Here is a 72,089-nt window from a genome sequence, read left to right as displayed (position 1 = left end):
AGTCCTAAATAAGTCAAACGGTACTAAGAGAGATTTACAACTAACGTTGTGAGTTCGGAAGATGGCTTAGGAGACATCGTCTCCCTTAACCCCCAATTGATGATAACCGGAACGGAGGTCGTTTTGGAATACACACGGGATTCATGCAAGAAATCATGAGGTCATGGATGCGAGGGAGAGGGTATCGGTTTTCCAACCGAAAATTACTCAGTTCACAATAATCTATACAAGATGATGGGGAAACAATTTTTTTTTTTTTTTTTTTTTTTTTTTTTTTTTTTTTTTTTTTTTTTTTTTTTTTTTTTTTTACGAATAGGTTTCGAGCTCCCTAGTTCTATAGGTGTCAAGTCAAAAGTCTTAACGTATATCCTCCAATAAAATTTATAGGCACACAATATTTTCCGTTGGTCACTTAAATCGTCTAAGTAGTATCTAGGGGAAAAAGTGGAATGTAAAGAGCACGAGTCAAAGACTTGTTTATAAAATGTCTAACGGTAACCGAATCGAATAAACATGAAACGTGAGAATTTCGAGAACAAACATACCCGTGACTAGTCCATCGTCGTCTCGGGCATCCTAGGCGTTGATGTTGAAAGTTTAACGGCGTGCGTTGGGGTTGATTTTCTTATTTGGGCACGCACTCCTAAAATGACCCGGTTGGCCACATTCAAAACAAACACCCGTCTTGGGTGCATTGTGCTCCTTTTGGGCGACGGGAGCGGTATTCCTACAATCGTGGGCTACATGGCCACTTCTTTGACACTTCAAGCAAAATGGTTTGCCACATTCGCCTAAATGATGTTTGTAGCACTCGTTACAATACGGTAGGTGTCCGGTATAACCTTTCTTGCCGTCGGAGGTGTAAGGCTTCTTAGCAAAGTTGTTGTTGCTTGATTGAGAGGGTTCCCACTTTCTTTTGTTGCCGCCCGATTTATCCTCGGCCTTAGGTGCCGGAACTACGATTTCGTCAACCGTTTCAATTAGTTGGCGAGCCATGTTCATAGCGGCTTGATGAGTAGTGGGTTTGGATGACATCACCCCTTGTTTGATGCTTTTTGGAAGACCGAGCATGTAGAGCTCAATCCTTTGAGATTCGGGGTTAACAAGATTAGGACACATCAAGGATAGTTCGGCGAAGCGTTGATTATAAGCTTTAAGATCGTTTCCGACCGCTTTCAAAGCTCTTAGTTCTTCCTCAAGCTTTCGGGTTTCTTCGCGCGGAAAATATTCAACAATCATCTTTTCCTTTAGATCGGCCCAAGAGAGGGCATGAGCTTCATCGGTACCCACCGATTGAACATAGGTGTTCCACCATGTTAGAGCAATTCCGGAGAAAGTGTGAGTGGAGTATTTGACCTTGTCTTGGTCCCGACAACCGCTTATGCTAAAGACGGCTTCCGTTTGCTCAAACCATCGGGTGAGCACGACCGGTCCCCCGGTTCCATCAAAAGTGTGAGGTTTGCACCCCATGAAAGCTTTATAGGAGCATCCCTCGTTTGAGTTTCCGGCTCCATTGTTGTTGTTGTTGTCGTTGTTGTTGTTATTATTATTGTTGTTGGATGAGTGACCGGCCATGGCCGCATCTACGGCGGTAGCTATCATCCGTTCGAGAGCTTGTTCGGGAGTTTCATTGCGGCGTACACGACGAGGAGCCATTGTTCCTTCATGACACAAGAATATCGTTGGTTAGTATTTTCAACAATACTAACCGGAGTATGGAATAAGGATAGAGAGAAAATTTTCCTTGACTCGCCCTAAATTCTTTATGTCATAATGTCGGAACGTCCATGTGAATCACCGTAATATAATCCCGGAAATTATATTACCCTGATTCTCATGTGCATTTAACATTACTTCATAAAGTCAAGGTGGCGCATCAACAAAATTTATCAACGTAAGATCAAGATCGAATACGAGTTAGATATGATAGAAGAGTTCGAGTATAAATGCACAATTAGTCAAATAATTCCTACTTCAGTCTATATGCCGGTTGTAGTCTAGATTCACCTATGTACCCTATGACTCGGGGTGGACACAAATGAACTCTAAATCCCTACAACCAAGGCTCTGATACCAACTGTAGCGACCCCGACAAATCGTCAAGTGACGGCGTCGGCTACGTGGGTCCCATTACCTGATTATAAGTCTTTAAGATAACGTTTGACCAAAATATGTCGCCTTCATTTCAAAATAAAGATTGTTTCCAAAGTTTACAAGAATTGTTCAACCAAAAGTTAAGTTACAAGATTATAAGTACAAATGAAATCTAGGCGACACGGTTTAAAGTAAAGTCAAAAGACGCTCCATGAAATGCATGTATACTCGACATCCAATGCAAGTATCAATTAATGAGCGGAAGCATGTATCAAGTAGCCAAGTATGAACCTGAGAAAACATGTAGAAAACTGTCAACGAAAAACGTTGGTGAGATCATAAATGTATTTGTAAAAGTTTATTTTGAATCACAAGGTTTAGTATCAAGGCGTATACATCTCTCAAGATGTGTTTATAAACCATAAGATTTAGTATAAAGTGAATTTCAAGCGTATACATCCCCAAAAGATGTTGTCTGTATCACGAGCACCCAATTACCAAAACTTAACTGAATCTTCCCTCTGAATTTTGAATATAGTGTTAGAACATACACTATGCACGTTGAAATTACATTTCATCCACTAACGGTAGCGAACCGTCTGAATGAGGGTTCGTTAAACCCGTATGGCCACACAACATAATCACTCGCTTACACTTACACCCTGCAAGTGGAACTAATGATAATTGGATTGAGGACTTTTGTTCTAACTCGTCTGTATCTTTGCTCTTGTATTTGCATTTGTATCCAAAGTATGAAAGTATAAACCGTATAAATGTATATAAAGTATATGTTTCTCAGCCCACGATTTAAAAGTATAAAAGTATTTGCAAAGGTGGGACTATGATCTCACCTTGAATGCACGAGTAGTAAAGTACTTCAACAAGTAAATGTGTGCAAGAACAATGCTAGTCTTGACCTAAACAAATAGGTTGTATCAATAACGGTAAACACGATAGGTCAAAGATGTTCAATTAGTCCTATGGCTCGTTACGACTCAATAATGTAGCATGTGAGTCAAGTTGTCATGTTTCATGCAAGGTACAAGTATAAAAACATGTTAGAACGATTGCACATTTATTTGGTTAAGTTTGATTAAAAGTCAACTTGGTCGGGTCAAAGTCAACAGAAAAGTCAACGGGGTCGGATTGGATATCCGACAATTTTTCTAAGTTATATAATCATATATGAGCATGTTGGCCAAGTTTCATGTTAATCGGAGGTCCGTAGCATAGCAAACATTTTCATGTCAAACGACCAAAGCGAACAGCCAGTTCTAGCCAAATGGGACGGCGTCCCAAATGGCTAGACGGCGTCTCGAATAAAAGGGTGGGACGGCGTCCCCAATCCCTAGACGGCGTCTAGGTAAGAATAGTGGGACGTCGTCCTGGGTATCTGGACGGCGTCTTGAAGTGTTTACAGGCCCTGGTTACTGTATTTCCTAAGTGCACGAACCAAAACATAAACCAACCCATTTTACAAACCGCAAACAATTAGGACATGTATTTTATATCACCGGAAAGGTAATTCGACGAGGAAAACACCTAGACACATTTCATCAAGCAATTCAACACTTACACACTCCAAAACCGCATTTAAACGTCCATAATCATGGTTCAAGTTCCAAATATGCATTTCACGATTCGGGCAACCAATTTTCATGTATGATATGCCGTTTCGAAGGTAATCATACACACATTGCAACAAAATTCTTATCTATAATATTTCATAGCATTTGATGCATCAAAAGTTCATCTAAAGCTTATCAAACCCTAATTCAAGTTCACAAAATCACTAATCATGTTCTTGGAGTTTCCTTAATTAACCTATACATCAAAACGAAGCTAATGATACTAGGAACACAATTAGAACATGAACTTTTAACATCTAACAACATGTGATCATCCAAAATTCAAGAACAACACACCAAAATTCAAGTTCATGCTAGTTACACTAAAACAACGAGATCGAGCATACAAATTACATACACGACATCACAATGAGCCATAGACACTAACTAACACCATTTTAAGTCAAAAACACGAATTTAAAGAAATCTAGAGTTTTAGAAATGTTACCCAAACGAGATGAAGTTTGTATCAAAATGTAGAGGATGAAGAGAGGATCACGAAAATGTAATCGGATTTGTTGTGAGCTTCCAAGATTGAATTTAGATGATGAATGATTGAATTGGGTGTTTGTGTGTGTGTTCTTGATAGAGAGAAAGAGAGAGAGGTGGAGGTGGTTGAATGGAGGAGGGTGAAGGTTGACTAGTTGACCTAGTCATCTCTTTGCCCTCTTGGCAAGTTTAGTCCCTCAAGTTTCAAAGCGGGCGCGGGAATTAACCAAACGAATATTTTAAGTTACACGGGAGTACGGGAGATATTGAAATCCGATAACGAGAATATTTAAAACGTTACATAACAAAGGATACGAATCTAGATACGACGGGTATTATTTAAAAAGAAAAAGACGGGCGTTAAAATAATTTAACGGAAAAACGCGGGATGTTACAAGATGTACAGAAATAAATCGATAAATATTATCTTGAATCAATCCACGACCCAGTGTATACGTATCTCAGTATTGATCACAACTCAAACTATATATATTTTGGAATCAACCTCAACCCTGTATAGCTAACTCCAACATTCACATATAGAGTGTCTATGGTTGTTCCGAAATATATATAGATGTGTCGACATGATAGGTCGAAACATTGTATACGTGTCTATGGTATCTCAAGATTACATAATATACAATACAAGTTGATTAAGTTATGGTTGGAATAGATTTGTTACCAATTTTCACGTAGCTAAAATGAGAAAAATTATCCAATCTTGTTTTACCCATAACTTCTTCATTTTAAATCCGTTTTGAGTGAATCAAATTGCTATGGTTTCATATTGAACTCTATTTTATGAATCTAAACAGAAAAAGTATAGGTTTATAGTCGGAAAAATAAGTTACAAGTCGTTTTTGTAAAGGTAGTCATTTCAGTCGAAAGAACGACGTCTAGATGACCATTTTAGAAAACATACTTCCACTTTGAGTTTAACCATAATTTTTGGATATAGTTTCATGTTCATAATAAAAATCATTTTCCCAGAATAACAACTTTTAAATCAAAGTTTATCATAGTTTTTAATTAACTAACCCAAAACAGCCCGCGGTGTTACTACGACGGCGTAAATCCGGTTTTACGGTGTTTTTCGTGTTTCCAGGTTTTAAATCATTAAGTTAGCATATCATATAGATATAGAACATGTGTTTAGTTGATTTTAAAAGTCAAGTTAGAAGGATTAAATTTTGTTTGCGAACAAGTTTAGAATTAACTAAACTATGTTCTAGTGATTACAAGTTTAAACCTTCGAATAAGATAGCTTTATATGTATGAATCGAATGATGTTATGAACATCATTACTACCTTAAGTTCCTTGGACAAACCTACTGGAAAAGAGAAAAATGGATCTAGCTTCAATGGATCTTTGGATGGCTCGAAGTTCTTGAAGCAGAATCATGACACGAAAACAAGTTCAAGTAAGATCATCACTTGAAATAAGATTGTTATAGTTATAGAAATTGAACCAAAGTTTGAATATGAGTATTACCTTGTATTAGAATGATAACCTACTGTAAGAAACAAAGATTTCTTGAGTTTGGATGATCACCTTACAAGATTGGAAGTGAGCTAGCAAACTTGAAAGTATTCTTGATTTTATGTAACTAGAACTTGTAGAATATATGAAGAACACTTAGAACTTGAAGATAGAACTTGAGAGAGATCAATTAGATGAAGAAAATTTAAGAATGAAAGTGTTTGTAGGTGTTTTTGGTCGTTGGTGTATGGATTAGATATAAAGGATATGTAATTTTGTTTTCATGTAAATAAGTCATGAATGATTACTCATATTTTTGTAATTTTATGAGATATTTCAGGCTAGTTGCCAAATGATGGTTCCCACATGTGTTAGGTGACTCACATGGGCTGCTAATAGCTGATCATTGGAGTGTATATACCAATAGTACATACATCTAAAAGCTGTGTATTGTACGAGTACGAATACGGGTGCATACGAGTAGAATTGTTGATGAAACTGAACGAGGATGTAATTGTAAGCATTTTTGTTAAGTAGAAGTATTTTGATAAGTGTATTGAAGTCTTTCAAAAGTGTATAAATACATATTAAAACACTACATGTATATACATTTTAACTGAGTCGTTAAGTCATCGTTAGTCGTTACATGTAAGTGTTGTTTTGAAACCTTTAGGTTAACGATCTTGTTAAATGTTGTTAACCCAATGTTTATAATATCAAATGAGATTTTAAATTATTATATTATCATGATATTATCATGTATGAATATCTCTTAATATGATATATATACATTAAATGTCTTTACAACGATAATCGTTACATATATGTCTCGTTTAAAAATCATTAAGTTAGTAGTCTTATTTTTACATATGTAGTTCCTTGTTAATATACTTAATGATATGTTTACTTATCATATTATCATGTTAACTATATATATATCCATATATATGTCATCATATAGTTTTTACAAGTTTTAACGTTCGTGAATCACCGGTCAACTTGGGTGGTCAATTGTCTATATGAAACATATTTCAATTAATCAAGTCTTAACAAGTTTGATTGCTTAACATGTTGGAAACATTTAATCATGTAAATATCAATCTCAATTAATATATATAAACATGGAAAAGTTCGGGTCACTACAAAATGCCTGACCCAAACTTTGCTCCCTTCGATGAATCTGAATTTCATGAAGATAGGCCTGAAGGCAACTCTGCTTATGATTCTCCTCTTCCTAATATCACTAATCCTGCTGTCACCTCCTCCAATGTTCAAGAGCCAACTCTTCCTGCTCATGTGAGGGCTTTGCAAGCCATCATTGCAAACCCCGCCACTAAAGATAAAGAATTTGCAAGATAGATCTATTGGGCCAAACAAACCCCATCCAAAGTACCGGATGCTTTAGTACTTCGAAATTTATATCATGTCTGAAGGAGGATCCCGAAATGATAGGGGATATTCTTATATGTATCTAGTTAATGTCGGTTACCAGGTGTTCACCATATGAATGATTATTTTTGTCTCTACGCATGGGACGTATAATTATGAGAACTGGAAATGAAATTCTTGTGGTCTATTAAAATGATGGAAATAAATGATTATGATAAACTAATGAACTCACCAACCTTTTGGTTGACACTTTAAAGCATGTTTATTCTTAGGTGTTAAAGAAATCTTCCGCTGTGCATTTGCTCATTTTAAAGATATTACTTGGAGTCTTTCATAGCATATTTCGAAGAACGTTGCATTCGAGTCATTGAGTTCATCAAAGATTATTATTAAATCAATTTATAATTGGATAGTGGATATTATGAAATGGTATGCATGCCTGTCAATTTTCGATGTAAAGAAAGATTGTCTTTTAAAAACGAATGCAATGTTTGTAAAATGTATCATATAGAGGTCAAATACCTCGCAATGTAATCAACTATTGTGAATCGTTTATAATGTATATGAACGGGTCCTTTCAGTTGGTATTAGAGCGGTGGTCTTAGCGAACCAGGTCTGCATTAGTGTGTCTAACTGATAAGTCGATAGGATGCATTAGTGAGTCTGGACTTCGACCGTGTCTGCATGTCAAAAGTTTTGCTTATCATTTTGTGTCAAAAATTAACTACTTATCATCCTCAGGAAATTACCTGCTTATCATTTTTAGTCTAAGACACGTCTTGCTGCATTGATTGCATGAATAGTGTATAGACAAAAATTCATATCTTAGCATATCTACTAAATCATATCTTATCGTATCTGTTACTTTAAACTTTGCCTGACATATCTCGCAAAGTCCTCCGTAATCTAGGAAATCTTTTGATCTATATATATATATATATATATATATATATATATATATATATATATATATATATATATATATATATATATATATATATATATATATTCTATGTAATTAGAATACCATCCGTTAGCCAAAATCATTTCATATAAAAAAACTCCTTTATCCAATCGTACGAAATGGAATTCGTCATCAGTTCAAGTCACTCAGATTCCGAAATGGAATCCCATTCAAGCTCCGAAAGCAGTGTGACCGGAATAGATCAACCAATCAGTCATCACCTATTCTGGATGAATTGGGGATGGGTTCGTAGCCTCCTCAATCATTGGAGACAAGAAGAAGGTGATTCCTTCCATCCACCACATTGCCCTCTTGACGAAGAACCTGAAGCACTTACCAGTGAACCTGTCCGAAATACCGTGTTCTCGCTCATTTCCAGAGTATCTCATCACGATTATATATTACATCAAATTTTAGATTTTATTTATCCGCTCGTCCGAACCGACAATCACCCCGGTGTAATAGAAGAAGTCAACGAGCTTCGCGCTCGGGTAGTGGCTTTGGAGAATATGGTGTAGAGAATACAAACACCAGCAGCAGCATCAGCAGCATAACCAGTACCACCATCATCAACGCCAACAGTACCATTACCACCTCCAACCACAACCGCGTCGTAAACCTCAACTTCACAATCTGTCCCACGAGCATCAACGTCATACGCACCATAGATACCAAGGAGTACCAACAACAATAACTGACAAAGTATTAATTCATAACTTCATTGGCGAAACATTCCGCGGCGATTATGTAATCTCTAAAGTCTTAGAGATTATCTAATCTAGCCCTAACCATAAATCAGTTAAGCGAACCAAAATGATAGAAGGAAGAGTAGAAACCCTGACAAAAATGGTGTGTGATTAACAAGCTAAACTTGCTTTACCAACAGCATCAACAGTACCGTCAGCGTTACTAGCATCGTCAGTACGGTCAACATCCGAATCAACAACACCGATAACATCACAAACTCCGTCAGTTCAAGAATCACTGTGGACATCATTACGAATCAATAACGTGTATATTGTATCAACGAGTTATGAAGAATTAAGTCATTCCCTCTGAAGAAATTATATGTATATTATATATATATATATATATATATATATATATATATATATATATATATATATATATATATGTAAGTTTTTCGTATGCCCGAGAGACATATTTAATTAATGTGGCTAACATGTTATGATCCAAGTCGGGTCATACCCAATAACAAACTTACCAACACCTTATACGTATTTGATCTTAACGATTGGTTCATTAAACAAATACGCGACACTTGAATTTTAGAAAATCGGGTTTCTAAAATATTATCACTTGAGATAAATTATTTGGATAATTTATATATAATTGTTTATAGGTTTAAATGATTATATTGTGTTATATTTTATAAAAGGTTTTATAAAATGTATAGGTAACAAAATAATACATAAGTTTATAACAAGTTTATAAAATTTTATAAACTTACAAGTATTATTAATAAAGATAATGTGTGGCAGTTTTTTTAGGTCTCCAAGAAAGACCACACATGCTTGTTTTGTTACCTTTTATACTACACAACTCCTTATGAACTTGTGCTACACTTTAACCAAAGTTTGAATGATTCTTTCAAGTGATAACTACAAAGTTTAAGCTTGCAAAAACTGAAAAATACTGCATTCTGCTGTTGCATATGCCGTGACCTTTAGAGGTTAAAAAGAGGATCATTTTCTTTTTTCAAGTGAGTTTTTAAAGTGTCAATTAATCCTAACAAAAGTACTAAGTGTTGGTATCAAGTTTGGGGTATTATCTCCTGAGGTTTCATGCTTTTGAAGCTTACATTCTCATCACCTTTTGAGTTACTGCTGTCCAGTTTTTCAAGTGCAAACAAAAGGGTTTTGAGCTTGGATTAATTAGTTAGTTAAGTGTTCAAATCTTAACTAACCTAAAGGGTGGTGTTGGTGCATCAAAGGATTGGGTTTTACACTCTTGTTCATCATATTCTTGCATCAAACAACCCTCAACTAGCTTGAGGAGGTATTGAATATTCCTTATCTTCTTCTATTATTTGTAAGCATATTTTCATGACTTGAGGTCCACATGGAATTCAACTAGTATGATTTAACATATAAACTTGTTTTCTTGATCATCATGCTTCCGCTTTCATTAACTATTGTAAAATTGGTTTGTGATTATATTAACATCAAGAACATGTTATAATGTTGAATTCCATCAATGGTATCTAGAGCCGAAGTCAATGAAATATGCTTCTAATATATGGTCTTTAAAACCCACCAACTTTGCATTCTATGTACATGCATGAAAGTAAAATGTAAAAATATTCGGGTTTGGGTGGGTTCATGATTTTGGCCGAATTTTAAGGGTTCCAAAAGTGGGTTTGGAACTTGCAAATTGGTCAATTTTGTTGTATGTTGTAAGTTCACAATCTAAGCCTTGGCCTTGTGTTTGGTTGCATGCATGGTTGATTAATATTTATTCAATTGGTTTGTAATAATATTTATTCATTTGGCATGTAATAATTCATTTGGTTATGTAATTTATTTTATATTTGGTATGTAAAATAGAATAGGTTGTATTTTCATTTTCTAGATAAAAATGTATTAGGATACATATTTTGTAAAATGAAGATACAAGATGATGAAGACTTGAAGAACACAAGGAGCATATGGATGCAAGGTTAAGTGGGAGATTTGAAATCTCCTACTTTGTATTATTACCCCTTAACCCGGTGACATTTGTTTTCGGCTAAACAAATGTCCACCAAAATGGCTAGATTGTGAACATACTTGTTTTGCATGTGTGGTTGTTTGTTTGTTTATTGTATTGTATGTTTGGTTGATACAATTAATCACAAGATAACAACAAGCAAAACGACAATTTAATTGGTTAAATTAGACGTATTAATAACATGCAAGACGACAATTTAATTGGTTAAATTAAAAGCAACTAAAGACCTAAATAAATGGTTATTAAGAACAAGAAAAGGATCACATAGATATAAAATGGTTTATATCAAGTAATTGGCAAATTACAAGACTTGAAAATGGATTTCAAATGAACCATACACTAAATGCATGTTGGTGTATGGCATAAATGTTTTCTTAAACTAGAATTAACGAAAACTTAAAATCCCTTAATCGACAAGGTAAACAAGTTTAACGCCATCCTTTTGTGGGACACATAAACATAGTAGGGAATTCATAATGGGATAAAGGTCACCTAACCGTTATGAGCTAACTAATATGGTTAAGGTAAAATTCGCATGCTTGTGGGATAAAGGTCACCTAACCACTTGTATGTTAATTTTACATGTTTACACAAGTAGGACGACTTGATTTGGGAATCATGAACTTAGGGTCACCGAAGCATGAGGAACAAATAGGCGTTGATGGGATAAATATGCCATGCAAAAGGATTGCATGATCCCATAATATAGAAGTTGCAAAAGGATTGCAATTGTCATATAATGACTACCTAGCTAAACCAAATGACGGGATAAAGGTCACCTAACCGAAATTTGGTTCACCGTTGGATTCTAAAATTTAATAAATATCAATTGGATTTAAAGGGTATTGATTATTAAATTAAAATTGATACTTAAACTACTTTGTTAAAATTTTGTAGATGGTCGCCAACAACAACAACATACAAAACGCACCTGTAGCGACCCGACCAAATCATGTGTGACGGCGCCGTCTACTTAGGTCCCGTTACGTGGTCATAAGTCTTTAAAACAACGTTTGACCAAAAGATATGTCGCATTCATTTCAAATGTAAAGATTGTTCAAGTTTACAAGAATAGTTCCACCACAAGTTACGATACAAAGTTTTAAGTACAAATGAAACTTATGCGACACAATTTAAAAGTATCCAAAAGACGCTCCATGTATGCATATATACTCGACATCCAATGCAAGTATCAAAATAATGAGCGGAAGCATGTATCATGTATCGTTCAAGGACCTGAGAAAAACATAGAAATCTGTCAACGAAAACGTTGGTGAAATCATAGGTTTAAGTAAGTAAGTACAAGTGAACCACAAGATTTGCATCAACGAAAATAATAGTAATACATTCCAAAAGTTTGTTTCACGAGCACCCAATTATCAATGCTTAACATTCCTTCCATTGAACCCCATCACTTAGTGCTAGAACATACACTGTTTCTCGAAAATATATTTCATTCGTAAACGGTAGCGAACCGTTTGAATGAGGGTTTGTCAAACCCATATGGATCCATACAACATAAGTTCTCGCTTACACCCGGCAAGTGTAACTAATGATAATCGAATTGAGGATTTTGTTCTAAACTCGTATGTAGAATGTTTGTTTTCCTGTACTTGTGTTCACTTAGTAAAAGAAATGTTTATGTTTTCTCATCCCAAATGTAAGTTCAAAAAGAGTAAAAGTGGGACTATGATCTCACCTTGAGTGCACGTACGAAAAGTACTTCACAAAATAGCGTGTGTGAAGGATAGTTCTAGTCTTGACCTAAACAAATAGGTCGTATCAATAACGGTAAACACGATAGGTCAAAGATGTTCAATTAGTCCTATGGCTCGTTACGACTCGATTATTTAGCATGTGAAATCAAATTGTCAAGTTTCATGCAAGATACAAGTATATAAACAAGTTAGGAAGGTTGCAAAATCATTTGGTTAAGTTTGACAAAAAGTCAAACTTTGGTCGGTCAAAGTCAACAAAAAAGTCAACACGTTCGGGTCGTGTCCCGAACTATTTTTCTGAGGTTTTTAATCATGTATGAGCATGTTAGGACAAGTTACATGTGAATCGGAGGTGCGTAGCATAGCAAACATTATTCGAAAATTGACCAAGTTGGACAGACCAACACGGCGCGCCGCGCGGGTATATGGCGCGCCGCGCCAATACCTGTGCAGAGAATTCTGGCAGTTTTTAAGTTTTATGCACGAACCTAACTTCAAACAATCACCATTTATGATCCGCAAACAATCAAAACAAGTATCTTATACCGTTGGGAAGGTAATTTGACGAGGAAAACAACTAAACACATTTCATTAATCAATCTACCTATTACAACAACCAAAACCGCATCTAATGCTTAACATTAACCGCATACAAGTTCATAAATGCAATTCCATGATTCGGGCAACCAATTTACATGAATGATATGCCGTTTGGAAGGTAATCAAGCATACAATCCAACTAAACACTTACCAATAATAATCCATGGCATTCAATGCATCAAAAGTCCATTTCAAGTTCATCAAACCCTAACCCAAATTCACCAAAATCAATAATCAAGTTCATGAAGTTTTCTAAGGCAACGTACACATCAAATTGAAGCTAGTGATGCTAGTAACACAATTAAAACATCAACTTTTAACATCTAACAACATATGATCATCCAAAATTCAAGAACAACACACCAAAATTCAAGTTCATGCTAGTTACACTAAAACAACGAGATCGAGCATACAAATTACATACACGACATCACAATGAGCCATAGACACTAACTAACACCATTTCAAGTCAAAAACACGAATTTAGAGAAATCTAGAGTTTTAGAAATGTTACCCAAACGAGATGAAGTTGGTACCAAAATGAAGAGGATGAAGAGAGGATCACGAATATGTAATTTATTTTGTTGTAAGCCTCCTAGATCGGATTTAGATGATGATTGAATGAATTTTGTAAATGGGTGTGTGTGACGACCCCGTCAAAACACTTAACGGTTCCGTCAGTTGGTCCCACAGCTTGATCGGACTTAAATGAATTAAATAAACAAATTTGCATTCTTTTATTTCAAAAGTTTTTCCAAAAAGGAAACATAGTAAAATATGTAGTTTAAAAACAACCAAACATATTAAATAACAAAAGTTGACACAAACATTGTCAACAACACACAAGTTTAAATTATCCGAAAATAGAATGCAAACTTAAGTTTCATAATTGTTTCATAAAAATCTGCCCAAATGCATGCAGACTCTTCTAAACACAGCGGAAGCATCACATAAACTCAAGTACATGTGAAAACATGCGAGTAAACTGTCAACACAAAGGTTGAGTGAATTATAGGTTTAAATAAGTAAATAAACTTTAGACCACAAGATTTAAAAATGTTAGAAAACATTAAACATTATTCCATTATCAATGAGCCACCTGGTAACCACTTAACCCTTTATTTACCCTTGCCAAACACAATAAAAATATACACTTGGACAGTGTACCTACAACAAATTACGAAGTACTAAACATTCCGATTATAAATTGCTAGCGCGACTAGCTCGAAATGGGGTTGTCAAACCCGATAGATCTATCCGTAGGATTCGCGTTCACTGGTAGAAACCAATGATTACAGTTACCAGACTAGGGAATAATTTTGTCCAACTCATAATGAATAATTAAATTTAACTGTTACTTGTGTCTAAACGTAAGTAAAAATGCATGTAATCACATCCCAAAAAGTATACTTTAAAAAGTATGTAAAAACGGGACTATAACTCACCTGAGAGTGCAAAGTAGATAGTAATCCAACAAGCACAAGATAAAATGATCACGGATGATCAAAGACTCCACCTAATTATGGAAGTAAGTAAGTAAAAGTCTAACTTAGGTCAGGTCAATGCATGATAGTCCTAGTGCTTGAAGTGGCTTTGGAATTATGTGACGAAATGTTTGAATAAGTATTTATTTCCACATATTACAAGTTTAATCAAATTAGATTAATTTAATTAATTTATCATAAGCTTAATGACATGAGAGATATATCATAAGTACTTAATTAATAATTAAATATTAATTATATTATTAGTATTTTTAATTAATAACGAGTTATTAATTGTAGTGGAAGTATATTAATTAATACTCATTTCAACATCATATTATCATAATATTAGCCTTGCTAGTTAAATGACTTAGAAAAATTACAATTTCAAAAATATTATAAAAATGACTAAACAGCCCACTTTAAGAATTTTTATAAAAATAAGTGGGACTTCACTTGACAAACGAATAATTCCAAGTGCTACATTTTACCACAAAGAGACTACACAAAAATTTTCAGGAGCCAAATCGATTTGAGTAACTCGTGGCAACCGATGTCGTTTCGACATTTCAATGATTTTGTTTCAGCTTTTCAGAAAAAGTAATAAAATGATCAAAGGACCTACTTTGACTATTTTTATAAAAATATACAGACCTTAGATTGACGAATGGGCAAAGCCGAAGAACTCTCCTTACCACAAAGTTGCAACATGATTTATTTCAGAACCTAATTCGTATTCAAACGACCTCGACGATCGAAAAGATTTTGACATTTTAAGTTTCTGATTATCAGCATTTCAGAAAAATGTACAAGTGCGCTTAGGTGACCTACTTTGACGATTTTTAAAACGACGCTCGGAACTCGGTTTGACAAAAGAGCAGAACCAAGAGCTTCCCCTTGCTATCAAGATACTACATGATTTATTTGATGATTTGTACAGCCTTTAGATGATCGTGGTGATCGACACGATTTCGACAAAAGTTCATTTTTTTCATCAGCATTCTAATAAGAAAATTTATTTTTATAAACTTTGAAAAATCATAACTAATTCATAAAAATTGCAAACGACATGAATCAAGAGTCCAAACTTATTAATTTTTCGATACGCACGCATTCGTGAACCCAGAAATTTGATTTCAGGTCGCACGCATACCGAGGCAACCCGAACAGACCTGGTTGAATTCGTATGTATTAATATTTTTATTCCAAAACTTGTTTTAATCGTATCTTACAAACCATTCATCAGATTTTAACGTTCTTTATATATTTTTGATTCGCAAGCACAATCCCGACATGATGGTCATGATCTAACAGCCCAGAAACCTCACGTTTTCAAGGTCACATCAGCTATAATTATCATTATATATTTTTAATTTTTATAAACTTCAAAAATTCATATCTTAAGTTCTATACGTCCGTTTAACACGAATCCTAAACGAAAATCGCACTACTCGTCGAGATGAACACGATGAGAAATACCACTTCATCAAAATTTTATGGCACGGTTCTCGAAATTAATAAATACAGATCTGATCCAATTATATAATTATCAAAAATCAAGTTTTTAACATATTTTAATTATCCAAACATCATCACAATTAATTTCAAGCACTATAACTATATATACATGCATAATAACATAATAATTAAGTAGAAAAAAAATGGGGTTTCATGATTACCTCAAATCGAGAAATGAGAAAGATAGATGTATAGGACGTATTGTGAATAACCCGAATATGCTTTCAAACCTCTAAGTGTCTGACTCGTGAAGTTATATATAATTTGTTTCTGTAGTTCTACGCTCGTGTTTGTGTATCAATTTTGATGAATGAATTTAAATTCATATTTGAAGATATGGTGGATTAGGTTCCATGAGCACATATAATATATTACTCATGTATTTAGTTTTTAATTGGGTTAATATAACAATTATTGCCTACATCCCAACTTTGAAATTGTGCATATAGATCCAAACCAGTATTATTGACTAATTTATAATATTAATAAATATAGATATCAGTGTTCTTATCCTATAATTATTAATTGAGTTAGGTATAATTATTAGTTGAGTTAGGTAATAGCAATCTAACTTATTGGCTTAAAATAACATCATACGGTTTTGGTAACTTTAGTTTGTGATGAATGGAGTATTATATTTATAGGATACTTATACTTTAACGATCAAGAAATTTAGTTTAAACACTTTATGTTTCAAGTGATTTTTAAAACAAAATTCCCTACTTGTTCAAGAAGGATATCTAACTTATAGATGTGTTGAAATTAACTACGACTTGCAAATCGAGAAAAAAAAAATACCGTTACACGATTAAATTACCCGAAGTACTAAAGCATCCGTAACCCGGATGGGGCTCGTTGGTTTAGAAACTTAACCGCGAAGATTCTTCGAATAAAAACGTTATACGTAGGAACGTACTAACACATATTTACACATTTCCATCCAATAAATAATATTGAAATGTTATTTAAATTATTTAGAATATAATAAATCATATAGAAATGACATGGCAAAGATACCAGTTAACGAAAGTTAGATATAAAAAAAAAATAACGGAAAAAGTAGGGTCGTGACAGTACCTGCCTGTTAAAGAAATTTCGTCCCGAAATTTAAGCAGGTGCAGGAGTTGACTCAGCATCTAGGAACAAATGCGGGTACTTCTGCTTCATCTGATCTTCACGCTCCCAAGTGAACTCGGGACCGCTTCTAGCGTTCCATCTAACCCGGATAATAGGAATTTTGCTCTGTTTAAGAGTCTTAACCTCTCGGTCCATAATTTCAACAGGCTCCTCAATAAAATTCAATTGCTTATCAACTTGAAGTTCCTCCAGAGGAATAGTCTGATCGGCCTCGGCCAAACACTTCTTTAAATTCGATATATGGAAAACGTCGTGAACAGCACTGAGCTCTTGTGGCAATTTCAAACGATAAGCTACTGGTCCAACTCTTTCAATAATCTCAAACGGTCCCACGAAACGAGGACTTAACTTCCCCCTTTTACCAAAACGGATCACACCCTTCCAAGGCGAAACCTTTAACATAACACGATCACTAACTTGAAATTCAACATCTTTCCTTCCTTTATCGGCATAACTCTTTTGCCGACTTCTAGCAGTTCTCAACCTTTCTTTAATTTGCACAATCTTCTCAGTAGTCTCGTGAATAATCTCTGGACCTGTAAGTTGAGCATCCCCAACCTCATTCCAACAAATAGGAGACCTACATTTTCTACCGTACAAAGCTTCAAACGGTGCGGCTTTAATACTTGCGTGATAACTGTTGTTATAAGAAAACTCAGCTAACGGCAAATATTTATCCCACCCATTTCCAAAATCAATCACACATGCTCGCAACATATCTTCTAATGTTTGAATGGTCCTCTCACTTTGACCATCCGTTTGAGGATGATAAGCGGTGCTCATATCCAATCTGGTACCCAAGGATTCTTGTAAAGATCGCCAAAACCTTGATACAAATCGACTGTCTCTGTCAGAAATAATGGACACGGGAACACCATGCCTAGAAACAATCTCTTTTAAATACAAACGGGTGAGTTTCTCCATCGAATCGGTTTCCCTAATCGGCAAAAAGTGAGCCGACTTAGTGAGTCGATCTACAATCACCCAAATCGCATCATAGCCACCCGAAACTCTTGGTAACTTAGTAATAAAATCCATAGTGATACCTTCCCACTTCCACTCGGGAATTTCTGGTTGCACCAAAAGTCCAGACGGTTTTTGATGTTCAGCTTTGACCTTAGCACAGGTCAAACACTTAGACACATACTTAGCTATATCACCTTTCAAATTATGCCACCAATACAGCTCCTTAAGATCCTGATACATCTTTCCTGAACCAGGATGAATAGAGTACCTAGATTTATGAGCCTCGTCTAAAACGAGTTGTCGAAGACCTCCAAATTTTGGAACCCAAAGACGTCCCGTAAAGTATCTAGTACCATCAGCTCGTACCTCAAACTTCTTTGCCACACTTTTTATATTCTCCTTCACGAAATTCTCCTCCTTTAAGGCTTCTTGTTGTGCCTCAAGAATCTGCCTAACGAGGTTTGTTCTAATCGTCATATTCAAGGCTCTAACCCTGCGAGGTTCAGTCCTTTCTTTACGACTCAACGCATCTGCCACAACATTGGCCTTACCCGGGTGATATAAAAGTTCACAATTATAATCATTCAACGTCTCAATCCATCTTCGTTGTCTCATGTTCAACTGTTTCTGGTCAAGGATATGTTGAAGACTTTTGTGATCTGTGTACACAGTACTCTTAACCCCATAAAGATAGTGTCTCCAAATCTTAAGTGCAAAAACAACAGCCCCCAACTCTAAATCATGAGTTGTATAGTTCTGTTCGTGAATCTTCAACTGTCGTGATGCGTACGCAATAACTTTCTTTCGTTGCATCAAAACGCAACCAAAGCCTTGATGTGAAGCATCACAATAAACAACAAAGTCATCATTACCCTCAGGCAGTGATAATATCGGAGCGGTAGTCAACTTCTTCTTCAAAATCTGAAAAGCATTCTCTTGTTCATCCTTCCACTCATACTTCTTCCCCTTGTGCGTTAAAGCAGTCAGAGGTTTCGCTATACGAGAAAAATCCTGAATGAACCTTCTATAGTAACCTGCCAACCCTAAGAACTGGCGAATCTGAGTAGGAGTTTTCGGAGTTTCCCACTTTTCAATCGCCTCAATTTTAGCAGGATCAACTTGTATCCCCTGTTTACTAACAATGTGACCAAGGAACTGAACTTCTCTTAACCAAAAAGCACACTTAGAGAACTTAGCGTACAACTCTTCTTTTCTCAATAGATCAAGCACTAACTTCAAGTGTTCTTCGTGCTCTTCATCACTCTTAGAATAAATAAGGATGTCGTCGATGAAAACAATAACAAACTTGTCCAGATAGGGTCTACACACACGGTTCATGAGGTCCATGAAGACAGCAGGTGCATTTGTCAATCCGAATGGCATAACAAGAAATTCAAAGTGACCGTAACGGGTGAGAAAAGCAGTTTTCGAAACATCAGATTCTTTAACACGCAACTGATGATAGCCAGAACGAAGATCGATTTTTGAATAAACAGATGAACCCTGAAGTTGATCGAACAGATCATCAATTCTCGGAAGAGGATAACGATTTTTAATAGTAAGCTTGTTCAATTCACGATAGTCAATACATAAACGAAAAGAACCATCTTTCTTCTTAACAAACAGAACAGGAGCTCCCCAAGGGGACGAACTGGGACGAATAAAACCCTTGTCTAACAAATCGCGGAGTTGACTCGACAATTCTTGAAGTTCAGAAGGCGCAAGACGATAAGGAGCACGTGCTACAGGAGCAGCACCGGGAACAAGATCAATTTGAAATTCTACCGCGCGTTGCGGCGGAAGGCCAGGTAAGTCATCGGGAAATACCTCGGGAAAATCTCTAACAATGTGAATGTCGCCAACGTTCTTCACTTCCTTACTAGGATCAACGACATGAGCAAGAATAGCATGACAGCCTTTGCGAAGATGTTTTCGAACTTTCATACAGCTAATAAGATTTAACTGTGTGCATTTCTTATCTCCAAAGACCATCAGTGGCTCTCCAATCACATCAGTAATACGAATAGCTTTATCATAACATACGATCTCAGCACGATTCGTAGATAACCAATCCATGCCAATAACAATATCAAAACTACCAAGTTCAATCGGTATCAAATCTATCTCAAAATCCCTACCACCCAGATTAATGTTACATTTACGATGTACAGTCTTAGCAGTAAGTTCTTTACCATTAGCTACTTCAACAACATAAGTATTGTCTAAGGGAGTTACCGGTGTTTTGATTTTTGAACTTAATTTACTCGACACAAAACTCAAATCAGCCCCAGAATCAAATAGTACATAAACTGATAAATCGTTGACTGAGAACGTACCAGTAACAAGCTTAGGATCTTCCTCAGCATCCTTAGCATTTATGTTGAACACTCGGCCGCGTGCGGTTTCAGCAGTCTTCTTGTTGGGACAAGCATCTCGGAAATGCCCCGGCTTCCCGCACTCATAGCAAACCCTTTGATTACCTCCATTATTCAATTTCCCATTACCATTACCGTTACCACCTCTATTACCAACATTATTATTATTACCACCCGCAGCTGGAGTAGCAGAACCCAACAAAAGCACTGTACAATCTTTAGCAATGTGCCCTTGCTTGGAGCACCTCTTACAAGTAACTGTGCAGTAACCCCCGTGAGCCTTATAACAACGAGGACAAACACGCTGGTTACGGTTAGTAGCACCCGAAGTATCCTGTTTCTTCTGCTGACCCTGGTTTTGATTGCGGTTGTTATCCCACTTTCTTTTCCCACTGTCAGCCTTCTTAACAATTTCTTCACTAGTTTCAGTAACAGTAGCCTTGCTTCTTCTCAACACCTTATCATTAAGTTTGTGGGCCATAGACATAGCCGCCTCAATAGTCTGGGGTTTACTAGACTCAACCCCGTGTTCAATCTTCTCAGACAACCCATCAATGTAAGCCTCAATCTTGCGGTCCTCATCCGCATAAACCCTAGGACACAACAAAGTTAACTCGAAAAACCTTCGCTCATAGGCATCTAACTCGGTGCCATTCATTTTTAAATTTTTGAGTTCAACCTCTAGCTTCTTAAGCTCACCCCGAGGTCTATAGCGGGTGATCAATCTTTCCTTAAAATCATTCCAGGCCAAACCATAAGCTACATCGTTCCCCAAACTACTAACTAGATTGTTCCACCAAGTCAAAGCACTATCCTTGAGAGTGCAACTAGCAAAACTAACCTTGTCCTCTTCACGGACCCGACTAACCCTGAAAATTGATTCGATCTTCTCGAACCATCGAGTGAGCCCTATTGGTCCTTCCGTACCACTGAATTCTTGGGGTCGACCAGCCATAAAAGTTTTGTGGGAGCATCCCACCTGGTTGTTGTTGTTGTTGTTGTTGTTCGCATTGGCATTAACATTAGCATTCGCTGCCATAGCAGCAGCAATCCCTTCAGAAATCAAGCGTTGCATACGAGCTTCAGTGGACTCTCTTGGAGGCATGATCTTCAAAAATAGAATAACACATTCGTTAGTACCAGAAATTATACTAGTGTTATAAAGAAATAGATCAAACACAAAAAGACTAACCATTAAGATATTAGTCAACTAACACTATGAGTAATAACATGACAGTTATGATTGTTATAGAAATAACCATCACATGCATACATATTTTATGATAACATCATACAACATACATAGCACCTAACATACATGAACATATATTACGCATAATATAACATGCCAAGAGCCACAACATCAGAAATAAAACATGATAGTGATAATAGATATCATAAAAATAACCATCCATACATAATGAAAATATCCCATAACAAAAACCTTAATAAAATCCTCGACAAAACGCCGTACATAACTCAAAATGTATGTATAAAAGGACATTAAGTCTTATGGAATAGGTAATCAATATGAATAATCACATCACATTCGTTTAGAGCGGGTGTGATAAGCTGGTCCAGCATGAGTCTCGGCAGGAGCCTCATACTTATGCAACTTTCCTTTCACAACATCCAACTCTTCCTTCAACCCACGAACAGTGCTCTCGAGAGCCTCGAACTTAGCATTAACTTCTCGATCACGCTTACGATTCTCATCCTCAACCCTATGCTTAAAACTGATAAAATTACCCATGTCATCACGAATCTCGTCCATAACTTCGTTATGTGGCAAAGTACGCATACAATCACTAAGGGCATTAATACGCGTCACCTCATTCTAAGCCCGGTTCATGTGAGTAATGGTGGAAAAATAATAGTGAACAGGATCATCGATCCGGGGTTGATTAGCACAACGTCTAGCAGGAGACGGTGGAGTAGGAGCAGCAACGGAGTTATCGCTCGAAGTCGACATCTGCAAACAGCAAAATCGCAAACCACATACCAAAAGATATACAAGCTAATAATATAACTTATACGAAATGAAATGCATATTAATGCTATAGCAAAAAGGTCAGGCTGTAGACTAGACTCTAATGCACCCTAAAAACCACGGGTTGACAACATTAAGACCGCCTAGTTCCCTACAACCAACGCTCTGATACCACATGTGACGACCCCGTCAAAACACTTAACGGTTCCGTCAGTTGGTCCCACAGCTTGATCGGACTTAAATGAATTAAATAAACAAATTTGCATTCTTTTATTTCAAAAGTTTTTCCAAAAAGGAAACATAGTAAAATATGTAGTTTAAAAACAACCAAACATATTAAATAACAAAAGTTGACACAAACATTGTCAACAACACACAAGTTTAAATTATCCGAAAATAGAATGCAAACTTAAGTTTCATAATTGTTTCATAAAAATCTGCCCAAATGCATGCAGACTCTTCTAAACACAGCGGAAGCATCACATAAATTCAAGTACCTGTGAAAACATGCGAGTAAACTGTCAACACAAAGGTTGAGTGAATTATAGGTTTAAATAAGTAAATAAACTTTAGACCACAAGATTTAAAAACGTTAGAAAACATTAAACATTATTCCATTATCAATGAGCCACCTGGTAACCACTTAACCCTTTATTTACCCTTGCCAAACACAATAAAAATATACACTTGGACAGTGTACCTACAACAAATTACGAAGTACTAAACATTCCGATTATAAATTGCTAGCGCGACTAGCTCGAAATGGGGTTGTCAAACCCGATAGATCTATCCGTAGGATTCGCGTTCACTGGTAGAAACCAATGATTACAGTTACCAGACTAGGGAATAATTTTGTCCAACTCATAATGAATAATTAAATTTAACTGTTACTTGTGTCTAAACGTAAGTAAAAATGCATGTAATCACATCCCAAAAAGTATACTTTAAAAAGTATGTAAAAACGGGACTATAACTCACCTGAGAGTGCAAAGTAGATAGTAATCCAACAAGCACAAGATAAAATGATCACGGATGATCAAAGACTCCACCTAATTATGGAAGTAAGTAAGTAAAAGTCTAACTTAGGTCAGGTCAATGCATGATAGTCCTAGTGCTTGAAGTGGCTTTGGAATTATGTGACGAAATGTTTGAATAAGTATTTATTTCTACATATTACAAGTTTAATCAAATTAGATTAATTTAATTAATTTATCATAAGCTTAATGACATGAGAGATATATCATAAGTACTTAATTAATAATTAAATATTAATTATATTATTAGTATTTTTAATTAATAACGAGTTATTAATTGTAGTGGAAGTATATTAATTAATACTCATTTCAACATCATATTATCATAATATTAGCCTTGCTAGTTAAATGACTTAGAAAAATTACAATTTCAAAAATATTATAAAAATGACTAAACAGCCCACTTTAAGAATTTTTATAAAAATAAGTGGGACTTCACTTGACAAACGAATAATTCCAAGTGCTACATTTTACCACAAAGAGACTACACAAAAATTTTCAGGAGCCAAATCGATTTGAGTAACTCGTGGCAACCGATGTCGTTTCGACATTTCAATGATTTTGTTTCAGCTTTTCAGAAAAAGTAATAAAATGATCAAAGGACCTACTTTGACTATTTTTATAAAAATATACAGACCTTAGATTGACGAATGGGCAAAGCCGAAGAACTCTCCTTACCACAAAGTTGCAACATGATTTATTTCAGAACCTAATTCGTATTCAAACGACCTCGACGATCGAAAAGATTTTGACATTTTAAGTTTCTGATTATCAGCATTTCAGAAAAATGTACAAGTGCGCTTAGGTGACCTACTTTGACGATTTTTAAAACGACGCTCGGAACTCGGTTTGACAAAAGAGCAGAACCAAGAGCTTCCCCTTGCTATCAAGATACTACATGATTTATTTGATGATTTGTACAGCCTTTAGATGATCGTGGTGATCGACACGATTTCGACAAAAGTTCATTTTTTTCATCAGCATTCTAATAAGAAAATTTATTTTTATAAACTTTGAAAAATCATAACTAATTCATAAAAATTGCAAACGACATGAATCAAGAGTCCAAACTTATTAATTTTTCGATACGCACGCATTCGTGAACCCAGAAATTTGATTTCAGGTCGCACGCATACCGAGGCAACCCGAACAGACCTGGTTGAATTCGTATGTATTAATATTTTTATTCCAAAACTTGTTTTAATCGTATCTTACAAACCATTCATCAGATTTTAACGTTCTTTATATATTTTTGATTCGCAAGCACAATCCCGACATGATGGTCATGATCTAACAGCCCAGAAACCTCACGTTTTCAAGGTCACATCAGCTATAATTATCATTATATATTTTTAATTTTTATAAACTTCAAAAATTCATATCTTAAGTTCTATACGTCCGTTTAACACGAATCCTAAACGAAAATCGCACTACTCGTCGAGATGAACACGATGAGAAATACCACTTCATCAAAATTTTATGGCACGGTTCTCGAAATTAATAAATACAGATCTGATCCAATTATATAATTATCAAAAATCAAGTTTTTAACATATTTTAATTATCCAAACATCATCACAATTAATTTCAAGCACTATAACTATATATACATGCATAATAACATAATAATTAAGTAGAAAAAAAATGGGGTTTCATGATTACCTCAAATCGAGAAATGAGAAAGATAGATGTATAGGACGTATTGTGAATAACCCGAATATGCTTTCAAACCTCTAAGTGTCTGACTCGTGAAGTTATATATAATTTGTTTCTGTAGTTCTACGCTCGTGTTTGTGTATCAATTTTGATGAATGAATTTAAATTCATATTTGAAGATATGGTGGATTAGGTTCCATGAGCACATATAATATATTACTCATGTATTTAGTTTTTAATTGGGTTAATATAACAATTATTGCCTACATCCCAACTTTGAAATTGTGCATATAGATCCAAACCAGTATTATTGACTAATTTATAATATTAATAAATATAGATATCAGTGTTCTTATCCTATAATTATTAATTGAGTTAGGTATAATTATTAGTTGAGTTAGGTAATAGCAATCTAACTTATTGGCTTAAAATAACATCATACGGTTTTGGTAACTTTAGTTTGTGATGAATGGAGTATTATATTTATAGGATACTTATACTTTAACGATCAAGAAATTTAGTTTAAACACTTTATGTTTCAAGTGATTTTTAAAACAAAATTCCCTACTTGTTCAAGAAGGATATCTAACTTATAGATGTGTTGAAATTAACTACGACTTGCAAATCGAGAAAAAAAAAATACCGTTACACGATTAAATTACCCGAAGTACTAAAGCATCCGTAACCCGGATGGGGCTCGTTGGTTTAGAAACTTAACCGCGAAGATTCTTCGAATAAAAACGTTATACGTAGGAACGTACTAACACATATTTACACATTTCCATCCAATAAATAATATTGAAATGTTATTTAAATTATTTAGAATATAATAAATCATATAGAAATGACATGGCAAAGATACCAGTTAACGAAAGTTAGATATAAAAAAAAAATAACGGAAAAAGTAGGGTCGTGACAGTGTGTGTGTTCTTGCTAGAGAGAAAGAGAGAGGTGGAGATGAAAGTGAATGGGTGAAAGGGGTTTGACCCTTTGACCTAGTCAAGGGTTTGATCCCTTGTCAAGTTTAGTCCCTCAACTTTCGTTCGGGTGCGGGAATTACCTAAACGAGATAATTTAAAACGCGTATCAACGGGAGATGTTATAAACATATAACGGACTTTATATTAGTATAACGGAAAAGTAAATGGAAAAAGGCGGGATGTTACATTACCTACTCCTTAAAAGAAATTTCGTCCCGAAATTTAAGTAGGCGTAGTAGTCGTTGTTTCTTCCTCGAGATCTTGCGTTTCCGAATTCACGAATAGATGAGGATACTTCCTTTGCATTTGATCTTGTCTTTCCCAAGTAAACTCGGGTCCTCTTTTGGCATTCCAACGAACCTTGACAATCGGGATTCGGCTTTGTTTCAATGTCTTGACGGAGGTGTCCACAATTTCAACCGGTTCCTCCACAAAATGAAGTTTGTCATCATTAGTAAGTTCTTTGAGAAGGATGACGATATCGGGTTCGGCAAGACACTTTTTCAAGTTAGATACATGGAAGGTAGGATGAACGGAGTTCAATTGAGGCGGAAGATCTAAACGATAAGCAACGATTCCAATACGCTCCAAGATTTCGAAAGGACCAATATACCGCGGATTTAACTTCCCGCGTTTCCCAAAACGGATTACACCCTTCCAAGGTGTGACTTTTAACATTACTCGGTCACCGACTTGAAATTCAAGATCGTTGCGTCGTTTGTCGGTATAGCTCTTTTGACGACTTCGGGCCGTCCTAAGCCTATCTCGGATTTGAACGATTTTCTCGGTGGTTTCGTGAATGAGTTCGGGTCCGGTGATTTGCACGTCGCCTACCTCGGCCCAACAAAGAGGTGAACGACATTTGCGGCCATATAGCGCTTCAAAAGGTGCGGCTTTAATACTCGCGTGATAACTATTGTTGTAAGAGAACTCGGCGAGAGGTAAGTGCTTGTCCCAAGCTTTTCCGAAATCAACCACGCAAGCTCGTAACATGTCCTCTAAGGTTTGAATCGTACGTTCGCTTTGTCCATCGGTTTGAGGATGATATGCGGTGCTCATGTCTAAACGCGTTCCCAACGCTTCTTGCAATGTACGCCAAAATCTAGAAACGAAACGGCCATCTCGGTCGGAGATAATCGATAAAGGTACACCGTGTCGGGCTACGATCTCCTTAATGTAAAGTTGTGCAAGTTTCTCCATTTTGTCCGTTTCTTTCATGGCCAGGAAGTGTGCGGATTTGGTGAGACGGTCAACAATAACCAAAATGGTATCATAACCGCCCGTCGTTTTTGGTAGTTTGGTGATAAAATCCATCGTTATTCTTTCCCACTTCCATTGCGGGATCTCGGGTTGTTGAAGTAGTCCGGACGGTCTTTGGTGTTCGGCTTTGACTTTGGAACATGTCAAACACTTGGAAACATAAGTAGCTACGTCCCTTTTGATGTTCGGCCACCAATATAGTTGTTTAAGGTCGTGGTACATCTTATTGGCACCGGGGTGAATCGAGTATCATGACTTATGGGCTTCGTCTAAGATAAGGCTTCGTAGGTCCCCATAACTAGGCACCCAAATCCTTCCGGCGTAATATCGGAGTCCGGTCTCCCTAATTTCGAATCGAGAGACGAGAATGTTCAAGAGCTCGTGTGAAAGGTTTTCATCCTTGAGAGCCTCATCTTGGGCTACCCGAATTTGGCTATTAAGGTTTGTGTGGATGGTGATGTTTAAGGCTCGGACACAAAGAGGCACCGCTCTTTCTTTTCGACTTAAGGCATCGGCTACTACGTTTGCCTTCCCGGGATGGTAACGAAGCTCGCAATCGTAATCGTTCAAAGTTTCAATCCACCGTCGTTGTCTCATGTTTAGTTGCTTTTGATCGAAAATGTGTTGAAGGCTTTTGTGATCGGTGAAGATAGTACTCTTGGTTCCATAAAGATAGTGTCTCCACATTTTAAGTGCGAAGACAACGGCTCCAAGTTCGAGATCATGAGTCGTGTAATTCCGTTCATGAATTTTTAGTTGTCGAGAGGCATAAGCAATGACTTTCTTCCGTTGCATCAATACACATCCAAAACCATGTTTTGAGGCATCGCAATATACAACAAAGTCATCATAGCCTTCGGGAAGTGACAAGATAGGAGAGGTGGTTAGCTTCGTTTTCAAGATTTGGAATGCGGATTCATGTTCGGTCGCCCAAATGAATTTCTTTCCCTTGTGAGTCAATGCGGTTAGAGGACGTGCAACCAAAGAGAAATTTTCGATGAATCTACGATAGTACCCGGCGAGACCCAAGAATTGACGAATGTGAGTAGGAGTAGTAGGAGTCTCCCATTTGCTAATGGCTTCGATTTTCGTTGGATCGACTTTAATACCTTGGTCACTTACAACATGACCAAGAAATTGAACTTCCTTTAACCAAAATTCACACTTGGAGAATTTGGCATAGAGTTGTTCTTGTCTTAAAAGTTCAAGCACAAGTCGGAGATGTTGTTCGTGCTCTTCTTCATTTTTAGAATAGATCAATATGTCATCGATGAACACAATAACGAATTTATCGAGATACGGTTTGCACACGCGGTTCATAAGATCCATGAACACCGCCGGTTCGTTAGTGAGACCAAATGGCATGACATGGAATTCATAACTACCATAACGAGTCCGGAAAGCGGTTTTGGAGACATCTTCCCCCTTAACCCTTAATTGATGATAACCCGAGCGGAGATCGATTTTCGAATATACACAAGACCCTTGTAGTTGATCAAAGAGGTCATCGATGCGAGGAAGAGGATATCGGTTCTTAACCGTCAATTTATTTAGTTCACGATAATCAATGCACATTCGTAGGGATCCGTCTTTCTTTTTAACAAACAAAATCGGAGCGCCCCAAGGTGAATGGCTAGGTTGGATAAAACCACGATCAAGTAGTTCTTGGATTTGACTTTGCAATTCTTGCATTTCAGATGGAGCGAGTGAAATGTCCCGTTCTTATTGATTAAAAACGTTCCATATTAATTGATTTCGTTGCGAGGTTTTGACCTCTATATGAGACGTTTTTCAAAGACTGCATTCATTTTTAAACAAACCATAACCTTTATTTCATCAATAAAGGTTTAAAAAGCTTTACGTAGATTATCAAATAATGATAATCTAAAATATCCTGTTTACACACGACCATTACATAATGGTTTACAATACAAATATGTTACAACAAAATAAGTTTCTTGAATGCAGTTTTTACATAATATCATACAAGCATGGACTCCAAATCTTGTCCTTATTTAAGTATGTACCAGCGGAAGCTCTTAATAATCACCTGAGAATAAACATGCTTAAAACGTCAACAAAAATGTTGGTGAGTTATAGGTTTAACCTATATATATCAAATCGTAACAATAGACCACAAGATTTCATATTTCAATACACATCCCATACATAGAGATAAAAATCATTCATATGGTGAACACCTGGTAACCGACAATAACAAGATACATATATAAGAATATCCCCATCATTCCGGGACACCCTTCGGATATGATATAAATTTCGAAGTACTAAAGCATCCGGTACTTTGGATGGGGTTTGTTAGGCCCAATAGATCTATCTTTAGGATTCGCGTCAATTAGGGTGTCTGTTCCCTAATTCTTAGATTACCAGACTTAATAAAAAGGGGCATATTCGATTTCGATAATTCAACCATAGAATGTAGTTTCACGTACTTGTGTCTATTTTGTAAATCATTTATAAAACCTGCATGTATTCTCATCCCAAAAATATTAGATTTTAAAAGTGGGACTATAACTCACTTTCACAGATTTTTACTTCGTCGGGAAGTAAGACTTGGCCACTGGTTGATTCACGAACCTATAACAATATATACATATATATCAAAGTATGTTCAAAATATATTTACAACACTTTTAATATATTTTGATGTTTTAAGTTTATTAAGTCAGCTGTCCTCGTTAGTAACCTACAACTAGTTGTCCACAGTTAGATGTACAGAAATAAATCGATAAATATTATCTTGATTCAATCCACGACCCAGTGTATACGTATCTCAGTATTGATCACAACTCAAACTATATATATTTTGGAATCAACCTCAACCCTGTATAGCTAACTCCAACATTCACATATAGAGTGTCTATGGTTGTTCCGAAATATATATAGATGTGTCGACATGATAGGTCGAAACATTGTATACGTGTCTATGGTATCTCAAGATTACATAATATATAATACAAGTTGATTAAGTTATGGTTGGAATAGATTTGTTACCAATTTTCACGTAGCTAAAATGAGAAAAATTATCCAATCTTGTTTTACCCATAACTTCTTCATTTTAAATCCGTTTTGAGTGAATCAAATTGCTATGGTTTCATATTGAACTCTATTTTATGAATCTAAACAAAAAAAGTATAGGTTTCTAGTCGGAAAAATAAGTTACAAGTCGTTTTTGTAAAGGTAGTCATTTCAGTCGAAAGAACGACGTCTAGATGACCATTTTAGAAAACATACTTCCACTTTGAGTTTAACCATAATTTTTGGATATAGTTTCATGTTCATAATAAAAATCATTTTCTCAGAATAACAAATTTTAAATCAAAGTTTATCATAGTTTTTAATTAACTAACCCAAAACAGCCCGCGGTGTTACTACGACGGCGTAAATCCGGTTTTACGGTGTTTTTCGTGTTTCCAGGTTTTAAATCATTAAGTTAGCATATCATATAGATATAGAACATGTGTTTAGTTGATTTTAAAAGTCAAGTTAGAAGGATTAACTTTTGTTTGCGAACAAGTTTAGAATTAACTAAACTATGTTCTAGTGAATACAAGTTTAAACCTTCGAATAAGATAGCTTTATATGTATGAATCGAATGATGTTATGAACATCATTACTACCTTAAGTTCCTTGGATGAACCTACTGGAAAAGAGAAAAATGGATCTAGCTTCAATGGATCCTTGGATGGCTCAAAGTTCTTGAAGCAAAATCATGACACGAAAACAAGTTCAAGTAAGATCATCACTTGAAATAAGATTGTTATAGTTATAGAAATTGAACCAAAGTTTGAATATGATTATTACCTTGTATTAGAATGATAACCTACTGTAAGAAACAAAGATTTCTTGAGGTTGGATGATCACCTTACAAGATTGGAAGTGAGCTAGCAAACTTGAAAGTATTCTTGATTTTATGAAACTAGAACTTTTGGAATTTATGAAGAACACTTAGAACTTGAAGATAGAACTTGAGAGAGTTCAATTAGATGAAGAAAATTGAAGAATGAAAGTGTTTGTAGGTGTTTTTGGTCGTTGGTGTATGGATTAGATATAAAGGATATGTAATTTTGTTTTCATGTAAATAAGTCATGAATGATTACTCATATTTTTGTAATCTTATGAGATATTTCATGCTAGTTGCCAAATGATGGTTCCCACATGTGTTAGGTGACTCACATGGGCTGCTAAGAGCTGATCATTGGAGTGTATATACCAATAGTACATACATCTAAAAGCTGTGTATTGTACGAGTACGAATACGGGTGCATACGAGTAGAATTGTTGATGAAACTGAACGAGAATGTAATTGTAAGCATTTTTGTTAAGTAGAAGTATTTTGATAAGTGTATTTAAGTCTTTCAAAAGTGTATAAATACATATTAAAACACTACATGTATATACATTTTAACTGAGTCGTTAAGTCATCGTTAGTCGTTACATGTAAGTGTTGTTTTGAAACCTTTAGGTTAACGATCTTGTTAAATGTTGTTAACCCAATGTTTATAATATCAAAAGAGATTTTAAATTATTATATTATCATGATATTATGATGTACGAATATCTCTTAATATGATATATATACATTAAATGTCGTTACAACGATAAACGTTACATATATGTCTCGTTTCAAAATCATTAAGTTAGTAGTCTTGTTTTTACATATGTAGTTCATTGTTAATATAATTAATGATATGTTTACTTATCATAATATCATGTTAACTATATATATAACCATATATATGTCATCATATAGTTTTTTTACAAGTTTTAACGTTCGTGAATCACCGGTCAACTTGGGTGGTCAATTGTCTATATGAAACCTATTTCAATTAATCAAGTCTTAACAAGTTTGATTGCTTAACATGTTGGAAACATTTAATCATGTAAACATCAATCTCAATTAATGTATATAAACATGGAAAAGTTCGGGTCACTACAGTACCTACCCGTTAAATAAATTTCGTCCCGAAATTTTAAGCTGTTGAAGGTGTTGACGAATCTTCTGGAAATAGATGCGGGTATTTCTTCTTCATCTGATCTTCACGCTCCCAGGTGAACTCGGGTCCTCTACGAGCATTCCATCGAACCTTAACAATTGGTATCTTGTTTTGCTTAAGTCTTTTAACCTCACGATCCATTATTTCGACGGGTTCTTCGATGAATTGGAGTTTTTCGTTGATTTGGATTTCATCTAATGGAATAGTGAGATCTTCTTTAGCAAAACATTTCTTCAAATTCGAGACGTGGAAAGTGTTATGTACAGCCGCGAGTTGTTGAGGTAACTCAAGTCGGTAAGCTACTGGTCCGACACGATCAATAATCTTGAATGGTCCAATATACCTTGGATTTAATTTCCCTCGTTTACCAAATCGAACAACGCCTTTCCAAGGTGAAACTTTAAGCATGACCATCTCTCCAATTTCAAATTCTATATCTTTTCTTTTAATGTCAGCGTAGCTCTTTTGTCGACTTTGGGCGGTTTTCAACCGTTGTTGAATTTGGATGATCTTCTCGGTAGTTTCTTGTATAATCTCCGGACCCGTAATCTGTCTATCCCCCACCTCACTCCAACAAATCGGAGACCTGCACTTTCTACCATAAAGTGCTTCAAACGGCGCCATCTCAATGCTTGAATGGTAGCTGTTGTTGTAGGAAAATTCTGCTAACGGTAGATGTCGATCCCAACTGTTTCCGAAATCAATAACACATGCTCGTAGCATGTCTTCAAGCGTTTGTATCGTCCTTTCGCTCTGCCCATCAGTTTGTGGATGATAGGCAGTACTCATGTCTAGACGATTTCCTAATGCTTGCTGTAATGTCTGCCAGAATCTTGAAATAAATCTGCCATCCCTATCAGAGATAATAGAGATTGGTATTCCATGTCTGGAGACGACTTCCTTCAAATACAGTCGTGCTAACTTCTCCATCTTGTCATCTTCTCTTATTGGTAGGAAGTGTGCTGATTTGGTGAGACGATCAACTATTACCCAAATAGTATCAAAACCACTTGCAGTCCTTGGCAATTTAGTGATGAAATCCATGGTAATGTTTTCCCATTTCCATTCCGGGATTTCGGGTTGTTGAAGTAGACCTGATGGTTTCTGATGCTCAGCTTTGACCTTAGAACACGTCAAACATTCTCCTACGTATTTAGCAACATCGGCTTTCATACCCGGCCACCAAAAATGTTTCTTGAGATCCTTGTACATCTTCCCCGTTCCAGGATGTATTGAGTATCTGGTTTTATGAGCTTCTCTAAGTACCATTTCTCTCATATCTCCAAATTTTGGTACCCAAATCCTTTCAGCCCTATACCGGGTTCCGTCTTCCCGAATATTAAGATGCTTCTCCGATCCTTTGGGTATTTCATCCTTTAAATTTCCCTCTTTTAAAACTCCTTGTTGCGCCTCCTTTATTTGAGTAGTAATGTTATTATGAATCATTATATTCATAGATTTTACTCGAATGGGTTCTCTATCCTTCCTGCTCAAGGCATTGGCTACCACATTTGCCTTCCCCGGGTGGTAACGAATCTCAAAATCGTAATCATTCAATAATTCAATCCACCTACGCTGCCTCATATTCAGTTGTTTCTGATTAAATATGTGTTGAAGACTTTTGTGGTCGGTATATATAATACTTTTGACCCCATATAAGTAGTGCCTCCAAGTCTTTAATGCAAAAACAACCGCGCCTAATTCCAAATCATGCGTCGTATAATTTTGTTCGTGAATCTTCAATTGTCTAGATGCATAAGCAATCACCTTCGTTCGTTGCATTAATACACAACCGAGACCTTGCTTTGATGCATCACAATAAATCACAAAATCATCATTCCCTTCAGGCAATGACAATATAGGTGCCGTAGTTAGCTTTTTCTTCAATAACTGAAACGCTTTCTCTTGTTCATCATTCCATTCAAATTTCTTCCCTTTATGCGTTAATGCAGTCAAGGGTTTTGCTATTCTGGAAAAGTCTTGGATGAACCTTCTGTAGTAACCAGCTAGTCCTAAAAACTGGCGTATATGTTTCGGAGTTTTCGGGGTTTCCCACTTTTCAACAGTTTCTATCTTTGCCGAATCCACCTTAATACCTTCTTTGTTCACTATGTGACCGAGGAATTGAACTTCTTCCAACCAAAATGCACACTTTGAAAACTTAGCGTACAATTCTTCCTTCCTCAATACTTCTAACACCTTTCTCAAATGTTCACCGTGTTCTTGGTCATTCTTTGAGTAAATAAGTATGTCATCAATGAAAACAATGACAAACTTATCAAGGTATGGTCCACACACTCGGTTCATAAGGTCCATGAACACAGCTGGTGCATTAGTTAAACCAAACGGCATGACCATAAACTCGTAATGACCGTAACGTGTTCTGAAAGCAGTCTTTGGAATATCATCTTCTTTCACCCGCATTTGATGATACCCGGAACGTAAGTCAATCATTGAATAAACAGACGAGCCTTGTAGTTGATCAAATAAGTCGTCGATTCTCGGTAGTGGGTAGCGGTTCTTGATGGTAAGTTTGTTCAACTCTCGGTAGTCGATACACAACCTGAATGTACCATCTTTCTTCTTGACAAACAAAACAGGAGCTCCCCACGGTGATGTGCTTGGTCGAATGAAACCACGCTCTAAAAGTTCTTGTAATTGGCTTTGCAGTTCTTTCATCTCGCTGGGTGCGAGTCTGTAAGGAGCACGAGCTATTGGTGCAGCTCCTGGTACAAGATCTATTTGAAATTCAACGGATCGATGTGGGGGTAATCCCGGTAATTCTTTCGGAAATACATCGGGAAATTCTTTTGCAATGGGAACATCATTGATGCTCTTTTCTTCAGTTTGTACTTTCTCGACGTGTGCTAGAACAGCATAGCAACCTTTTCTTATTAGTTTTTGTGCCTTCAAATTACTAATAAGATGTAGCTTCGTGTTGCCCTTTTCTCCGTACACGATTAAGGGTTTTCCTTTTTCTCGTATAATGCGAATTGCATTTTTGTAACAAACGATCTCCGCTTTCACTTCTTTCAACCAGTCCATACCGATTATCACATCAAAACTCCCTAACTCTACTGGTATCAAATCAATCTTAAATGTTTCGCTAACCAGTTTAATTTCTCGATTGCGACATATATTATCTGCTGAAATTAATTTACCATTTGCTAATTCGAGTAAAAATTTACTATCCAAAGGCGTCAATGGACAACTTAATTTAGCACAAAAATCTCTACTCATATAGCTTCTATCCGCACTCGAATCAAATAAAACGTAAGCAGATTTATTGTCAATAAGAAACGTACCCGTAACAAGCTCCGGGTCTTACTGTGCCTCTACCGCATTAATATTGAAAACTCTTCCACGGCTTTGTCCATTCGTGTTCTCCTGGTTCGGGCAATTTCTAATAATGTGGCCTGGTTTTCCACATTTATAACAAACTACATTGGCATAACTTGCTCCGACACTACTTGCTCCGCCATTACTCGTTCCGACACCATTTGTTCCTTTCGTTCTATTAACCCCTGGTCCGTAGACCTCACACTTCGCCGCGCTATGACCATTTCTTTTACACTTGTTGCAAAATTTGGTGCAGAACCCCGAGTGATTCTTTTCACACCTTTGGCATAGTTGCTTCTGATTGTTGTTGTTGTTGCGGTTATTATTGTTGTTGGGATGATTGTTGTAGTTGCTGTTGTTGTTGTTGTTGTTGTTGTTGTTGTTGTTGTTGGGCCGTTTGTTGTAGTTGCGATTGATGTTGCGATTGTTGGGATAATTGTTGCGATTATTGTTGTAATTGCTGTTGTTGTTGTATTGGTGATTCTTATCACCGTTTTCCTCCCACTTTCTTTTGACTTGCTTCACATTGGCCTCTTCAGCAGTCTGTTCTTTAATTCTTTCTTCAATCTGGTTCACTAGTTTGTGAGCCATTCTACATGCCTGTTGTATGGAGGCGGGCTCGTGTGAACTTATATCTTCTTGGATTCTTTCCGGTAATCCTTTCACAAACGCGTCGATCTTCTCTTCCTCATCTTCGAATGCTCCCGGACACAATAGGCACAATTCTGTGAATCGTCTTTCGTACGTGGTAATATCAAATCCTTGGGTTCGTAACCCTCTAAGTTCTGTCTTGAGCTTATTGACCTCGGTTCTGGGATGGTACTTCTCGTTCATCAAGTGCTTGAATGCTGACCACGGTAGTGCGTACGCATCATCTTGTCCCACTTGCTCTAGATAGGTATTCCACCATGTTAACGCAGAACCTGTGAAGGTATGCGTAGCGTACTTCACTTTGTCCTCTTCAGTACACTTACTTATGGCAAACACCGATTCAACCTTCTCGGTCCACCGTTTCAATCCGATCGGTCCTTCGGTTCCATCAAATTCCAAAGGTTTGCAGGCAGTGAATTCTTTGTAGGTGCATCCTACACGATTTCCTGTACTGCTAGATCCAAGGTTATTGTTGGTATGTAGCGCAGCCTGTACTGCGGCTATGTTTGAAGCTAGAAAAGTACGGAATTCCTCTTCATTCATATTCACGGTGTGTCGAGTAGTCGGTGCCATTTCCTTCAAAATAGTTAAATGGAACAAGTTAATCATACAGAATATTAAGAGTAGTTAATAGTATTTCGTAGCATAATATGAACTCATTTATAAAAGCTTTTTCTTCATATTAGCATTTTATAAGTTTAAATTCGGGTAGTACCTACCCGTTAAGTTCATACTTAGTAGCTAATATACAATTCAACTACTACAATTCTATATGAAAAACTGATTATAATAATATTTCGCGTTCAAACTTTTATACAATATTTTACAAACTTACAATACCGCTTATTTTACATAAAGCATGAAATATAGCACACAATAACTTTGATACAAGATAGTTGTGAAGACAATTCTAGCTAGTACACAAGTCGTTCAGCAAAGGCAATAAAGACACGTAATTCATACGTCCAGAAACAAGTCATGCATTCTGGTTTTACTAGGACTACTTCCCATCCTTGGTCTTGTGCAACATAACCGTTATGGCCGTTGATAAGACAGCGTGTTGTAACATCATCAAAGGGACGAGGGTTACGTAATGTCCAACAGTCCCGTAATAATCTAAAAACCTCATTTCTTACCCCAATTACCGACTCCGTCACTTGTGGAAACGTTTTGTTTAATAGTTGTAGCCCGATGTTCTTGTTCTCACTTTGGTGAGAAGCGAACATTACTAATCCGTAAGCATAACATGCTTCTTTATGTTGCATGTTAGCAGCTTTTTCTAAATCACGAAGTCCAATATTCGGATATATTGAGTCAAAATAATTTCTTAACCCGTTGCGTAAAATAGCATTTGGGTTCCCCGCAATATATGCGTCAAAGTAAACACATCGTAACTTATGGGTTTCCCAATGTGATATCCCCCATCTTTCAAACGAAAGTCTCTTATAAACCAAGACATTCTTGGAACGTTCTTCGAATGTCTTACAAACTGATCTCGCCTTAAATAGTTGTGCCGAAGAATTCTGGCCGACTCTAGACAAGATTTCATCAATCATGTCTCCGGGTAGGTCTCTTAAAATATTGGGTTGTCTATCCATTTTGTGTTTTTAAACTGTAAAATAGACAAGAGTTAGATTCATAAAAAAATACTTATTAATACAAGCAATTTTTACATATATCATAAAGCATAAGAACACTATATTCCATATATTACACCACACGAATACAACTTTCTTATTCCGACTCGCTCGTTTCTTCTTCTTCGGTTTTGGTTCGTTTTGCCAAGTTTCTAGGGATATATGATGTTCCCCTAATACGAGCCGTCGTTGTCCACATTGGTTTAGAAAAACCTGGTGGTTTAGAGGTTCCCGGGTCATTGTTACAACTTAAGGACTTCGGGGGTTGACGATACATATAAAGTTCATCGGGGTTGGAATTAGATTTCTCTATTTTTATGCCCTTTCCCTTATTATTTTCTTTTGCCTTTTTAAATTCAGTTGGGGTAATTTCTATAACATCATCGGAATTCTCGTCGGAATCCGATTCATCGGAGAATTGGTAATCCTCCCAATATTTTGCTTCCTTGGCGGAAACACCATTGACCATAATTAACTTTGGTCGGTTGGTTGAGGATTTTCTTTTACTTAACCGTTTTATTATTTCCCCCACCGGTTCTATTTCTTCATCCGGTTCCGATTCTTCTTCCGGTTCCGATTCTTCTTCCGGTTCCGACTCTTCTTCCGGTTCCTCTTCGGGAACTTGTGAATCAGTCCACAAATCATTCCAATTTACATTTGACTCTTCATTATTATTAGGTGAGTCAATGGGACTTGTTCTAGAGGTAGACATCTATCACATAATATCAAACACGTTAAGAGATTAATATATCACATAATATTCATATGTTAAAAATATATAGTTTCCAACAAAAATGTTAAGCAATCATTTTTAAAGAAAACACGGTCGAAGTCCAGACTCACTAATGCATCCTAACAAACTCGATAAGACACACTAATGCAAATTTTCTGGTTCTCTAAGACCAACGCTCTGATACCAACTGAAATGTCCCGTTCTTATTGATTAAAAACGTTCCATATTAATTGATTTCGTTGCGAGGTTTTGACCTCTATATGAGACGTTTTTCAAAGACTGCATTCATTTTTAAACAAACCATAACCTTTATTTCATCAATAAAGGTTTAAAAAGCTTTACGTAGATTATCAAATAATGATAATCTAAAATATCCTGTTTACACACGACCATTACATAATGGTTTACAATACAAATATGTTACAACAAAATAAGTTTCTTGAATGCAGTTTTTACACAATATCATACAAGCATGGACTCCAAATCTTGTCCTTATTTAAGTATGTACCAGCGGAAGCTCTTAATAATCACCTGAGAATAAACATGCTTAAAACGTCAACAAAAATGTTGGTGAGTTATAGGTTTAACCTATATATATCAAATCGTAACAATAGACCACAAGATTTCATATTTCAATACACATCCCATACATAGAGATAAAAATCATTCATATGGTGAACACCTGGTAACCGACAATAACAAGATACATATATAAGAATATCCCCATCATTCCGGGACACCCTTCGGATATGATATAAATTTCGAAGTACTAAAGCATCCGGTACTTTGGATGGGGTTTGTTAGGCCCAATAGATCTATCTTTAGGATTCGCGTCAATTAGGGTGTCTGTTCCCTAATTCTTAGATTACCAGACTTAATAAAAAGGGGCATATTCGATTTCGATAATTCAACCATAGAATGTAGTTTCACGTACTTGTGTCTATTTTGTAAATCATTTATAAAACCTGCATGTATTCTCATCCCAAAAATATTAGATTTTAAAAGTGGGACTATAACTCACTTTCACAGATTTTTACTTCGTCGGGAAGTAAGACTTGGCCACTGGTTGATTCACGAACCTATAACAATATATACATATATATCAAAGTATGTTCAAAATATATTTACAACACTTTTAATATATTTTGATGTTTTAAGTTTATTAAGTCAGCTGTCCTCGTTAGTAACCTACAACTAGTTGTCCACAGTTAGATGTACAGAAATAAATCGATAAATATTATCTTGATTCAATCCACGACCCAGTGTATACGTATCTCAGTATTGATCACAACTCAAACTATATATATTTTGGAATCAACCTCAACCCTGTATAGCTAACTCCAACATTCACATATAGAGTGTCTATGGTTGTTCCGAAATATATATAGATGTGTCGACATGATAGGTCGAAACATTGTATACGTGTCTATGGTATCTCAAGATTACATAATATATAATACAAGTTGATTAAGTTATGGTTGGAATAGATTTGTTACCAATTTTCACGTAGCTAAAATGAGAAAAATTATCCAATCTTGTTTTACCCATAACTTCTTCATTTTAAATCCGTTTTGAGTGAATCAAATTGCTATGGTTTCATATTGAACTCTATTTTATGAATCTAAACAAAAAAAGTATAGGTTTCTAGTCGGAAAAATAAGTTACAAGTCGTTTTTGTAAAGGTAGTCATTTCAGTCGAAAGAACGACGTCTAGATGACCATTTTAGAAAACATACTTCCACTTTGAGTTTAACCATAATTTTTGGATATAGTTTCATGTTCATAATAAAAATCATTTTCTCAGAATAACAAATTTTAAATCAAAGTTTATCATAGTTTTTAATTAACTAACCCAAAACAGCCCGCGGTGTTACTACGACGGCGTAAATCCGGTTTTACGGTGTTTTTCGTGTTTCCAGGTTTTAAATCATTAAGTTAGCATATCATATAGATATAGAACATGTGTTTAGTTGATTTTAAAAGTCAAGTTAGAAGGATTAACTTTTGTTTGCGAACAAGTTTAGAATTAACTAAACTATGTTCTAGTGAATACAAGTTTAAACCTTCGAATAAGATAGCTTTATATGTATGAATCGAATGATGTTATGAACATCATTACTACCTTAAGTTCCTTGGATGAACCTACTGGAAAAGAGAAAAATGGATCTAGCTTCAATGGATCCTTGGATGGCTCAAAGTTCTTGAAGCAAAATCATGACACGAAAACAAGTTCAAGTAAGATCATCACTTGAAATAAGATTGTTATAGTTATAGAAATTGAACCAAAGTTTGAATATGATTATTACCTTGTATTAGAATGATAACCTACTGTAAGAAACAAAGATTTCTTGAGGTTGGATGATCACCTTACAAGATTGGAAGTGAGCTAGCAAACTTGAAAGTATTCTTGATTTTATGAAACTAGAACTTTTGGAATTTATGAAGAACACTTAGAACTTGAAGATAGAACTTGAGAGAGTTCAATTAGATGAAGAAAATTGAAGAATGAAAGTGTTTGTAGGTGTTTTTGGTCGTTGGTGTATGGATTAGATATAAAGGATATGTAATTTTGTTTTCATGTAAATAAGTCATGAATGATTACTCATATTTTTGTAATCTTATGAGATATTTCATGCTAGTTGCCAAATGATGGTTCCCACATGTGTTAGGTGACTCACATGGACTGCTAAGAGCTGATCATTGGAGTGTATATACCAATAGTACATACATCTAAAAGCTGTGTATTGTACGAGTACGAATACGGGTGCATACGAGTAGAATTGTTGATGAAACTAAACGAGAATGTAATTGTAAGCATTTTTGTTAAGTAGAAGTATTTTGATAAGTGTATTTAAGTCTTTCAAAAGTGTATAAATACATATTAAAACACTACATGTATATACATTTTAACTGAGTCGTTAAGTCATCGTTAGTCGTTACATGTAAGTGTTGTTTTGAAACCTTTAGGTTAACGATCTTGTTAAATGTTGTTAACCCAATGTTTATAATATCAAAAGAGATTTTAAATTATTATATTATCATGATATTATGATGTACGAATATCTCTTAATATGATATATATACATTAAATGTCGTTACAACGATAAACGTTACATATATGTCTCGTTTCAAAATCATTAAGTTAGTAGTCTTGTTTTTACATATGTAGTTCATTGTTAATATAATTAATGATATGTTTACTTATCATAATATCATGTTAACTATATATATAACCATATATATGTCATCATATAGTTTTTTTACAAGTTTTAACGTTCGTGAATCACCGGTCAACTTGGGTGGTCAATTGTCTATATGAAACCTATTTCAATTAATCAAGTCTTAACAAGTTTGATTGCTTAACATGTTGGAAACATTTAATCATGTAAACATCAATCTCAATTAATGTATATAAACATGGAAAAGTTCGGGTCACTACAGCGAGTCTATATGGTGCACGTGCTACGGGTGCGGCTCCCGGAATAAGATCGATTTGGAATTCAACCGGTCGATGAGGCGGAAGACCCGGCAATTCGTCGGGAAATACATCGGAATAGTCACTAACAATTGGCACATCATCGATGTGCTTCTCATCGGACTCGACTTTCTTAACGTGAGCAAGGATCGCAAAACAACCCTTACGGAGTAGTTTTCTAACTTTAATACACGAAACGAGGTTGAGTTCGGTGCAACTCTTATCGCCATAGACGATCAAAGGTTCACCATTCTCGATAGGAATTCGGATTGCGTTAAGATCACAAAGAATGTGAGATTTCGTTTTGACTAACCAATTCATACCGATTATTACATCAAAGCTTCCTAGTTCCATGGGTATCAAGTCAATTTCAAATTCCTTACCCAAAATGTTTATCGTACACCCCCGGTAATATGTGTCGGCACTTAATAGTTTCCCGTTAGCCACTTCAATGGTATAAGTGGTATCTAATGGAAGAGGTGGAGTGCTAAAAGAATGAGTCAAAGTCTTGGATACAAAGCATTTATCGGCACCTGAATCGAATAAGCAAGAGACATAAGAATTGTTGAGAAGAAACGTACCCGTGACTAGTTCAGTGTCATCCCGGGCTTCCTCGGTGTTGATGTTGAAAGCTCGGCCGCGCGTATTGGTGTTATCTTTCCTTTTCGGGCATGCATTTCTATAATGACCCGTTTGAACACATTCGTAACAAGTGCCCGTCTTTGGTGCATTGGGCCACTTTCGAGCAACGGGAGTGGCACTTTTACAATCGTTGGCCTTATGACCAACTCCTTGGCACCGGTGGCAAATTAACTTGCCACATTCACCAAAGTGATGTTTGTTGCATTTGTTGCAAAGAGGTAGATTCCCGGCATAACCCTTCTTGCCGTCGGAAGTGAAAGATTTCTTGGCAAAGTTGTTGTTGCTTGATTGGGGAGCTTCCCATTTTCTTTTGTTGCCGCCCGATTTATCCTCGGCCTTAGGTGCCGGAACTACGATTTCGTCAACCGTTTCAATTAGTTGGCGAGCCATGTTCATAGCGGCTTGATGAGTAGTGGGTTTGGATGACATCACCCCTTGTTTGATGCTTTTTGGAAGACCGAGCATGTAGAGCTCAATCCTTTGAGATTCGGGGTTAACAAGATTAGGACACATCAAGGATAGTTCGGCGAAGCGTTGATTATAAGCTTTAAGATCGTTTCCGACTGCTTTCAAAGCTCTTAGTTCTTCCTCAAGCTTTCGGGTTTCTTCGCGCGGAAAATATTCAACAATCATCTTTTCCTTTAGATCGGCCCAAGAGAGGGCATGAGCTTCATCGGTACCCACCGATTAAACATAGGTGTTCCACCATGTTAGAGCAATTCCGGAGAAGGTGTGAGTGGAGTATTTGACCTTGTCTTGGTCCCGACAACCGCTTATGCTAAAGACGGCTTCCGTTTGCTCAAACCATCGGGTGAGCACGACCGGTCCCCCGGTTCCATCAAAAGTGTGAGGTTTGCACCCCATGAAAGCTTTATAGGAGCATCCCTCGTTTGAGTTTCCGGCTCCATTGTTGTTGTTGTTGTTGTTGTTGTTGTTGTGGTTGTTATTATTATTGTTGTTGGATGAGTGACCGGCCATGGCCGCATCTACGGCGGTAGCTATCATCCGTTCGAGAGCTTGTTCGGGAGTTTCATTGTGGCGTACACGACGAGGAGCCATTGTTCCTTCAAGACACAAGAATATCATTTATTAGTATTCTCAATAATACTAACCATGATATAGAATAAAGATAAAGAGAAGTTTTTCCTCGACTCGCCTTAAATTCTTTATGTCATAATGTCGGAACGTTCATATGAGTCACCGTAATATAATCCCGGAAATTATATTACCCTGATTCATATGTGCATTCGACATCATTTCATATAGTCAAGGTGGCGCGTCAATCAAATTAAACAACATGAGATTAAGATGAACTAAGAGTAGATATGAGTAGAAGCGTTCGAGTATAAATGCACAAGTAGTCAAGTAATTCCTACTTCAAGTCTATATGCAGGTTGTAGTCTAGACTCACCAATGTACCCTATGACTCGGGGTTGACACTAATGAACTCTAAATCCCTACAACCAACGCTCTGATACCATCTGTAGCGACCCGACCAAATCATGTGTGACGGCGCCGTCTACTTAGGTCCCGTTACGTGGTCATAAGTCTTTAAAACAACGTTTGACCAAAAGATATGTCGCATTCATTTCAAATGTAAAGATTGTTCAAGTTTACAAGAATAGTTCCACCACAAGTTACGATACAAAGTTTTAAGTACAAATGAAACTTATGCGACACAATTTAAAAGTATCCAAAAGACGCTCCATGTATGCATATATACTCGACATCCAATGCAAGTATCAAAATAATGAGCGGAAGCATGTATCATGTATCGTTCAAGGACCTGAGAAAAACATAGAAATCTGTCAACGAAAACGTTGGTGAAATCATAGGTTTAAGTAAGTAAGTACAAGTGAACCACAAGATTTGCATCAACGAAAATAATAGTAATACATTCCAAAAGTTTGTTTCACGAGCACCCAATTATCAATGCTTAACATTCCTTCCATTGAACCCCATCACTTAGTGCTAGAACATACACTGTTTCTCGAAAATATATTTCATTCGTAAACTGTAGCGAACCGTTTGAATGAGGGTTTGTCAAACCCATATGGATCCATACAACATAAGTTCTCGCTTACACCCGGCAAGTGTAACTAATGATAATCGAATTGAGGATTTTGTTCTAAACTCGTATGTAGAATGTTTGTTTTCCTGTACTTATGTTCACTTAGTAAAAGAAATGTTTATGTTTTCTCATCCCAAATGTAAGTTCAAAAAGAGTAAAAGTGGGACTATGATCTCACCTTGAGTGCACGTACGAAAAGTACTTCACAAAATAGCGTGTGTGAAGGATAGTGCTAGTCTTGACCTAAACAAATAGGTCGTATCAATAACGGTAAACACGATAGGTCAAAGATGTTCAATTAGTCCTATGGCTCGTTACGACTCGATTATTTAGCATGTGAAATCAAATTGTCAAGTTTCATGCAAGATACAAGTATATAAACAAGTTAGGAAGGTTGCAAAATCATTTGGTTAAGTTTGACAAAAAGTCAAACTTTGGTCGGTCAAAGTCAACGAAAAAGTCAACACGTTCGGGTCGTGTCCCGAACTATTTTTCTGAGGTTTTTAATCATGTATGAGCATGTTAGGACAAGTTACATGTGAATCGGAGGTGCGTAGCATAGCAAACATTATTCGAAAATTGACCAAGTTGGACAGACCAAAACGGCGCGCCGCGCGGGTATATGGCGCGCCGCGCCAATACCTGTGCAGAGAATTCTGGCAGTTTTTAAGTTTTATGCACGAACCTAATTTCAAACAATCACCATTTATGATCCGCAAACAATCAAGACAAGTTTCTTATACCGTTGGGAAGGTAATTTGACGAGGAAAACAACTAAACACATTTCATTAATCAATCTACCTATTACAACAACCAAAACCGCATCTAATGCTTAACATTAACCGCATACAAGTTCATAAATGCAATTCCATGATTCGGGCAACCAATTTACATGAATGATATGCCGTTTCGAAGGTAATCAAGCATACAATCCAACTAAACACTTACCAATAATAATCCATGGCATTCAATGCATCAAAAGTCCATTTCAAGTTCATCAAACCCTAACCCAAATTCACCAAAATCAATAATCAAGTTCATGAAGTTTTCTAAGGCAACCTACACATCAAATTGAAGCTAGTGATGCTAGTAACACAATTAAAACATCAACTTTTAACATCTAACAACATATGATCATCCAAAATTCAAGAACAACACACCAAAATTCAAGTTCATGCTAGTTACACTAAAACAACGAGATCGAGCATACAAATTACATACACGACATCACAATGAGCCATAGACACTAACTAACACCATTTCAAGTCAAAAACACGAATTTAGAGAAATCTAGAGTTTTAGAAATGTTACCCAAACGAGATGAAGTTGGTACCAAAATGAAGAGGATGAAGAGAGGATCACGAATATGTAATTTATTTTGTTGTAAGCCTCCTAGATCGGATTTAGATGATGATTGAATGAATTTTGTAAATGGGTGTGTGTGTTCTTGCTAGAGAGAAAGTGAGAGGTGGAGATGAAAGTGAATGGGTGAAAGGGGTTTGACCCTTTGACCTAGTCAAGGGTTTGATCCCTTGTCAAGTTTAGTCCCTCAACTTTCGTTCGGGTGCGGGAATTACCTAAACGAGATAATTTAAAACGCGTATCAACGGGAGATGTTATAAACATATAACGGACTTTATATTAGTATAACGGAAAAGTAAATGGAAAAAGGCGGGATGTTACAGCACCTATTAACTTGAACAACCTATCATTAAGGTCTCTCCTCGAGAAAGACAAACTCAACCATACGAACTTTATGGACTGGTTCCGTACTCTTAGAATTGTCCTCAAACTTGAGGATAAGGCGTATGTGTTGGAAGACCCCATTCCCGATCAACCCGACGAGGATGATACGGAAGGCATGGCTTATTGGGATAAGTATTGCGCCGATTCGGTGCAAGTCGCTTGCCTAATGCTTGGGACTATGATACCCGAACTCCAAAAGGATTTCGAACATTATAGTGCATATGACATGATTACGCAATTGAAGGAGATGTTCCTTCAACAAGCACGTGTCGAGCGCTTCGAAACGGTTCGAGCGTTACATGCATGTCGTATGGATGACACCCAATCCGTATCCTCTTATGTCCTCAAAATGAAAAGCCTTATTGATAGCGCAAACCGTCTTAATCTCAACATATCTAATGTGCTAGCCACTGATCTTATCCTAAACTCCCTGTCAAAGAGGTTTGACCAATTTGTAATTAATTACAATATGAATGGGATGGATAAGACCATTGGTGAACTTCATGGCATGTTAAGGACGGCGGAAACTAGCATGGGTAAGAAGGCTTCACCCGTGCTAATGATCAATGATGGTGGGTCCAAAGGTAACAACAACTCTAAGCCAAAGGCGGCTAAGAAGAAAGGACCTGCCCATCAAGGCAAGGGAAAGGGGAGGATGGTTACCCCAACCAAAAACAAGAACAAGAAGCAAAAGGTTGCCGGACAAGCAAACCCCAAGGAAGACCCGTGCTTCGGTTGCGGTGAAATGGGTCACTGGAAACGCAATTGCCCGGTCTACCTTAAGGAGTTGAAGGAAAAGAGGGATGCGGGGCAATCCTCAGGTAACATATATATGGTATATATAGAGCTTAGTATTACTTCTTCTAATACATGGGTATTAGACATTGGATGTGGAACTCACATTTGCAATTCTTTGCAGGGGTTCAAAAGAAGTAGCAAGCAAACGGGAACATCAAGTCTCTTTATGGGTAATGGAGCCAAAGTGCAAGTGAAGGCTCAAGGAGACTTTGTATTAAAACTTCCAAGTGGTTTGGAACTTATTTTGAACAATGTTTTGTATGCACCGGATTTATGTCAAAACATTATTTCAGTTTCCCGTTTAAAACAATGTGGTTTTTATCTTAATTTTGTTAATGATGATATCCACGTTTATTTAGATAATGTACTTTATTTTAAGGCTTCGCCTTCAAATGGAATTTATGAATTGGTTCATGATGACACATCATCTAGTAGCTCAATATACCATACTAGCACCAAGAAACTCAAAAGGGATTTGAGTGATTCCTACTTATGGCATTGTCGCCTTGGTCACATAAACAAGAATCGAATGCATACTGTAACAACCCAAACCAACCGCCGACTAAACCTATCAAATTTCGAGACAAACAAAACAAAAAAAAAAAAAATTTTTTTGCTGGATGACAGGTTGCGCGCCGCGCGGACACCCTTGCGCGCCGCGCAAAAAGGGGCTGTCCCCGGTGCGCTTTAATGCGAAAAAGATTAGGTGCTTCCCGACACATTTAGCCAAAACGCTTTTAACCGAACATTTATATATGTAAAACTAACACATAACTAAGGTTTAAACGAGTTTTACAAAGTGGGGCCCACACGTGCCCAAAACGCCGCTAAGTGTAAAAATACAAATTTAATACAAATTAGAGTTTCGACCACAAAAAGTTTAATTGCCAAACGACACAACGAGCATGGTGTTTGGGGTTAAACTACCCAAGTCTCGGTCAAACTCCAAGCCAAAGCCAAAAGCGCTTCCTAATCATCAAAGCGGGAAACTTAATCCAAGGTAATGCCCTTACCCTTATCCACACACGAACCTATAAAAAGGTAAACAACGAGAGGGTAAGCAAAGCTTAGTGAGCAAAATAATTATACATATACATATATAATCTACCTACTTGCATCACTTACACAACATCATACTCGGTTTAACATTTCGACAATCATACAACAATATTATGCATATACCATAAACCGCAAATCCACGAGTAGGTAATAATACAATAGCATACGATTCATAATTAAATACATTCAATACCTAATTCACGCAACCTTGGTTAACCAATTTGAACAAGGGAAACGGTACTTACAAGACCGTTGGAGTTCATAACATCCACTAGTGTTACTTACACACCGCGTAATCACTAATCCCCCGGGTGATGTCTTGAACACCGCGACTAACTCACCCTTACGACAATGTGGCGTCTTAAACACCGCGACGAATCCACACTTCATTCAATACAATGAGTGGTGTCTTAAACACCGCGACAATTCCACTCCCATGACAATGTGGTGTCTTAAACACCGCGACAATACCACATGTCAATTAAACAATGAGTAGTGTCTTAAACAACGCGACAATACCACTCGTCAAACATACAATGAGTAGTGTCTTAAACACCGCGACAATACTACTCGTTACCTAGAATGTGGTGTCTTAAACACCGCGACAATTCCACATTCGTACACACAAATAAATACATTATATACGTACACGCATAATTATTCCACTCACCTTAGCGCCAAGATGATGATTATGCACTTCCGATCTTCAAAACAATCGTACCTAATACATAAGTACACATTCAATTACGCAACTAGTGGAATTAACCACAATACTTACACTTGAGCATTTAATGACCCAATATGCATTAAATAGCTCGACTATACCGAAACCGCCCATAAATGGCCAAGACTCAACTTTAATCACTAAAACTAGCGAATTATAGTCTACTAACTTCAACTAGAATAAACTTAGGGTATTTCATACCCGTTTCATCCCTTTCGGTCAACCTTGACTCATTTGACCCATTTTCAAGTCTTTCATCATTCATAAGAGTGCTAATGACTAGCAACTCAATTCAACACTTACAAAACCTCGAACACATGAATGAACTCTAGGTTAACACCCTTTGGGTCATCTTTCACCAATTTAACCCAACTAGGTCAACATTACTCATCTTGACCCATTTTAACACTTAACCCTAAAATCGGGTCATCTTTCGCCAAAAACCCTAACATTAACCAAGTTAGGTCCTAAAACAACTTTTAACGCTAGGTTTGTGCATTAATCACAAGCATTACTATCCTAGGTCCATTTTGACCCATTTGACCAATTTAAAGTCAATACACCCATTTGGGTCATCCACACCCAATTAACACCCATTTACTTATATAAATGTGTGCTAGTAATTAACTAACCTATTAGGGTTCATAAACATCAATTAGTACTATGAAACCCTAGGTTAGTTACCATTTAGTCTTCATGACACAATTTACCCAAGAACACCCCAAAATCACTAATAAATGGGTTTGATGTTCATCCTTTACTCCAAACCCTAACCCTTAAACAATTTACAACAAGGAATTAGGTTTAGAACTTACCGCCACAATCACCACGTAGCTAGTGACTAGATGAACAACTTTAGAACTCGCAATTCGACCCGAAATCGCCTCCTTCTTCCTTGATTCAAGCTTTCTCTCACTAAGTATCTCTCTCTCTCTCTAAAGTTTAGGTGGAAGGAGATAAGGTTGGTGGTAATGAAGCTATAACACTCCACAAACTGATCTTATGGCCTTTAGTTCGGATTCCATGTGATTTTACCAAAATGCCCATGCCATAAATTAAATAAAAAGAGGTGAGCTGTCAGCTCGATTTCGCGCGGCGCGCGAGTGGGTCACGCGGCGCGCACCCGCCCAGATCAGCTTCTTTCCTCGTTTTAAATTATGTAACGAAACCCCACCATCCGAATCACTTATAATTACATGTTCACAATAAAATACACGGGTCTTACAACTCTCCCCCACTTAGAATCGATCACGTCCTCGTGATCCACGTCACTTAACCACCCGGAACCACACTCTATGGTATTCAACAACGTTACGATCCGATTTCCATCACAATACGTATTAACCCACCGATTGACCCAAAAACTAAATACTCATTTGCATGCGTTTCGAAACGTGCAATACACACAACCTCCGAAGTCTATAACGATAATTCAGAATATGCGAGAACGCCACGTACCCTTTCCACTCTTCTATGCAATCCTCCCCTAAGAGTCAACACTAAAATTGATTCGTCACTCGCGATTTATTAAAATCCCTTTCTTCAGGAAAAACTCAACCGACCTCGTACCGAGATACCAATGCCAAAAACAACCGAACTCAACCGTCACGTACCCTTAGCGTACTCTTACCTAGTACAATGCTAAAAACAACCAAAATCTCAACCCAAGGTCAACGACCCAAACGAATGAAGACCGAACAAAAGAAAATCCTTACGGATAACACTTATTACTCAACATTCTTTGTAGCGCGCAACCACGACTAGTTCACAACTATCGTAAAATCGTAAGCAAGCGACCAAAAACCGCTGATGTCGAAAACGACTATTACTCACCACCATGTGCACAAAACGGCTAAGTGCACAATTTACACGGGCAATTAACATCATAAACCTACGAGTAACGGTTCTTTCCGAAAACCGCTCACCACCAACCACAACCAAGAGTGGTTAACGAAGAGCTAATCCTCCCGGATATCACTCATCACCTATTACTAGTCAAACGCGGTCAACCTAGAGATAACCCCAAATAAATACTTACATGTAACCATCTCGTAATACACAATAATGGCTATTGTGTAACTATCACTCAAAGTATACGATAATGAGGCATCGTGCCCTTTCTCAAAGTCTCATTATGCCATTTCCAAGGTAACCAAACGGCTAACACAATCGAGCCAAAAACAACCCATATTGCGCATAGGCTCAACAATAATCCCCTAGAAGAGAATCCGGTACGCACATCCCTTAACCGAGGGACCTTACCTTACTCGTCAAATACATCAATTATCTCCCAAGGAGATTTTCCACATTACCACCTTGGTGGTAATTTGAACCCAAAACCATAAGCACAATTTATTCCAAATTGTACTTTTGCCACCGTCGACCAATGTAGGTCTCAACACTAGCTTCGTATCCATACGAACGTCATCCAAAATAACATTACAATAGAGCACCTTCGTGCGAGAGTATAACACCCCCACTTAGGACTCTGTTCCGTAACCACATCGTGGAATAATAGCATCCCGTGGGAGGTCCACTTATCTACATACACCATCGATGTCCTCATTGGTCATAGTTCTCGAATTCTCGCGAATTCATCCTTAACAATAAATCCCGACGATAAACACATATTCGCGTTCGCAGGAAGAGTGACCACTAACCTAACAACTAATTCGCCAAATCGCATTATCGTAATTCCTATAAGAGAGACGAGGTTCACCCGTCTTGCATCTCTTAATACGCACGTCACCAAAACCTTGCTCCAACCCCGAGCATACGAAGGAATTTAACCTAACCTTAAACTCTTTAAACGTAGAGTTTACCACGATATACACAACCTTGCACTTGCAATAATCCCATTGCTATAGCTCATCAATTTTCCACACGAAGACGAACACGCCCTAACATCCAAAACCAAAGCCCGTCTCCATGGCTTAGTAGAAAACATTTCCCAAACATTAAGGAATGCTTGGTTGCACCAAGTCTTACGCCCTGCGGTCGACGATCCCAACTCCAACGTAGGGTAATTCCGTTAGGAATGCTACCCGTAACAATACCACGTATTTACACTAATGCATTCGCCCCTCAAGTCGCATTCACATGAGTCAATGACTCAAACGCTACCCTAGTGCGCTGTCATCTTATCACTAGCCCCGCACCCGTAAGGGTACGGTTAAAATATACGTTCGCTTAAAACTTATTAGGTTTGGTAATGAGATTTAGGTCTCAATTTCATAACCGAATACATTGGCACACAACATCAATAATAGTAAGGCATATTTGCATCGAGAAGTGAAGGTACCTGAAACAACATCGCTCGGTGCTTCACCACCCATCGAATACTCACGCTCTAACCTCTTAACCCGATCGGCAAACGCTTCCGAACACTCTGACTTTCGATGTCCCTCCTTCTGGCAAGCAAAGCACTTGATCGTGCTCAAAGGTGTACCCGTACAATCCCGTGCCAAATGGCCTCGTCCTCCACACTTAAAACACGTAAGCACCCAACCTCCAAACCTCCTAGTCTGATTACTAGCTAAATCGGGACACTCAGACCTTTGGTGCCCTTCCTTCCAACAATAAAAACATACAGTTTTACCCGACGGACAATCGCGAGACTTATGCCCCCGTTGCCCACAATTGTAACACTTAGACCCACCGGAGCCCATTACTACCTTCCTCATGCTACTAGACGCCTCATTTACACTTCTACCTTGATCATTGAGCAACTCGGGACACTCTGACCTTCGGTGTCCCTCTGTATGGCAATGGTAGCACATTCTGTTTTCGTTTCTCGGCAACGTGCACTCCCATATCTTGTGGCCCCTAACACCACAATTGAAACATCTAGATGTGTAACTTCCCTTGTTCTTCTTTTTCACATACTCTACGCCTTCAGGCGTACCTCTTTTCCTTTTACCCGAAGTACCATGTGGCTCTAGCCTTGCATGTACATCTTCGTCACCCCTACCTCGAGGTTTAGGAAACCTCTTCTCAAACTCTTCCCTTACGACCTTCGTCACTTGGTCTCGGACCATTTCGGTTACCCGTCCTTCGATTGACTCTTTGACTACTTGGCCAACTCCGTTGGCGACACCCGAGACACATTGTTCAATCGCGGCTTCAACCATTACCGCTAATTCGTTCTTCTTTTCATTAGTAGACCCTTCCGTTCCGTATTCATCTTCCATCTTCATTCTTAAGAAACAAAATAGATTAACCAATGAAACGAAAAGATAAAACACGTATGTATATATATACATATATATATACATATGCCACACTACCCCATCTTGCTTAACAATCGTCGTACATCGCTTGTTTGACACGATTTGCACCCGTAGTAAGGGTAGCTAATCATTACTACGCGAGCACGTCGCGTTAACTCGCTAGTACAACGTCCATTTCGCTTGATGATCGCTACACAACACAAACAAATAACGCATGATTAGTTCATATAAATCTATGTGCTAACCAAGTCCCGGTCCGACCCAAAGTCCTACACGTCCCGCACAATGCACACACAAAAGTCTAAGTCTAGGCGCCTATCTCAAGTCACCTAAATCCCTTAGACCATGCTCTGATACCACTTGTAACAACCCAAACCAACCGCCGACTAAACCTATCAAATTTCGAGACAAACAAAACAAAAAAAAATAAAAATTTTTTGCTGGATGACAGGTTGCGCGCCGCGCGGACACCCTTGCGCGCCGCGCAAAAAGGGGCTGTCCCCGGTGCGCTTTAATGCGAAAAAGATTAGGTGCTTCCCGACACATTTAGCCAAAACGCTTTTAACCGAACATTTATATATGTAAAACTAACACATAACTAAGGTTTAAACGAGTTTTACAAAGTGGGGCCCACACGTGCCCAAAACGCCGCTAAGTGTAAAAATACAAATTTAATACAAATTAGAGTTTCGACCACAAAAAGTTTAATTGCCAAACGACACAACGAGCATGGTGTTTGGGGTTAAACTACCCAAGTCTCGGTCAAACTCCAAGCCAAAGCCAAAAGCGCTTCCTAATCATCAAAGCGGGAAACTTAATCCAAGGTAATGCCCTTACCCTTATCCACACACGAACCTATAAAAAGGTAAACAACGAGAGGGTAAGCAAAGCTTAGTGAGCAAAATAATTATACATATACATATATAATCTACCTACTTGCATCACTTACACAACATCATACTCGGTTTAACATTTCGACAATCATACAACAATATTATGCATATACCATAAACCGCAAATCCACGAGTAGCTAATAATACAATAGCATACGATTCATAATTAAATACATTCAATACCTAATTCACGCAACCTTGGTTAACCAATTCGAACAAGGGAAACGGTACTTACAAGACCGTTGGAGTTCATAACATCCACTAGTGTTACTTACACACCGCGTAATCACTAATCCCCCGGGTGATGTCTTGAACACCGCGACTAACTCACCCTTACGACAATGTGGCGTCTTAAACACCGCGACGAATCCACACTTCATTCAATACAATGAGTGGTGTCTTAAACACCGCGACAATTCCACTCCCATGACAATGTGGTGTCTTAAACACCGCGACAATACCACATGTCAATTAAACAATGAGTAGTGTCTTAAACACCGCGACAATACCACTCGTCAAACATACAATGAGTAGTGTCTTAAACACCGCGACAATACTACTCGTTACCTAGAATGTGGTGTCTTAAACACCGCGACAATTCCACATTCGTACACACAAATAAATACATTATATACGTACACGCATAATTATTCCACTCACCTTAGCGCCAAGATGATGATTATGCACTTCCGATCTTCAAAGCAATCGTACCTAATACATAAGTACACATTCAATTACGCAACTAGTGGAATTAACCACAATACTTACACTTGAGCATTTAATGACCCAATATGCATTAAATAGCTCGACTATACCGAAACCGCCCATAAATGGCCAAGACTCAACTTTAATCACTAAAACTAGCGAATTATAGTCTACTAACTTCAACTAGAATAAACTTAGGGTATTTCATACCCGTTTCATCCCTTTCGGTCAACCTTGACTCATTTGACCCATTTTCAAGTCTTTCATCATTCATAAGAGTGCTAATGACTAGCAACTCAATTCAACACTTACAAAACCTCAAACACATGAATGAACTCTAGGTTAACACCCTTTGGGTCATCTTTCACCAATTTAACCCAACTAGGTCAACATTACTCATCTTGACCCATTTTAACACTTAACCCTAAAATCGGGTCATCTTTCGCCAAAAACCCTAACATTAACCAAGTTAGGTCCTAAAACAACTTTTAACGCTAGGTTTGTGCATTAATCACAAGCATTACTATCCTAGGTCCATTTTGACCCATTTGACCAATTTAAAGTCAATACACCCATTTGGGTCATCCACACCCAATTAACACCCATTTACTTATATAAATGTGTGCTAGTAATTAACTAACCTATTAGGGTTCATAAACATCAATTAGTACTATGAAACCCTAGGTTAGTTACCATTTAGTCTTCATGACACAATTTACCCAAGAACACCCCAAAATCACTAATAAATGGGTTTGATGTTCATCCTTTACTCCAAACCCTAACCCTTAAACAATTTACAACAAGGAATTAGGTTTAGAACTTACCGCCACAATCACCACGTAGCTAGTGACTAGATGAACAACTTTAGAACTCGCAATTCGACCCGAAATCGCCTCCTTCTTCCTTGATTCAAGCTTTCTCTCACTAAGTATCTCTCTCTCTCTCTAAAGTTTAGGTGGAAGGAGATAAGGTTGGTGGTAATGAAGCTATAACACTCCACAAACTGATCTTATGGCCTTTAGTTCGGATTCCATGTGATTTTACCAAAATGCCCATGCCATAAATTAAATAAAAAGAGGTGAGCTGTCAGCTCGATTTCGCGCGGCGCGCGAGTGGGTCGCGCGGCGCGCACCCGCCCAGATCAGCTTCTTTCCTCGTTTTAAATTATGTAACGAAACCCCACCATCCGAATCACTTATAATTACATGTTCACAATAAAATACACGGGTCTTACACATACACTCCAAAAGAATGGCCTTTTGAAATCAAATGAACTAGACTCGTTTGATGTATGTGAATCTTGTTTACAAGGCAAAATGACTAAAGCACCTTTCAAAGGGACCTACGAAAGGGCTAAGGACTTATTGGGATTAATACATTCGGATGTATGTGGACCCTTTAAGCCCATAGCTAGGAATGGTGAAAGATACTTCGTTACTTTCATTGATGACTTCAGTCGTTTCGGATATGTCTACTTGTTAAGATATAAGGACAAAACTTTTGAAGCATTCAAAGAGTATCAAAATGAAGTACAAAATCAACTCAATAAGACAATTAAGGTACTTCGAACCGATAGAGGAGGTGAATACCTAAGCGATGCCTTCCAAGATCATCTTAGAAGTTGTGGGATTATCTCGCAATTTACTCCGCCCGGGACACCACAGCTTAATGGTGTGTCCGAAAGGAGGAACCGAACCCCAATGGATATGGTTCGATCTATGATGGCTAGAAGCTCGTTACCTCTATCATTCTGGGGTTATTGTCTATGCTCAGCGGCTCGTATTTTAAATATGGCCCCAACCAAAAAGGTGGAACGAACACCTCATGAGATGTGGTTTGGAAAACCTCCATCTCTATCATACTTAAAGGTATGGGGATGTGAAGCTTACCCTAAGCGTTACGTCCCTAATAAGTTGAATGCTCGATCTACGAAGTGTATCTTCATAGGATATCCCAAGGATGATATGGGATACTATTTCTATGATCCTTCCGAGCAGAATGTATTTGTTGCTCGGAAGGCTGAATTCCTTGAAACTAAGTTCCTAATGGAAGGCAAAAGTGAAAGGAAGATAGATCTTGAAGAGGTTCAAGATCAAGTAGATGATACACAATTGGCTGACACTAGCACTCAACATGAAAATGTTGAGAGTGATCAGATGGATGATCAAAATACACAAGACGTTCGCAGATCTGGTAGGATTAGTAATCCTCCTGAGAGATATGGGTTTCTCATGGATGGTTGCTATGTGGTTGATTTGGATGAACCAATAAACTACCAAGATGCTTTATCAAGGATTGATAAAGATAAATGGCAGGAAGCCATGAATGCTGAGATGTAATCCATGTATGACAACCAAGTTTGGGAACTTGTTGCGCAACCTCCTTGCTCTAGGCTAGTTGATTGTAAATGGCTGTTCAAAATGAAAACCGACATACATGGAAACTTGGATACATATAAAGCTAGACTTGTAGCAAAAGGTTTCACTCAAACTCAAGGGGTTGACTATGATAAAACTTTTTCGCCTGTGGCAATGCTAAAGTCTATTAGGATATTACTTGCTATTGCTGCTCATTATGATTATGAAATATGGCAAATGGATGTCAAGACCGCTTTCCTAAACGGACATCTTGAGGAAGATGTCTACATGGTTCAGCCTGAAGGTTTTGTTGATCCGAAATATCCTAAGAAGGTATGCAAGTTAAAGAAGTCAATCTACGGATTGAAACAAGCATCTAGAATGTGGAATCATCGTTTTAATGAGGAGGCCAAGAAATTTGGCTTCATTAAAAATGGTGATGATGCTTGTGTATACAAGAAAGCTAGTGGGAGCACTATCATGTTCCTTGTACTATATGTGGATGATATATTGTTATTTGGAAATGATATTCCGGCAATGCAAGGTGTTAAAACTTGGTTAAGCAAATGCTTCTCCATTAAGGATCTTGGAGAAGCACAATACGTTTTGGGGATTGGGATCTACAGGGATAGATCCAAGAAACTGATAGGTTTAAATCAAAGTGCATACATTCAAAAGATCTTGAAAAGGTTCAAGATGGAGAACTCTAAGAAAGGTTTGGTACCTATTCAAAAGGGAACACTTCTCAGTTCATCTTAGTGCCCCACCACGAAAGATGAACAGGAGAGAATGAAGAAAATCCCATATGCTTCTGCCATTGGGTCAATCATGTATGCAATGATATGCACTAGACCGGATGTGTCATGCGCTCTTAGCCTGACAAGTAGATACCAGAATAACCCAGGGAACAGTCATTGGATTGCTGTTAAAAGTATATTGAAATACCTTAGGAGAACTAAGGATATGTTTCTTATATACGGGTCTGGTGAGGAGGAACTCGCTGTAAAAGGTTACGTGGACGCGAGTTTCCAAACTGATCGTGATGATTCTCGATCACAATCCGGTTATGTCTTCACATTAAATGGAGGTGCGGTCTCTTGGAAGAGTTCAAAACAGGATATTGTTGCTCTATCCACTACAGAGTCAGAGTACATCGCCGCATCATTGGCAGCTCAGGAAGCTGCATGGATGAAGAAATTCATCGACGACTTAGGAGTAGTCCCTTCCATTCAGGACCCTCTTGAGATCTTTTGTGACAACGAGGGTGCGATTGCTCAAATCAAGGAACCTCGTGCTCATCAAAAGACCCGTCACATTGAGCGGAGATTCAACTACATAAGGGATGAAGTTGAAAAGGGAAAGATATGTATTCGCAAAGTCCACACAGATCTTAATATAGCGGATCCTCTCACGAAGCTCTTACATGGATCAAAACATGCAGGACATGTTTGTGCATTAGGGCTTCGATATTCTAGTGATTGGTCATGATCTGTTTTAAGTATTGTAACGGAACGAAATTATTCAAACTCATTAATATAATTATGGTATTAATTTATTTAGAGTCATGTTCCTATTTTGCATATTTTATCCATGAATAAGTAATTATTCTAAATTCCGTAGTCGATCACATTCGTGGGAACAGGTGTGAGGTTTAGACTATTATGAACTTGGATTGGTATACATTCATGGACTGAATGTGGGGCAAGGTTGCTACCAAGGTTCATAGATATTTGTGGGATGCAAATATTGGAAGACCCGCCCTCAAGATTTGCTAAATGGAGCCTTTGTGGTTGATCACATGTAATCTTGAGTAAAGGCGAATATCATTGTATCCTCTGACCTGAGATACATATTGGGTTCAGATATTTAACAAGTATTGTGCCTTGATTCTTTCCTTCGCTATTCTGAAATATGGTAGTTCATAAGGAAGAGCTCAGGTACAATGCAAGGTACATATTTAGGACGTATGTAGTCAAGATGGAATTTGTGCCTCTTATTCGTTGAGAGTCAGATGTCTAAGGCCTGATAAAGTTAAATCTAGAAAGAGAGTGATCACTCTGTATCTCTTGGATTTAACATGACATCTAGGATGAAAGGATATAATGAAAAGATTCACCTATTCATATTCGAGATGGGAACTCGAAAGGGATGATGTTATTGAATGGCACATAGTCATAACATATTGGGGGTGATGGACGGTCGTTAGGTGGTATCCGTCACTTGCATTAATTTCTTATGTTTCTCGTGCAAGTGGGAGATTGTAAGTTTTTCGTATGCCCGAGAGACATATTTAATTAATGTGGCTAACATGTTATGATCCAAGTCGGGTCATACCCAATAACAAACTTACCAACACCTTATACGTATTTGATCTTAACGATTGGTTCATTAAACAAATACGCGACACTTGAATTTTAGAAAATCGGGTTTCTAAAATATTATCACTTGAGATAAATTATTTGGATAATTTATATATAATTGTTTATAGGTTTAAATGATTATATTGTGTTATATTTTATAAAAGGTTTTATAAAATGTATAGGTAACAAAATAATACATAAGTTTATAACAAGTTTATAAAATTTTATAAACTTACAAGTATTATTAATAAAGATAATGTGTGGCAGTTTTTTTGGGTCTCCAAGAAAGACCACACATGCTTGTTTTGTTACCTTTTATACTACACAACTCCTTATGAACTTGTGCTACACTTTAACCAAAGTTTGAATGATTCTTTCAAGTGATAACTACAAAGTTTAAGCATGCAAAAACTGAAAAATACTGCATTCTGCTGCTGCATATGCCGTGACCTTTAGAGGTTAAAAAGAGGATCATTTTCTTTTTTCAAGTGAGTTTTTAAAGTGTCAATTAATCCTAACAAAAGTACTAAGTGTTGGTATCAAGTTTGGGGTATTATCTCTTGAGGTTTCATGCTTTTGAAGCTTACATTCTCATCACCTTTTGAGTTACTGCTGTCCAGTTTTTCAAGTGCAAACAAAAGGGTTTTGAGCTTGGATTAATTAGTTAGTTAAGTGTTCAAATCTTAACTAACCTAAAGGGTGGTGTTGGTGCATCAAAGGATTGGGTTTTACACTCTTGTTCATCATATTCTTGCATCAAACAACCCTCAACTAGCTTGAGGAGGTATTGAATATTCCTTATCTTCTTCTATTATTTGTAAGCATATTTTCATGACTTGAGGTCCACATGGAATTCAACTAGTATGATTTAACATATAAACTTGTTTTCTTGATCATCATGCTTCCGCTTTCATTAACTATTGTAAAATTGGTTTGTGATTATATTAACATCAAGAACAAGTTATAATGTTGAATTCCATCAATATATATATATATATATATATATATATATATATATATATATATATATATATATATATATATATATATATATATATATATATATATATATATATATATATATATATATTTTGAAATAAATCTTTTCGTGCTAAGCTATTGTGTGTGAATCTTAACTACTCGGTTAATTCATATTACAAATATGCAATAATGTACGTCCTTCGGCCGCAACTTAACCAGCGTTAACTACAATCTCTGTCGCAATTCAACAAATTCCAATTCATAATAAATCAAGTATATATTTGATTTTACACTTTCATCATCGATGTACCCGAAACTTTTCAGATAACATCATTCGTACTTTGCGAAATTCACAAGAATTCCACGAACCGAACATCATACATCAACAAATAATGAAGTATTGATTCATAATTTCAATGTCATTAAAGAAATACTGCGTAAAAGTTATGTACTTTTTAAAGCCTTTAGGGATTATTCAATTCTAGTTTCAACCGTAAATCAAATGAGTTTAATTTAACATTAACTCATTAAATCTATGTTACATCTGAAGAAAATATACATATATATATTTTCATAAAGACTGTAATAAAATTCTTTTGTACAAAATATTAATTGTGAAAATTTTTTTTTAACGGGTAGGTAATACCCGAGAGATATATAAATTCACAAATAATATGTTACATTCTTCGAATCTGATTCAGCAAATCATCCATTATACTCCCTACTTTCACAACATTATACATTCTTTTATAGAAATCAAAACAACCATACTCATTCAAAATTTAATTACATATTCTGATCTTGAAATCTCAAAATTCAACTCGAGATATGACCAAAATCATCACTCTTAGATCCTTACATCTTTCACAAGCTATATTTTGACTTCAAAACTGTGTTAGAACATCAAATGTATGTTAACGATTACAATCTGTGTTCAAACCCTTCGAAAATTTATGAAGACACTTCGAATGATGAGCAATCGAGATGAGGATCCAACCACATGTTACCCACAGTTATGTACCCGAAAAACTCTTGAAACCAAAGTAAAAGTTTAAACAACGTATCCGCGTCAGATTCTTTGGCATTTATTAGCAAAAATAACTTTGCGACTCCTATTTAAAGTAGCCAGTTTTATCACAGCTCCAGCAAGTCAACTTCGACTTTTCAGTCAGACTAACCTTATTATAACCTTGAGATATACACCATCGTTACCAGGGAACCTTTTGCATTCCACCACAACATTAGCAGATGTACCAACAACTTCATTACCCTTTGACTTTAGCCTCTCCAAAAAGTCATTATAATTATTTATTGAAACCCCATCATTTACTCATTCGCATCTTGTAATGAGAATTGCCATACGAATCATTGGGAATTAGCAATCAGTATTTTGAAATCTCGCAGCATGTCTACGCCAACAGTTATATGTGTATATATAACGTCTATCTTCTGGACTTAATTTGAATGTGAATTTTCTGAAAAACACTCCGAACTACGAATTGGTTCTCCGAAAATGGAAAAAACAAAAATACTGATGAAGCAGCAAAAACTATAAACGACTTTAAACGGTAAAAGCTGGATGATAATAATGAAGTTTGCTGGCAAAGCGCAGAAAAAGAGAAGTTTTGGAACTGGAAAACGGATTGAGCAAAGTAGGAAGGAGGCTGTGGACAAATTACAAAGACTGAACCTGACTTGAAAGGATCCAAATGATTCAGTACCTGCTGAAGTCATTAACGAATACCTTGCTCCTGACTCTAATCCCCTGCGGACAATATTCTTCATCATCCTCTGATATTAGAAATTCTAAAATATCATCATATCTTTCATTATAAATATCCTCCATATTTCTGAAGATATTTTCTTAATTTTTCTTATTTGAAATCATTTACCTCTTCGCGCTATCTGTATTACATCATAAAAGAAACTATTTTAGTTTCTAAATTCTGAAACATTCAAGTTTAAAATAGGAATATTTTGAAGTAGTGTTGGGAACTGAAGCATGATTTAGTATAATATAATGACACTTGATCAACGTGATTATATTACAGTAAGTCATGCTGAGTTTCTAAATGGAACGTGATGATTCACAGATCATAACATCATCATGTGCCATGTTATACAACTCTTGTATTCTATTTAACCTCTAAAATATCAAGAAAATATTTCTTGATGATTCGGCCTTTTCCAAGGTATTCTAGTTATTTGACAAGTCATGATCGTGCCATCACAATTTCCTTCCTAGAACATTAACAATGTTCATTCCGAAATTCAAATCTGTGAATTCTTGACCATTACAAGCGGTGCTTAATCGCAAGAAGAAGAAACGAAAGAACAAAACTCCGAAATAGAAATTGGGGTATAAATTGTAGCAAATAAAAGAGAGCATTAACTGTGAATGATAATGATTATAGAAGACAGAAGCAGAGACTTTGAAATATAAGGGAACATATAAAGCCCAACGATAAACCAGAAATTATAAACCATATATATCGATGCATATAGCAATATAAAGACACGGGAGAACTAGAAACACTATAAACCCAAGAGTATAGTAGAAGTAAATAGATTCTTCTGGCGGTAGATGAAAAAGAAGAATGACCGATATGAAAGTTAGAAGTATATCGAGAATCAGAACTGGATGGAGCATATTGATGAATACTTTAAAATATGAGTTGAGGGGGAAAGAATAGAAGGTGATGAAACATGACTAGGAACTTAGAAATCAACAGATTTAACTCACACAATGGCGGAATAAGTGAATCAAACCCTCTAGTGAATAGGTTAAGTGTTTTTTTTTTTTGATTAATTTAGTCAAACCACAACTAAATCAAGTGTGATTAGATCAACACCTAGAGCTATTATTCACCACCTGGGTGATTTGGACTGAGAGAGAATCGGAGGAGCTCACTAGATCTGAGTGTGTGTAACAAATGAGAGGCTTAACCTAAAATGAAGAACATAAGACTTTATATACCCCTGCTGTTGACTCACCCATATGATTCATTCATCACACATACGAGTTGGCTTCATCAGCCGTACGGGTGATCACTCACTCGTGTCTTCTCATTTAGGTTGTAATTGTGACTTAGCTCAGCATCAACCGTGCGTATGAGCCTGTCGGTCGTACTAGTGAGGCTTCACTCGTACGTCTGACTAAGTCTAATATAGTCAAACATCTAAATCTCGTTCCTGCAGTTCTTGTAACCACATACAAACACGGATAGGATAATAACGAGCAATCATGGTGGCCTGTAAACTGTTGTACCTGCAATGGACGTGGGTAGATGTCTAGGGACTTGCATAAAATGCATCAACGGAAGGTGTGAGTTGTAAGGAAACGAAGGAGGTGAATTTATAAGAAAATCTCCGACAGAACAATTAAAATGGACGATCGCATTTAAAGCGGATCCTAATTCCCTTGATTACCGGAGAGTCAAATCTTATTAAGAATATTTTCTTCAAATCCCTTGAAATCTGAGAATCAATCATATCTACGTCAAATGATAAGATGAATCTACACTTACTCATTTCACCCTTCTATGTTAGCTTCATTCGTACTCTTCATATAAATGGATTGTTTATCCAAATTATTCGCTGATGATAAAACTCTAATTTTCAGCCCGTATGCATCATGAAAACATATTTATTATCATTCACGACCTTTCCACTCAAATTTCGAGACGAAATTTCTTTAACGGGTAGGTACTGTGACAACCCGGAAATTTCCAACCAAATTTAAACTTTAATCTTTATATGTTTCCGACACGATAAGCAATATTTGTTAAGTTAAATTTCAAGAATTTTAAACTATGTTCATACATTCATTCAACCTCGACCAAGTTCCAATGATTCACGAACCATTAAATGAATATGATTATATATGTATATGTGTATATATATTATAACTTGAAACGTAAATAAAATATTAGATTAAATACTTTATATGATTGTATCTGTTTCAAAATGTTTATCAATGGAATTAGAAGATAAGATCAAATGATTGAATTATCAGATATATTGAATTATGATTACAAGTCTCTATTGAAAGGCCCACGTTGATTTGAGAAATCTTTCCATTTTAACAATATTCGAAAAATGGTAAAGTGATTTATAAATAAGAACAAATTGTCAATCATTGAGAACTAGACAAAGGATAGTGGAAGATTGAATTTCATAAAGACTCGATTGATCTATTTAGTTTCAAACGTACAAAAAACGTTTTTAGTTTAAAAAGAACTTTATTATTAAAACGTATATAACTTTTATAAATATCTAGAACCACTTTTGACAACTCATTACTTAACTAGTATGATAAAGATAACGATATTTATATTTTATTTTATTAAATATATATAACGATTTAAATTAATATTATATATATTTATACGCGTATTATACGTACATAGTTTTATACTTTTACTATACTTAAACTTTACCTTTACTTTATTTTTACTTTACTTTAACTTTAATAATTCAGTTTAATAATTCATACTTTAATAATTCACTTTAATAATTCATACTTTAATAATTCACTTTAATATTTCATACTTTAATAATTCACTTTAATAATTCAAAAATCTATTATAAATAGAATTCAATAGGTTTCATTATTTCATAGAAACTTGAAAATATTTTTCTCTAAACTCACTCAATCGATATACATATATATATTTACTCCGTATTATTTCAAGATATTATTAGTATACATAAAATATTACTACGGAGTGCTGTCCGAGTGATTTCGAAATTGTTTTTCGAGTGGGATATGATTAAGGAAATTATGGGTTATAGCTATGGAGGTGATTGAGTATGGTTCATGGGTATGCTCGTGAGGTCAATATAGTGTTTATCATTTCCGTTGCGTCTACGTACATTTCCTGCAATATTGAATCTCAATATTGATACGTGAGTACTCATAATTTAACTTTTACATACTAATAGTGTATCCCTGACTAGTGCTCGAGTATTTAGGATTATGCATGCTTGTACTTTTGATATTGCCCTTAGATAGATTAGGTTGAATCTTGAATTAGTTACACTTGCGGTTGAGATAAGGTATAAGATATGCATGTCCTTGGAAAGCTAGCGAAAAATTAAGAACTTTTCCTTTAGATATCGAATGGTTTCGATGAACGGATTAGAAGTTATAATCAATTGAATTTTCGATATTTTTATTAAAAATTATTATTATAATCGTCATTTTTATCGTCGTTCAAGTTTTATCTTATTATTATCATTATTATTATCTTTATCAATAAAAGGGATTTATCATTAAAAATTGTTATTTTTTTTATTATTACTATCGTTATTATCGTTAAAGTTATAATTAGTATTATTATTATTATCCAATTATTATTATTATTATTGGTATTATTATTATTATTATCATTATTAATATATATATCATTATTTAAAAATGGTTATTGTTATTGTTATTATTATTATTACTATATTATCATTAAGATAATTAATAGTATTATCGTTAATAATGTTATAGTAACTATCATTATTAATATTAGTGTAATTAAAACAAATATTTGAAGCACCTAATTATTTTGATTACTATTATTATCATTATTATGAACACGATATAAAAGACGATTAAAAGCTATTAAACGAAACGATTAGGAAATAATAGGTAAGAGTATCATGATGAAATTAAATATTATAAGATATTGATTTAGATAAAATTATCGTTCTTATTATTTTTATCATTACTATTATCATTAAAAGTATCGTTAGTATTAAAACTATCATTTTAACAAAAATTATCATTTTAATAGACATGTCATTGTTACTATAAAATATCATTATTATTATTATTTTAAATAGAATTATTATTTTAAAGATAATATTAAAAATTATCGTAAATATTAAAGTTATCATAATTAGAATTATCGTTTTATCATAATGTCATCTTAGTAATTATAAATATTGATATTTTTATAATAATTATTATTATTACAAAATAATACAACTTTTAGTTACTATCATTATAGATATTATTTTATCAAATAAATATGTGATACAAATATATTTTACTACGTGTAATAACTTACTTTAATAATACCTATCATATTATCTATATAATATTAAATGAACCCTATAAATTTTATTACTTAATATATATAAAAGTATATTTTATTATATAAATTTAATATAAAATTTTATTTATTAATAAATAAATTATATTATTTACTCTAATAAATCTTTTAAAAATATAAAATGACGATATTTAAACTATATATTAATCATGTATAGATTTTTGGAAATTATTTTGAATCAAATTTACATTTGTTGACTTTTGCATATTAGTCTCGAGCATTAGGATTGTGGTACACTATGACTTGACCTAATTTGTTAGACAAATATTGACCAACACATAAATATATATAATTAATTTAGATTCGTGAATCCGAGGCCAACCTTGCACCTGTTCAATGACGTTATATGTATTTTTACTACGAAATACAGTATGGTGAGTTTCATTTGCCTTTTTACCCTTTATATTTTTGGGACTGAGAATACATGCGCTTTTATAAATGTTTGACGAAATAGACACAAGTAATTGAAACTACATTCTATGGTTGAATTATCGAAATCGAATATGCCCCTTTTTATTAAAGTCTGGTAATCTAAGAATTAGGGAACAGACACCCTAATTGACGCGAATTCTAAAGATAGATCTATTGGGCCTAACAAACCCCATCCAAAGTACCGGATGCTTTAGTACTTCGAAATTTATATCATGTCCGAAGGAGGATCTCGGAATGATAGGGGATATTCTTATATGTATCTAGTTAATGTCGGTTACCAGGTGTTCACCATATGAATGATTATTTTTGTCTCCACGCATGGGACGTATATTTATGAGAACTGGAAATGAAATTCTTGTGGTCTATTAAAATGATGGAAATAAATGATTATGATAAACTAATGAACTCACCAACCTTTTGGTTGACACTTTAAAGCATGTTTATTCTCAGGTGTTAAAGAAATCTTCCGCTGTGCATTTGCTCATTTTAAAGATATTACTTGGAGTCTTTCATAGCATATTTCGAAGAACGTTGCATTCGAGTCATTAAGTTCATCAAAGATTATTATTAAATCAATTTATAATTGGATAGTGGATATTATGAAATGGTATGCATGCCTGTCAATTTTCGATGTAAAGAAAGATTGTCTTTTAAAAATGAATGCAATGTTTGTAAAATGTATCATATAGAGGTCAAATACCTCGCAATGTAATCAACTATTGTGAATCGTTTATAATGTATATGAACGGGTCCTTTCAGTTTCTTCAATCGTACCATCTAATGGTGAAATAGGTACATCTTCAACAGTGACCATGTCGTCGGTTGATGGATGATTGACTGCTTCAAGTACAAATGGAGCTTCAGCTGCTTTCGTTCCTTTTTTGTTTCGTGTGTTCTTTGCATTAGTGGATGGCGCCATTGTTAACACCTATTTCCTTATGAGGTAAGGCTTAGTATGTCAACAAGAGACTAGAAGTGATCTAGCTTTTAGGAGGGCGGAGTGTTGCCGATTGATTTTTACCCTCGGGAAATAATCCCTGCAGACCCGGTACACAAGTGTAGAAACTTGTGGGGTGGCTTAATCAATCTGTCGTCCGTAGAGCGTAAGAGTGCTAGCCGGATGACTTCTAGTGAGAGAAGGTAGAGAGAGAAAGAGAAGTGAAGTCTCAGCTCTCAAAGTTGTCAGAATATATGAACTTGTGTAAAATGACGACCCAAGGGGTCTATTTATAGTGTCAGATCTACCAGATTTGTTTGGGGACACGTGTCAAATGATGATACGTTCTGCTACCTGTGCTCCGAAATTTATGCTAAATGTGGCGCTCTCCGGCCAGGGCTTATGCGCTAGGCGGCCTTCAGGGCTTACGCATGACGGAGCAGCCTGTACAGCGGAGAACGCTGGACGGAAAACCTCCATAAACTGTTGTTTCCAGCCTTCCTGATGCTACTTTTATGCAACCGTTATGCCTTTTATGCGTGGATACGATAGGATACACCATTACATGTTATTATCAATATTAACATTAATATTAGTAGTACATTATTATTATTATTATGAGTACCATCATTATTAATATTATTCCTATTATTAATATTATAACAAATAAATATCAATTATGTAAAAATTTATTTAATACATATAAGATAACTATACTAATATTTTAATGAAACATATAAGATAAAAAGATGATATCACTAATAAATAGATATATAAATCTGTTCGATTACAATTATACGTGTTAATATATATATATATATATATATATATATATATATATATATATATATATATATATATATATAATGTTATAGGTTCGTGAATCCGAGGCCAACCCTACTTTTGTTCAATGACGTCATATGTATTTTTACTACAAAATACAGTATGGTGAGTTTCATTTGCCCTTTTTTACTCTTTACGTTTTTGGGCTGAGAATACATGCAAATGCTTTATTAACTGTTTTACAATATTTATATGCGTGAGTATCATTTGCGCCCTTTTTAAATGCTTTTGCAATATATATTTTTGGGACTGAGAATACATGCGCTGCTTTTATAACTGTTTTACAAAATAGACACAAGTAATCAAAATTACATTATATGGTTGAATTATCAAAATCGAATATGCCCCTTTTTATTAAGTCTGGTAATCTAAGAATTAGGGAACAAACACCCCAATTGACGCGAACTCTAAAGATAGATCTATCAGGCCCAACAAGCCCCATCCAAAGTACCGGATGCTTTAGTACTTCGAAATTTATATCATGTCCGAAGGAGGATCCCGGAATGATGGGGATATTCTTATATGCATATTGTGAATGTCGGTTACCAGGTGTTCAATCCATATGAATGAAATTTTTGTCTCTATGCATGGGACGTATGTTTATGAGAAATGGAAATATGAAATCTTGTGGTCTATTAAAATTATACAATGATTATTTATGTTAAACTAATGAACTCACCAACCTTTTGGTTGACACTTTAAAGCATGTTTATTCTCAGGTATTAAAGAAATCTTCCGCTGTGCATTTGATCATTTTAAAGATATTACTTGGAGTCATTCATGACATATTTCAAAAGACGTTGCATTCGAGTCATTGAGTTATCAAGATCATTATTAAGTCAATTATAGTTGGATATATTATGAAATGATATGCATGTCTATCAACTTTAGATGTAATGAAAGTTTGCCTTTTCAAAACGAATGCAATGTTTGTAAAATGTATCATATAGAGGTCAAGTATCTCGCGATGTAATCAACTGTTGTGAATCATTTATAATCGATATGGACTTCGTCCGGATGGATTAGGACGGGTCCTTTCACACTAAGCCTTACCTCATAAGGAAATAGGTGTTAACAATGGCGCCATCCATTATTAAGACGAATCATCTCACCAACGCTGATAAAGACGGCGAAGATAACGAATTCACACCCATAGAAGTGGGCATGATACACCCATGGAAAGCTGGACAACAGAGGAAGGCAGAAGTATTAGAAGATTGGGAAGAGCAATTAATATCCTTTCGTTCTATGTGTAACACAAATCCATCCGACGGTCCAGTAGTTATAGAAGTGCGAGTTGCTAATTGGTTAATACGCAACATTTACACTGACACAGGAGCTGGAGCAGATATTATGTATGAACATTGCTTCATACAGCTACCCAAAGATGTAAAAGAAAAAATGAAGGAAACATATGTGCCGTTGGCAAGTTTTACAAGTGAGCCGTCCTGGTCTGAAGGAAGTATTTTGCTTGACATAACCTTGGGTAAGTCACCCCTAAGACGCACAGCCAACATTGAGTTCTTGATGGTTAAAGCAAATTCACAGTACAACATAATTTTGGGAAGAACTGCTTTAATGACGTTCGGAGCTGTAACGTCAACTGCACATGGTATGATGAAGTTTCCAACGCCAGGCAGAGTAGCAACGTTATATGCAGAACGGCAGAAGTCAATTGAGTATTCCCAAGTAACAAAGGCAGTAATTAAGCCAATCATACACGATGATGGGTCAATTTCACCAAATCTTAAATTTCCAGATCAGAAAATCATAATTGGGCACACGTTGTCCGCCGAATGTAAAGAAAAATTATACAATATTTTGACAACAAATCTAGACGTTTCTGCATGGCAGCCGTCTGATATGACCGGTGTTCCAAGGGAAATTGCAAAGCATAGGCTAAACGTGAATCCCAACATACATCCCGTTTGTCAGAAGAAGTGTGGCATGGCGCCAGAAAGAAGCAAATTCCTCCGTGATGAGGTGCGAAGTTTGGTCGATGCTGGGATCTTGCGAGAGGTCAAATATCAAACATGGGTAGCTAATCCGGTCATGGTTAGGAAACCGGACAATTCATGGCAGATGTGTGTGGATTTCACGGATATCAACAAAGCATGTCCAAAGGACAATTATCCTTTACCTGAAATTGATTGGAATGTTGAATCATTGGCAGGATATCGATTCAAATGTTTCCTAGATGCTGCTAAGGGATATCATCAAATCCCAATGGCTTTAAAAGATGAAGACAGAACGGTTTTTTACACGACGGAAGGCATATTCTGTTACATGAAAATGCCTTTTGGTTTGAAGAATGCAGGAGCAACATATCAACGACTTATTGATATGGCATTTAAGGATCAAATTGGGCGAAACTTAGAAGCTTATGTTGATGACATTGTCATCAAAAGTCATACTGAAGAAAAGATGTTACGAGATATACAGGAAACTTTTGCATCTATACGAAAAATTAACATGAAATTAAATCCCAAGAAGTGCACGTTTGGTGTGGAAGAAGGAAAATTCTTAGGTCATATTGTAACAGAACGTGGAATTAAAGCTAATCCTAAGAAAATTCAATCAATTGAAGATATGAAGTCACCAACTCTCAAAAAGGATGTTCAGCGGCTGCATGGATGTCTAGCAGCATTAACAAGATTCTTGTCCAGAGCAGCTGAAAAGTCACTTCCATTCGTGAAGGTGTTAAAGGGATGTTTAAATAAAAAAGATTTTGTGTGGGCGGCAGAAGCCGAAAATGCATTCCAAGAAATCAAGCAGTTGTTAAAAACATTACCTACATTAACAGCACCAAAAGAGGGGGAAACCCTAATTTTATACTTAGCTGTCTCAAAGGAAGCAATAA

This window comes from Rutidosis leptorrhynchoides, chromosome 7 (assembly GCF_046630445.1).
Source record: "Rutidosis leptorrhynchoides isolate AG116_Rl617_1_P2 chromosome 7, CSIRO_AGI_Rlap_v1, whole genome shotgun sequence".
NCBI lineage: Eukaryota > Viridiplantae > Streptophyta > Magnoliopsida > Asterales > Asteraceae > Rutidosis > Rutidosis leptorrhynchoides.
This window is presented reverse-complemented; position numbering follows the sequence as displayed.